The sequence below is a fragment of the Periplaneta americana genome, chromosome 5 (genome assembly GCF_040183065.1).
Source record: "Periplaneta americana isolate PAMFEO1 chromosome 5, P.americana_PAMFEO1_priV1, whole genome shotgun sequence".
Classification (NCBI taxonomy): domain Eukaryota; kingdom Metazoa; phylum Arthropoda; class Insecta; order Blattodea; family Blattidae; genus Periplaneta; species Periplaneta americana.
In genome coordinates this window covers 140,958,257-141,030,345 of record NC_091121.1, presented here as the reverse complement: position 1 = coordinate 141,030,345, position 72,089 = coordinate 140,958,257, and positions in this window count along the sequence as shown.

Genomic DNA, 72,089 nt, shown 5'->3' with positions numbered 1-72,089 from the left:
CGATATTCACCCTTTATAATTTTTCTTGTGGGACTATTTGAAGTGGAGCGTCTATTAGAACCCACCACGAGAAAGTGTTAAAACGAAGAAATAGTGATGAGATACAACAGATTAACTGCTCATTGTTGCTGAAAATATTAAACAATTTCCAAGATAGAGTTATGCACTGTTTGACACTGAATGGAGGCTATTTTTAACACCGTCTGGGTACTGATGTCAACATGTAACAATTGGAAAACGTTTAAATTGTTTTTAATGAGTTTTCTTTCTTTAATTCTATGCCTTGTATTCATATTGCAGTTAAAATTTAAAATGGTACGTTTCCATTTTCCAAGCCATTTTAAATTTATAAAAATATTTTCCTATTGTTGACATTTTCGAGACCCGAAGAATCCAAAAATGGAGAAATAAGTAAATACTGTCATAAGGTAAAACAGGCTGCTTGGTTCAAGTTTATAAATAAGAAACACAGATTTTGGAGACATGTTCAAAATATTACATTTTTCTCCCCTTATAATTTTTGTACATCGGGTTTCTGAATTAAATTAAAAAAGCTATGGTTCCATACTCCCTTTACAAACAAATATTGCAAACTGTGGATCAAAACTTCTGCAATTTCATAATGCAACCAAGTAGTTGATTTTTATATGTGAATGTGAATTGGAGGAATAATTTGTTTTTATAATTAACAAACCAGCAAGTGGTTTTAATGTAAACACATCGACAATGCAAACAAAATTAATGGCGTTTATTAGTACTGGATCCATTGGAACAGAAAATAATAGAAACTATTACTGTAATTAGAGATGGCAATTTTTTTTATTTAATTACGATGTGTGCATCATAAAAGCATGTATGTTAAAATAAGTGAATTGAGAAAGTTTGGGAACTGAATTGTACATAATAAAATAATAACGCACAGTAAAGTAATAATGTTTAAATCTGATGTTATTGCCATTCCAACTTTGACTGTTATAGCTTCGACAATTGATTATTTTTAAAGGTATAATAAAAGGGCTTGAAATTGTATACTTGTGGTTCTTAAAAGCAAAAGCAGCGTATAAGCTTTTTGATAAAAACCGAGAGGACAAAAATTAAATATTAGTGTAACTATTACCAACTAAAAATGCAGAAATAGACCTCAGTGAAAAGATGATAGGTCACGAATGTGAAAAAGATTGGAATACCTGAAATAACATTCAATGATGAAGGCAGGATGATATAAAATACACTGAAATTGTCTTTATACTGAGGCCAAAGGAGTTTAATTCATTATACTATTGTAGGGTCATCCATAACTAAAGCTTCTATCACACTTCAAGCTCAGCTATATTTTCTCTCATATGCTTCGCACAGTTACTGCGAAATCGGCCGCAGTTTCTCCGCTAGTAACTTTAGTTTCCACCTGTTTAGCGAGAAAAATGTTTATGAACAATTTAAAAATGAATACAAGTGCATCTTACCTGTATTACAAGAGATTATCAGTGTCTTTCTTTTGCTTCAATATACTTTCGATACCTCCAAAAACTGTTCTGAGTTACTCGGCTAATTCCTTTGTGCTAAATACTCGAAATGACTGGTCAGATATTTTCTTCCACTTTTTGCATAACTTAAAACTACAAAACTCGCTGCAATATGCTATACTATACACAATTCTCAAACAATTATAAGAAACACGATAGCTTGCACTGCACTACGCACGAATGAGTAATCCCTTCAGTGTTCCAAAATAATTATATAAAACACAACAGATTGTACTAAATTACGCATGAATGAATAAACTCTTCGATAGATCACAAAAAACTGAGTTGAACCGTATGCATGTAACATCCAACAAACGCCCTTGACCTTCAGCGCGTATGACGGGCGCACTGTGGGAGGCAACGTTTCTGTACGTCCCGTGGCGTTATATATGGAGAACTTTGTACAGCTAGAAACAGAATATCGAGCATAATGCTAGAGGACTAGCATGGACAGGTTGATATGAAATGCATTGAACTTGTCTATTTTAACTGACGGCGAAAAGCATTATCTTCTGTAACTCGCCACTACTCTAATAGACTACACGACACTCGCCCATACTTTTTTTACTTGGTTATTTAACGACACTATATCAACTACGAACGTCGATGAAATTGGTGATAGCGAGATGATATTTGGCGAGACGAGGTCGATGATTCGCCATAGATTATCTGACATTTGCCTTACTGTTGGAGAAAACCTCTGAAAAACCAAGGAGGTAATCAGCCGAAGCGGGAATCGAACCCACGCCCGAGTGTAGCTCCGGATCGTCAGGCAAACGCCTTAGCCGACTGAGCTAAGCCGGTGACTCCGCCCATACCCTGCACCGAAAATAACAATTGAATATTAACAACATGTACGCCATCCTTTGAAACTCATTTTCGTAGTTTTATAGTAAAAGCACAGTCTAGTACGAGTATATACAGTCACAAAGCTCAATACGTAGGGAATATGCATCCATAGATAGTTGCTAACCACTAAGATCGCTACTGTCGCCTCATCACAGACAATGCGAAATAGTACCGGCACAGTCTATTGTTCCTAGTACCCTCAACAACTCAAGCTTCGTGACTGTATATACTAGACTGTGGTGAAAGTTGACTTATATATAACAACCATTTGTAAATTATAAGAGTACCTATTTAGAAATTAATGACATATCAATACAGTGTAGTTTACGCTTTAAAACACATATAGTCAGTCTCTCCAAGGAATATTTAATTTGGCTTAACTAGTGTTAAATTAACAGCCTGTTTATTTTTAACGTTTTGTTAATGTACTCGTATTTTCCATATCTTCAACATCATTTTGTTTAAAACAACCAACACTTTACTGTAACAGTCGTTAACACTATTTTAACTATTCAGTAGCAGTTGGTAATGATTTTGCACATGTAAGGCAATTTTTATTGGTCGATATTATTCTTTAAATTCTGTATTCTAGAGTAAGTCATGAAACATGTATAAACTATAACCTGGTACAGTAGGCCATGATCGATAAAGAAGAAGACAAATGAAAGTTTTAGGTGACTACTATTGAATAATAATATTATTAATACAAAGTAAGGTTATAGTACTAATGCTAACATATGATTTGTGAAAGAAGCAGGTTTTGCTGAAACCTTTTTAATATAATGCTCACTATGTATTTTGAACACTAATTACATTGGCTATAGTTAATTGAAAAGAGCCAGTATCATAGAATCAAGAGTTAAAAGTAGATGCTGAATTGGAATAAGTGGTCTATTTCTGTTTGTAGAATATTCAAATCCGGTTTAAATTTCTTGTAAAATTTTGACGCCTACTAGTTTTGAAAATCTATGTTATCACAAATTGAGTATCGTGCATAGTATATAAATCAACAATCCTAGTTACCTTGCCACGTTGAGATCCCACATTTTCTAAATATTCAATATACACTATCTACCAAAATGTAATTGGGAACTGTTTTTGCCCCTTTAGAACCTCGTGGTACCACCTCTTGTTGCTATAACAGCAGCCACCCTGTCAGGCGTGCTGTCCACTAGTTTGTATAGGATATCCACTGGAATGCGTCACCATTCCTCTTGCAACATGGCACTCAGTTGGACAATGGAAGTTGGCCCCATGTTTCGGCGGCTACTGTGCGATGGCATGTATACAGTAATGTTCACCATTTGGACTGGCGTGCACAGAGGCCTGATATCAATCCCATTGATCATCTTTGGGCATGGACCGGTGGTTGAGGTCTCGGGAGATGTGGCCAACTTCCACTGTCCAACTGAGTGCCATGTTGCAAGAGGAATGGCGACGCATTCCAGTGGATATCCTACACTAACTAGTGGAGAGCATGCCTGAGAGGTGGCTGCTGTTATAGCAACAAGAGGTGGTACCACGAGGTTGTAAAGAGGCAAAAACAGTGCCCAATTACTTTTTTGTAGATAGTGTATAATAGCTAAATAATCAGCCAATAAGGTAATCAGTTCACTTTTGAAAATTATCTTTCCTACATTAGCTTTTTGAAGTGTCTTCTAAATGTTATGTTATCATTCACGAAATATTCCTTAAAGAGAGATATAAAATATTATTTTCACAACTTCTGTTTGAACAGCTGTGGTGTCATTGCCATATTTAACTATGAGTTAACTACCTAAAATCCTACAATTAAAGTTAACACTCACTTAACAGTCTGTTAAGCCAAACTAGTGTTGAAAACATGAAAAAAAACTATATTTAACAAACTGTTTAGAGCTTAACATTCGTTAAATGTTCTAACAATACTTGGAGAAACCGGGCAATAGTATTGTTTTGTTATGTTGCATGTATAGGCTTAATACTTTCCCGACGAGAACTTTGTATTTGTGTGATGTATTATCAGTACCATTTTTTGTACTTTTTCTAAAACTCGATCTGACCTAAATTAGCTGTAGGTCTACTATTATTGTGAGTATAAAATCGATGGAGTGCTGCTGGTGTCATGCATATGCTCTGCCATCAATTTCCAAGCCTCTCCCTACTCCTTGCCCCCTCTTCTTTCGCCATCCTTCATTCCTTGGCAGATAATACTCTTACAGTAAGTGTATATTAACCTTATTATTGCAGGTGAGTCTGAGCGGGTTATAATCCACCATCATCATCTTTCCCGAGTACCAGCTGTTGCTGTAGAGTAAAACAAGAAAGAGGTAAGAACAACATCTCGCATGCATTATGTTTTTTAATCAATCATAATCCATCATCATTACAGTTATCATCATAATCATTCTTCCATTTGGTTATATGGAGTAGAAAATTACTTTATATAGGCTTTCTGATAATAAATTATAAAGAAACACCGGCTCATCTTGCATACTCTCAATACAAGGCCATTAGCGTCATCTTAGTTCACGCGTAATATTAGCGTAAGCTGCTATTACAATTATGGAACAGAGTCGCTAGTAAAGTAGACAGTCCCTATGAATTTGGTTTTTAAACCTCTCGATAACGAGAGGGATAACAAGATTACACCACTAATTATTTCTCAATATTATTTTAATTTTTATCTTTAAGAAATAACATGTATTTGTCCGTTGTAAGCCTACTAAACTTCCCTATGAATTTGGTTTTTAACCCTCTCGCTACCGAGAGGGATAATAAGATTACACCACTAATTATTTCTCAATATTATTTTAATTTTTATCTTTAAGAAATAACATGTATTTGTCCGTTGTAAGCCTATTAAAAATTAGAATTAAGAATAACATAAGTACTCGTAATTAATCTTGTACTTTGTCGTAATTCACATTATTCATGTGGGATGATCTTCTTGCCTTCAGGTCTAGGGCATTTCGTAACCGGAAGTTTCGTCACCGTTCTAGTTTGTCATCTATTTTTCGTAATTAATTTTTTTGGTCATCAAATACATTATGTCATCATTTTTTGTCACTGAGGAGATTTTGTCACTGAAGATATTTCATCATGATATAAATTTTGTCACATTTTTTATTCAGAGGGGATTTCGTCAGCAAAATAATACAGAAAATTACATTTAGACTGTTTTTATTATGAGCCCAAAACCATCACTGTTTAATTATTTTATTCTCGACCATGCCGAAATGTAGTAATTATACACCTGGTAGCAGCCCTTTAATGGACCTCATTAAAGTACACCTATTCATCAAAGTTCAGGTTTTCCACCAATCAGAAAGCAATATGAAACCACAAGTATCGATTATTCTTGGATATGCAATCGAAAGACAACTAGCGAAACGTCACGGAGGCTGGAAATCCAATACTGTCGCAGAAGATTGTGTTCTGTTACTATATTAATTAGAGTTGATTGTAAATAATATCCAAATAAATTCAATTTATCATCTCGTTTTTCAATGTCTAAATCAATTTCCAGGTTATATCAAGATTAATGTTCATTTTACTCTCTAGATTATATCAAGGTCAATGACATTTGTTCCTCGGAAAAAATCAATACTTTCGCGTCTGCGCACATCTCGCAATTTACAAGATATTGCACAAGGTCACTTCCGCTCCCCAGTCAGAGAAGAATAATATGAATACTTATGAATAATTTTAAGTTAGAAATATGGTCGAGCATAAAAAGTCGCATGAAACTTGTCTATAATGGTAAATAAGACGCTCGTATGAAAATTATGAAACGAGCGCAAGCGTTCGTTTCATAAACATACTCGCATCTTAATTACTACCATTATAGGCTCGTTGCATAATGTACTATTAGTGCTCTGTATTAACATTGATTTTGAAGTTGCCTATATTCATTCCATTTTTGTGGAGTTTCAAACAAAATTTCCACTGAAGTTGTGACCTATGGCGCGTAGGTAACCAGGGATGTTTCTGTTCTATAGGCTTCATACCTATCGAAAATTCGTGCAATTATGTTATGTAAGGATGTGTAATTATTATTTTTTTCTGGATGGAGACTGACCTGCTTCTAATTTCTCAATGTTGTGATGTATCCTTGCAGTCTCCTTCTGTAACAACTGAAGGACATGGAAAAAAGAGGGATGTGCTTTGCTCATTGTTGTATTGAGACGTCTATTCCACGCTTGGCAAGTATTTGTTGTTTTGGGCAGGTTTTCCCTGGTACCAATGTAACAATTCCATATATTTGGAGGGAACATGGGCTGCCATCTACCTCTGCCACGTCTACGATCCATGACATAATTATTCTCAAAGTAATCGAAGATTGGGGTTAGCTCATCCATAACATTTTCTTGGAGAATATCGAAGGCGTGAAGTACAACATACTCTGGTACAAAGGTCAATGCAACCAAGGAATGAAATTGGCTTCTTAGTTCGGTGTTTTCTTCTTCAAGATATTCTCCTGGTAGTCCCACTGTTTGAATTCGTCTCCATAATGTTTGGCCTAAATGAAAGAATGGGAAAAATTGTGGTGGCGAATAGTGATGAGGAAATTAAATTGGTGGCAAAATATGGTGGTGACGAAAGTGATTTGGTGACAAGATATGGAGGTGACAAAAGTGAATCGGTGACAAAATGTTGAGTGGCAAAATGTAATATGTGACGAAACCACCGGGTGACAAAAAATCGGTGACAAAAATTCCCGATCCCGTTACCCCCTGCCAAAGTCTGTCATGAAAATTTTAGGGTATAAATTTAAACTGTAGCTTTATTTCTTCATTTCTAAGTTAGTCTGCTTCCAAATTATTTTATATTGTGTCATTTATAACAATTTTTATATTGTTATTTATTGTTGTATATTATGTTTATCATGACCGTTTGTTCCCAATTTTTAATTTTTTAATTCTGTGTGTTATGGTTTTTTCTAAAAACGATTGTGTGAAATAACCATTATTGTAGCCCCTTTCTGATATGCTAATAATATTATTGTAGTATAGGTGTTGCTCGAATATTTGAATTTCAACAAGGAACTAAATTGTTTATTGCTGAATGCACATTTTCAACAAATATATAATCACTGATTAACTTTATGACTTCTTCACTGTGTTAACATTAGAAAATTACCTACAAGGCTGACTAGTTTCGAAGCAGTATTCTTCATTGTGAAAAGCCTAGACTAGTCAACCAGGTAAAGTTCTAATGTTAAAACAGTAAAGAAGTTAAAAATTTAATTAGTAAAAGAACTAGAATTTTATTTATTATTATATACTTTTATTTAATTAGATTTTATAACTTCAAAAAAGAGTTTTTGGATTTTATTTCATTATAAACAAATGATTATGAGATCCTCGTGGTTGTATATATATTTAAATTTCAAGAATTAATTGAAATTATTTCCAATTTGTTAGGACTATATATAGTACTGTGACTTTCAGTGTTTGTAAATGTGTTTTATACCATGTCAAAACTAAATAGCATTGAGCTGTTCTAAATTTACTATATTTGTTACCTCATAGTGTCATCGGTAACATATCTTAAGTTCATTAATTTTTGGTACAAGTTTCCAACAAAGTGGAACAGGACATTTGAATCACCATGTACTTTTAAAAATAGGATGATTATTTTAGGTTTTTAAATTTTTTGTAAATCTACAGTCAATAAAATATGAATTGCTTATGTTCCAAATGCTTAACAAAGATTGGTATATGATTTTGATGGGGGTAATTAGTAGTAAGTATCCCGCGCCGTGGGGTCATGGTCTAAGACGTCCTGCCTAGGACTCGCTTACGGAATGCACGCTAGTTCGAATCCCCATGGGGGAAGGAATTTTCTCATGAAATTTCGGTCAGTGTATGGGACCGGTGCCCACTCAGCATCGTGATGCACTTAGGGAGCTACGATGGGTAGCGAAAATCCGGTTTCGCAAATCAGCTATAACGGTTAGGGAGATCATCGTGCTAAGCACACGATACCTCCATTCTGGTTGGATTATCGTCCACCTCTGCTTCGGCATGTGGACGTGAGGCCAGCAGCCGGCTGGTCGGTCTTGGTCCTTCATGGGCTGTAGCGCCATGGATCTACTTTATGTTATAGATAGTAGTAAGTTATGAAAAACCTTGGTAGCAGAAGGGTTAATAAAACCAATTACCTATATTTACTAAACAAGCAATTCTTGTATATCTGTATATTTCTGTATAGTGTAGAATGTAGAGCAGTGCTTCCCTAACTTTTCAAAGGCGCGACCCACTTTTGAGCGAGATTTCTGTATACGACCCCCCCCCCCAATCCAACTGGTAGGTTACTTACCCTATTATATCTTTAAAATCGAAAACAACGATAATTTTAATCAATTATTGGATACCACGAACGACCAAAATAGAAAAATAGAGTGCAACAATGACACTAAATATTACACGAACATAATTTTGTAGTGACCTGCTTTGCTAATATTTTAGAACACTTAAACACTTTGGATAGTAGTTTGCATGTCAGGATATTGACATAATAACAGCAGGGATTAAAATCAAAGGGTTTATAAAGGAACTTGATTTCAGATCGACATCAGTTTACAAAAAGGAATATGATGCATTGAAGTGCATTAAAGAAGTCGTGGAAAATTTAGCTACGTAAGATACGACAAATACTGGATTTGTTTGTGCAAACATACAGTTAAGTTTGTACAATTCTAAACAACAGCTTTTTCAATATTTTCCGGAAGACATTCAAAACAATACGACAGACACAAAAGGATACTAAATTTTTTTGAACAGTTGCGTTTAATGACTGAAAAAAAAAGGAAAACTTAATTTAATTATTTATGTACGTACTACTAAGAGAATGGTAGCAAATAGCAAAGATTGGAGAATTCTGGGTTTTCAGTGAAGATCTGTCCTTGTACAGAGAACTATGAACGAATTATGTACCTACTAATTGAATGTTGAAAGTAGACTTTTTCGCAGAGTGAAGACCATTTGTCGACAAAAATATAAGAATACCTTCATCTTGCAAAAAAAAAAAGCCCTTACATTTTTTATAACTTTGGCAACCATATATTTATTCAAAATAAGCTTCTTGTTTATGAATGCCATCAAAACAGACTAGAAACCTCATCGAACTTGAAAGTGATATCACTATGTGTGTATCGAATACAGAGTTCAGATTTGAGAGCTACTTTATGAAAAAAGACATATTTTTCGCATTGATAAAATTATTTTTGTTTCAGTATATAACTACTGAATTTTTTTTTCTTACGTTGATTGTTGCTTATGTTCTGAATACACAGTTGGTGTATGTTAATAAAGCGTTTTTGTTTTATTTTGTAAATCATATCGCGACACTCCTCAGTTCTATACACGACCCTCAGTCTGGGAATTACTGCTGTAGGGTATTTGTTACTGGATAACGTATGGGCTCTTGAAATAAAGAAACATTATCTTTTCATAATTTACTGTGTATCCGTTTCATAAAGAACAGTAACTTATATCTGTTTGCAAGAATCTCCATGCAAAGTGCTCCCGGGAAATAATAATTATACTGAGATAATTTTCTGAACAGTGCCCAAAGAAATAGAACATAGAAGTATGTTCTATTCATTGAGCACGAGCTGCATCCGATACTTGAATAGTTGTCATTTTATGGGCTTAGAAGTAGTTGTTTCGCTGTCAAAATTTGAACCTGGAGCAAAGTGTAGCTCTTACATTTTATTTTAAATCTGGAAAAGCTGTCAGAAATATACCAAGGTCTGAAAAATATGTGCAGTAATGTCCGACTGTTTTAAGTTTCCGGTACCGTCGAAATTTCCACCACAAATTTGTATTTTGTGACGCCTTAAGCAAAAATCACTATTATTTAGGAACCGTGAAAAAACCCCAGACACTCACGCAACGTGTTCAAAAGCAGTACTTTCTAAATAAGAACAATAAAGTGCAAATGATTTGTTGAAGATATGACCTTGACAGCAGAAGAGGAGATGATAGTAAGGGATGTTACTAGATCTAAATGACAGATGTGAGTAGATGAGATGAAGATTAATGCAAATAAGACGAAAAATATGGTTATCTCAAGAAAAATAAAGAAAATATATATGATAATTCCGAAATGAGGCAGTGTAACAAGTATACAGCTTCTAATTCTTGTGGTATACTGCAAAGTCTTCAAATAGACGTTCATCCGTGAGTGTGCGACTGCGCGTAGCAACTGGAAGCACGCTGTTTGCCGGCAAAGTAGGATATTCATGGCCCATTAAGTGAAGCGCATAGATTGCTAATTCAAATTACAATTACAATAACCACTTACCTTTTTTACAGAATAGAGTATATTGGAAATTATATCCTATGACGCCAAACTTCTCTCGCACCTTTTAAGAAAATTTGCATTAACACGCATTAGTTTTTTTTTTTTCTCTAAAATTTCTATGATTTCCCTTTTTACATTACCTAACTTTCAGTTGAGTAAATAGCAATTTATTGCTTTCGAATCAACTTGTACCATCAAACTGAGCCACCGGCGTGGCTCAGTCGGTTAAGGCGCTTCTCTGCCGGTCTCTATTTGCGCTTGGGCGCGGGTTCGATCCCCGCTTGGGCCGATTACCTGGTTGGGTTTTTTCCGGGTTTTTTCCCTACCATAAGGTGAATGGCAGGTAATCTATGGCGAATCCTAGGCCTTATCTCACCAAATACCATCTCGCTATCACCAATCTCATCGACGCTACATAACCTCGTAGTTGATACAGCGTCGTTAAGTAAGCAAATTAAAAAAAAACATCAAACGCGTCCCCTATTTGCCACATTTGGCACCGGAAGAGTTTCCTATTTTCTCGAAGACGAAATTGTCCTAAATAACAGCATTTAGCGACTTTAGTGGTATCTGACACGTTTTGAAAGGATATTAATGCAATACAGGATTTCCACCAGATTTCGATATTCAGTATGCGACTTACCATCATTTTGTTTTTCAAGGCAGAGTCATAATTGAAGATTTCTGATAGAATTTCTGAACATAAATTTTTTCTTTGTATTTTTAATGTGTAAACTGTAAGCTCCTCTTGTTACGGATATTGTAAAAATAATTCAACAGTACTAATCAAATAACCGAAATTTAGACATAATACAAAACCTGTATTAAAACGACCATTCATTGAAAAATATAAATATTTGTTCAATTTCAGTTAAATTGAATAATATTTCTAAAAATAAATCATGATTCCACACTATTGTTATCTTTTATTTACTTTCATTTGTAAGCGTTCCACTGAAAACGATTCATTGCATTACATCTGCTCGCACTAAAATTTTACTTTCAGCCAATAACGAAGTAATTAAAACCCGATCCATGAACTGTCAATTGCATGCGGATCGTTGCATTTGATGGACAAACCTTGACTACAGATCAGCTGAATTGATAAACCCTATAGAGCCCTCTCGCTCTCCAACTCTCCCTCATATGCATTGTGTGACAGTGGGTGCAGGTACTTGTCTGCATGAAGTTGTAGCATTCCTTTTGTAGCATTAAATACTTCATATAGTAACGATTCAGATCATTTTATAAGAAGCCGTAACTGTAACAATAATGATATTTTTATAATCATTCGTGTATATCCATCACTATCACTATCGTCATTGTCAACATGATCATAATCGTCGTAGTCATCATCATCATCATCATCATCAAGGCCCGGGGCATGGATAAATATATAATAGGATGCGAAACTTACTGAGTTTCTCATAACACATACTAGAGGCGCTGTTGTAGAAATTGATCTTGCTGCCATCTGTTTGTGGGAGGGGCGTTATTACATCTAGCAGCGCACCAAGTAGCGAAAAGAGTAATTGCTCCATGCATTTAGCAGCGCACCTGGTGATGAAAATGTTAAACTGTGCAGAAAGTATTCCCTCCCACCCTCATCGATATTCAAAACTAACCCAATTTAAAATAAAACATTTACAGTTTTATTCCTCACAGCATATTCTACTGAAAATTCTTACCGGAGCCTACAGGTAGATAAAAGAGATGATCTTTTTTACACTACCCAATTAAAATATAACCAGACAGAGAAAAAATATAGCAAAAGGTTAGATAATTGGGATTGTATTCTTTGGGTATTTATTGTTCAGCACAATGGAAAAGTCTGCAAGAACTACTTATATAGTTCAATTTATTATATTACTATTACTTTAGAATACATTAAACACTATTTTTACAACGTCCATAAACATCATTGTTTAACATACACACGTATCACTTTATGTTCACTTATTAGCAAGTTTCAGTCCGCCATCTCGGGTTCTCGGCTCCTCGACTCTCCCGTACAACAATATCTCGAACGGATAAATAGAGAACTCTGGGTAATGTACCCAACACGTAGTTCTAATGTTCACCACCTACGACGTTGGGCGCTGATCACCTTATTTCAGAGCACCAAATCCAGATGGTGCTAACCGCAGTTTCGCATCCTATTATATATTTATCCATGCCCGGGGGTTTAGCCAAAAATTCGTCAAGTTATGGTGCACAAGGCATAGAACGCTGTCTGAGTTAGTACACAACTTGCTCTACCTGTTGTAGGTCATGCGGCATTGGGTATAATCAGCAGGCAGGGAATATGCTGTGAGTGAAATCAAATCATGCATAAGCGAGGACGAACGAAAACAGTTACAACAGATACAATAGGGATATCTTATGCGAAGTTTTACCGTTAGATGGCAGGAGCGTTCCATGCGGCACAACATGTTGTAGGGCTATATTACGTCATATGTTACAGTTCATTACGTTTTCCCGTTTGTTGTTTTTTTTTGTGGGTGTCAAAATTATATTTATAATTATTTTGTATAACCTAGTATAATTTAATATAATTCAGTATTTTCTTATATCATAATTTAATTTACAATAAATAATAGCGTAAACTTGTATAATACTGAGCGAATCCCCTTAAGAGGTGGATGAGGAAATCTGCAGTATGCAGAATATAGATACGAGTAAATTGAATATTCATGAACCTAAACGAGAACTTTGAGAACGAGGTGTACGAATAAAAAAATAAATAAAATAGGAACTTTGTCGAAAGTAAATATTACCTCTTTAATCATTAGTATTGTAAGTACCGTACGTAAAAAACAGGATATGCAGCCACAAATGTGTTTTTTTTATAGGGAAGGGACTATCGAGATTGAATTCCTCGTATCTTTTTCCCTCTAGTTGCAGAAAGATTAAATGGAATATTTGATAAGCTGATATAATATGATCTCTGTAGCTATATAGTATCACGATTATTCCTGTGTTTTGTAGGTTAAGAACAGCAGTTTTGAATACTATGTAGGATGATTTTGAAAATTTGAAGTAAAAACCTGGTTTTAATAAGTAATCTACAGCACATTAAAAACACTATTCACGAAATGGATTTCACTATGAATTGTCCTGGATAATAAACATCTTAGTTAATCGAGAGTTTACTGCAGGCGTAAACTTCGGAGGCTCCTAGAAGTACTGAATATAATCTAAGCTAATTTAGCTTGCTGTCGCGGTTGCATATGTTTTTATTAATTTACTTTCCCTATTCCAAAATGAGACAGTAGCGAGCAATTTCTTACTTGAAGTAGTTATTTTTGTTTAATTGCTAACACTTTCGAGGCGCAATTTCATTAGTTAAATTTTTAAGACTCAAAGCATATATTCAAAATATTTCGGGACCTGAATGAAGACAAAGGCTTTCCCTGGTTTTTACACATAGAAACACAACAAAAACTTGCCATTTTGAGTTGTTTTTTTAAGAGTATTTAATGTACTAAAACACTACGTAAATCCTCAATGTTTATATACCGGAAAACAAATGCACACGCAAAGCGCATCCCTCAAAGTACACGCGCGCAATCTGTTGGTGCTAGTTCAGGATACCCCTATTGTGGCATATTATGGCAGTGAGTATTTTTCCACTGACGAATGCTTTAGAGACCTGGCGGTGAACTTTCAGGGTATCGTCTCCGGAACGCACGCTGTACGGTAACAAAAGAAAATGACTTCTCATACTCCAAAACTGTGAACGCTTTCTGCTGCATAGAACCATTTTGCTGTGTGTTTTTTCTTTCGGTTCATGATTAGCACAAACATAGTTTTCGCTAATATGCGACTTAAAACGTAATGCATTTTCACATTGGGAGTATATGAAGAAGTTGCAAAATAAAAAAATCTATTCTAGCTGGTCAGATTTCCTTCAATTGTTTAACTACATTCAAAAGTGTTCTGTAATTTCACTGAATTCTTATTTATTGTTAAATAACTCGACAAATAGATGCATGACTTTGTAATACTATCCAATATGATAAAATTCTTGATGATCTCTCATTTGGGACTAGCTTAATTCGAATGCCATCAACTATTTCGGCAGCATGAAGGACCTCGATAAGACTTCTTGACGTTAAGGACGCAGTAATATGTAATTTATAGCATCTAATATTGCAAACGTGCATTACGACCAATTAAGCTCTCGCTCGCAATAAAGGAGTATCCTACATATGGTGCGGCACTCAATTCCGTTTCCGACATGCTGACAAAACTTCGCTTCAAATAAAAGCTCACAGTAAAATGTGTGTTAACACAGAAACCGTTACTCCACATTTCTTGTGCCCCATTCCTCTCAAACGGAATAATTGCATTTATACACGAAAGATATTTAAAAGAAAGATACAATAAAAATCATACCAATAAAATGATTAGTTATTTTAAGAGAAATCTAGGCCAATGACTTTTAAGAGAAATTTGTATTTTTACCCATCATTGCAGTTTCCATTTAAAAAGGCGTTATTCTGGTTTGTTAAATATTAGGGTCTATATTACTTTAAGAAAAGGTACAAGATGAGATCATGATGACTTGATGCTATTGATATTTTATTTTCCCGATACTATAAACTACCTTTTCTAAATCGTTACCTGTAATGGTAATAAAACCTACCATGAAATAATTAAAATATTTCTAACGAATTAGTGGCAATAGTTATGTACATACATAAACAAGTCCACTGCTGTAGTCTCGTGGTAGCATCTTTGCTCCCGAACCCAGCGGGCCAGGGTTCGATTCCCCGCTTGGAACGAGTTGCCTGGGTGAAGTGTTTTTCGGGGGTTTTCCCTCACTCCTATGGATGAATATCAGGTAACTTTGTCAGGAGTATGGAACTCCACTTGTTCTCGCCACTTTCTTTCCTCCCTCATCATCCTTCCCTCATCATTCTGGTTGTCTTACTTGCCGCTGGCTCTCTCGGCCGGCCTCCGTGAATGAGCCAAGCACGGTGGCTGGTGGCCTGCAGCGGAACCCACTCCCCTCCCGATGGGAAAGGGAGCTTACGCCTCAGACCGTTGAGGAGACGGGAGGGGGGCTTACACTTCAGATCTTTTGAGGGGGGAATGTGGAGAGCTGTTGGGGTGGAATGATACTCGGATTTGGAAGGTTGGCGGGACTGGTTGTTGGTGTTAGTGGTTAGGTCGGTTCGGCGTAGGTTGGGTCAGTGGGCTTGCAACACAGCCCAGGGGCACACAATAGACCTCAGGTCGCGGTGCACAGGGATGTTCTCATCCCGCCTCATAGAGGAAAAAAAACATACCTAAACATATTTCTTTCACTTATAAAACTAAAGCCTTTTCTTAAGGACTCCAATGATTTACTCTGAAATAATAATTATATGAGACATATTTCTTTAAAGCATTAGTTCATAATACATGGCTACAGAAAGTTCATATAATTTGTGGAAAAACATAATTATTTCAAACCCTCTCTTCCTAAGAAAAAAGCATTAGAGCAACATTATAAGCAGATAAGGTCGTCCTGAGGTAGGAGTCACAAGTCATAAATTGCCGGCAATCGAACACGGGTCCACAGGATTATAAGTCCGGCATTCTAGCTACTGGATGATCGCTGTTGCGGCTTATGAAAATATGTGAGATGTAGATATTTCGGTTTTAAAATTATCTTTAATTATCTGCTATATTTGTTTTTGCTTTGTTTTGTTTTTCAAATTTTCTGTTACGGTTTTCACATTATTACTAACATCGCTGAAACATGAGAGCTCAAGGTCTTGTTCACAATATTAGATTCTTATAATAATAATAATAATAATAATAATAATAATAATAATAATAATAATAATAATTTATTTAACCTGGCAGAGTTAAGGCCATTCGGCCTTCTCTAACACTCAACCAGGAGGCTGGTTAGAGCTGTGTGCTTCATATTGTAGACGTTGAAACTTCTCGTATGCATTCTAGTTTGTATTATCTATTTTTCAGAATAATATTGTTGTTTTTATTATTACTTACAAATGGCTTTTAAGGAAACCGGAGGTTCTTTGTCACCCTTACATAAGCCCTCCTGAGCAAGATCAATCCAGTCCACCTCCCTCAAACCCATTTTTATATTATCCTCCCATCTATGTCTTGGCCTCCCCAAAGATCTTTTTCTCTCCGGCCTCCCATCTAACACTTTATATGCATTTCTGAATTCGATCATACGTACTATATCCCCTGCCCATCTCAAATGTCTGGAATTAATGTTCCTAATTATGTCAGGTGAAGAATAAAATCCGTGCAGTTCTAAGTTACATAACTTTCTCCATTCTCCTGTAACTTCATCCCTCTTAGCCCCAAATATTTTCCCAAGCACCTTATTCTCGAACACCCTGAGCCTCTATCCCTCTCTCAAAGTTAACTTTCAGGTTTTTTGAGAGCAGACTGGATGACCAGAGCTTCTCAACCGAATAATAAGAGGTATTTCCCATATCTATTCCGAGTTTCATTTCCTCCCGAGTGGCATTTATATTTGTTACTGTTACTCCAAGGTATTTGAACTTTTCCATCTTTTCAAAGGATAAATTTCCAATTTTTATATTTCCATTTCGTTGTCTACTATGTTCTGGTCACGAGACATAATCATTTACTTCATCTTTTCGGAATTTACTTACAAACCTATATCTTTACTTGCTTGAAGTAAAATTCCCGTGTTTTCCCTAATCGTTTATGAAATTTCTCCTAAAATAGTCACGTCATCTGCATAGACAAGCAGATGATGTAACCCGTTCAAATCCAAACCCTGTCTGTTATCCTGGACTTTCCTAATGGCATATTCTACAGCAAAGTTAAAAAGTTAGGGTGATAGTGGATTTCCTTGCTTTAGGCAGTAGTGAATTGGAAAAGATTATTATTATTACTATTATTATTAGTATTATTATTATTTTTTTTTTATTATTATTACTATTATTTTATTATTATTATTATTATTATTATTTTATTATTATTATTATTATTTTATTATTATTACTGTTTTATTATTATTTTTCTGTATTATTATTATTATTATTATTATTATTATTATTATTATTATTATTATTATTAATTTATATTCTTGACGAGCATATTTGCCAATATTGTGTGAAAATCAACTCCAGTTTATATTCGACTGCTTCCATAACGAATACAAAGTATACTATTGTGTATTGAAATTTCTACAATTTCAAATAGCTTAATGCCTTGTAGTTGCATTTTTGTTGTTGTTGTTATTGTTGTTATTATTATTATTATTATTATTATTATTATCATCATCATCATTATTATTTTTATTATTGTTATCATCATTATTATCATCGTACTTCTAATTTTTTTACTATTGCTGGTTTTTTTTTGTTTCCTGTGCCAAGGCAGAGGAAATTTTTTGTTATGTAGCATTTCTGCAATATTACAGCATTTTGCGTTTGACGCAGATAATTTATTAAGAGTAATTTTAATTTATTGCGCTTTGTATACGGAGAGACGGATGAAAGTCCTTCTACACTGAGAGCATGGTTTATTTATTATGGCTTGAAGGAAGAAGATTGAATTAAATGAATTTTTTACGTGCGGACTTGTAGCCTCGGAGAAGAATTGAAATATCCCTGAAACCCTATGCTAACAGTCATCACCGTATCCTAGTGTGTGCTGACTTAAATATTCTCCAATTACTGTCTCGCCTACTTAGCATTTTCGACAGGCGACAGGAAAAAATCTCGCATATGCCTATATGGTTTTGAGCGCTTTACGAAGAAAGCAGTAATATCGTTTTCTAATTTCATTCAGCATTAATAAAGTTCGTACACTACATTTGCCCTTTTTTTTAAGAAGAACACATTAAAAATATGAAATAGTAGAGTGAATTACCATGCATTAAAATAAAGAGAGAATAAAGGCCACGCTCCCACTTAGCTCCAAGGTTTTTCCCCGGCCGTGGGACTGATGCCGGATGGCCTATGGCGAGTCCTCGGCCTCACTTCACTTCACCCCCGTTTAGTCTGATTACCCGGTTAGGTTTTTTCCGAGGTTTTCCCCCACCATAAGGCAAATGCCAGGTAATCTTTTGGCGAATCCTCGGTCTCACTTCATCTCACTACATCTCGCCAAAAATTGTAAAAATTTATAGAAAATTGTAAAATTGTAAAAATTTAAAAAACAATTGTAAAATTGTAATTGTAATCCTGTAAAATTTTGACTTGTTCCACATCTTAAAGCTTCATTGCTAATGTAAGATCTGTGGAATATAACAAATGAAATGAAATCGAATCGAACAGAATTTCTCTTCACAATGCATTTAAATGGAAGATAGGAGAATGTGTCGCGTCGAATCGAAACGAATCGAATATAATAGAATTCATGAGCTAGTATATTAACCCACTGTCGGAACAGAACTTTTTTTCGGTATAATCGTATGTTCTCGTAAAGTCTTCGTGAAAATGAACCATATCCAGTTTTGGAGGCTTAATTTATATACTTAAAATTATTGCTTAAATAATTGACTACGTATGAAGAAAATTACAATTTAATATAAAATAATGAAGACAAATAAAAAAATCATGCTCACAATAATCCGCTATTGGATGCCACGGTGGTGTAGTGGTTAGAGCACTGTACTTCTATTATTATGGACCCGGGTTCGATCGCCGGTGTACCCCCGATTTATAACTACTGTTGGGCAAGCCCGTGGTCCAGGTAACACACGGGTTTTCACCTGAAACTCCGGTTCCCCTGTGACATCCTAACACATTTTCAAGATAATTTCATCTAATCGCGGGTGTAGTGTAGACCAGCCTCTTATGGCGCTCCCTGGGCAACGACTCTCCTGGTAAATTGGTCGTCTACATAACTCGCTTCATATGGGTCAAGTACCCGCCATTAGTTAAAAAATATATATCCGATATTGTAAGACAAAACACTAAGTAAGACCAATAATTATGCTCCTAATAATGCTTGGTGCGAGTAAATAAATTAATGTTATTCAACCAAGTAGAATAATTCTATTTCTAAAATTTTACAATACTCATACGAAAATAAATCGGCGTCATCATCACCTATCAGGGTAGGTCACATTGATCTGTTTGTCCATACCTGTGGAGTAATGGTTAGCGCGTCTGGCCGCGAAACCAGGTGGCCCGAGTTCGATTCCGGGTTGGGGCAAGTTACCTGGTTGAGGTTTTTCCGCGGTTTTCCCTCAACCAAAATATGAGCAAATGCTGGGTAACTGTAGGTGCTGGACCCCGGACTCATTTCACCGGCATTATCACCTTCATCTTATTCAGACGCTAAATAACCTAAGATGTTGATAAAGCGTCATAAAATAACCTACTAAAATAAAAAAATGACCTGTTTCGCCTCAGAAATAGTTTTCCCAACGACGCATAGATCTTCCTGTATCTCCACTGCCTTCCGGTCGATACTGAAATTCTTGTTTTGCTAGTATTCCATCGGGCAATCTTGATATACTTATTGGTTAATCCGATTTTGTTTATTCTGTTGTATTTTATTGTTTAAATTAAAAATATTGAGTTTTTCTCTTATACTTTCACTTCTAATATGATCTATACGTGTACAACCAACTACATACCGTAAAAATCTCGTTTCAACTGTTTCAATTATTCTTTTGTCACTCCTATTCATTGCCCAGTTCTCTGACCGTACATTAAAATTGGCACCGCCATTGTCTTATGCAGTTTTAAAACTGTGTCTTTGCTTGTTGTTTTTTCAATGTACGTTTTATGGTAGCACAAATATTTTTTGCAATTTATGGACTTTATGTTTCAAAGATGGACGGAGACCGTAACAGGCCACTAGGCCTAATACCTGCAAGGATGATGATGATGATGATGATGATGATGTTGTTTCAAGTCATTATCACATTCACAAGATACATCGCATACCACATAATTAAAATATCTAATCTGTTCTATTATAGTACTATTAATTATAATTTTTATGTGTTATGATATTTTCCCAGAAAGGCCATTACATTTGACGAAAATATATATATTTTTTATTTTATTAGGTTATTTTACGACGCTTTATCAATATCTTTGGTTATTTAGCGTCTGAATGAGATGAAGGTGATAATGCCGGTGAAATGAGTCCGGGGTCCAGCACCGAAAGTTACCCAGCATTTGCTCATATTGGGTTGAGGGAAAACCCCGGAAAAAACCTCACCCAGGTAACTTGCCCCGACCGGGAATCGAACCCGGGCCACGAAAATATATATGACTTCTATTAGGCTAATATTAATTTCATTTCATTTGTCAGGAAATATTGAAAAAGAAATTATAAATCTTCCTGTGTAGCCTATACCGGTATGTAGTTAAATGAAATATCATGAATCCTGTATTTTATTTTCTTGTTTTGGAAGATTATTTCTTGTCTTTTCGCCTCTTCATATAATTGTGCCAAAGCTAATATAAGATCTATTTTAAACTCCAAGACGCTTGAGTTCAGTTCCATTTCACTAGATGTGAGCGATGACAGACGTTTTGTTAGCTAGTTTAGATTCGATTCGATTCTGTTAAGTGGGAGCAAACCTCAACCACCATTTCTCTGACCTTGTCTATAACAAGAGTTTCTTCCTTGGTAGAATTTGCACAGAGAACTCCAAACATTAACTTCATGCTAACAGAATATTATAGATATATTAATTTGTCCTACAGAATTTATCTGTAATGTTGACACTTAATATTTTGGGATAAAAATTCGCTCCGGCGCTGGGGATCGAACCCGGGTCCTTAGCTAGCAGTGCATAATAATTGCGGATTCCCGGTCAATAAGTCACTCAGCTGAGTGCGCTCTGGTATAAGGCAGTTGACATTGGATACACGTCCACATATATATGCCTAACTTGGAGTCAGGCCATAAAGGGAAACATCGAAGGAGGAAGGTTCGGTCCGGTCCTGTGGACTGAATTCGGCGCAGCTCAGTGGTCAGAGCACTTGGTACGTAGAACCAAGGTCCCGGGTTCGATCCCCGCCGTCCGAGCGAAATTTTCTCGTAAAATATTACATTTCATGCTAACGTTTATGTTTGTACAGATATAGAAAAATGTTGCTGTTAGGACAATTCACGCTTTTGTTGTGCAAGATACTACATACAGAGAAAAAAACTCAAAACACCGAAGCAAATAGTATGGGAGACTGTTGCACATTGAGCATAGTGTACCGTGGAATTTTCTTGTTTCTGATTTTTGCTGCTACCTAGCCGACTCAAACTGAAGTAGATTGTAGAGAATGCCGCTAGGTAGCTCTTGTCATAGTTCATGTTTGATATGTTACAAAGTGTGGGTGCTGGGACAAAACAATTTTTTTTGGTACCAAAAGTAAATACTTCGTTCATTGTTATATGTTTTCTAACACGAAACCAAATTGTATTTGTATCTATCAATCAAGTACGGTGTGTTCCCTATCATATGTTGAGTAATACATATGTTAATTTCCATGATTTATTATCATCTCTAGTTTAGGCAGACATATTTGTTTAAACGTGCACCCTCTTGTACCTTGGATTACAAAACATCTTGTACAAAGGAACATGTTCCAAGGTACTTGATGCTATAGGGTTTTGTTTTTATTTTATTTTAAGATCATGCTACGAAGTAAGTCTGGAGTTAAGAGGACCGCAATTGAACCGGATGCCTTGAAGAAAGTTGTTGAAGCAGTTATGGCTCCTCCAGGGAACACAATCTCAATCAGAGAAGTCTGAAAATGATGGCAAATATATTTTTTAAATTATTGTGAGTTTTTGCAGCCTATTTCCACCTATATACCATGTTTTCCAGTGTTCCAAGGTACAAGAAGATATTATCCAAAGTACAAGAACCCGTTGTACCATGGAACACTTTACATAGGATCCCTTGATTTTATTTTTTTTTCATCCTTAATAGACTTCTAAAACAGAAAAATACCTGTAAGAAGTTGTAAAGGAAACTTCAATAACTATTTCAAGCATTTTTTTTCATCTAAAATATTTCATTCTTCAAAATTAAAAAAAAAATAATAAATAAAGTGTGGAAAGTGATTCAAGGTACAAGAGTCTCCAAAAACCAAATTTTTAGAGACATTTTGTATGAGTGGAAAATCGAAACGAGTGATAAAATGCGGTTTCATTGTGAATGTTAAACCCATTCAGGAAGAATTAGCACAATGGGTCTTTCTTTCACTACAAATAATTTATCAGCATATCAATAACAACCTCACAAAATTACTTACAAAACACTCCCAAAAATAATATACACTTATGAAAAAATAAATAAATAAATAAATAATTATTGGATTAACAATATTTTAACCGTTACAATGACACATATATAAACACTAAATATAAACATTTACATAGAGATAAAAAATTTTACAGGAGAAAAAGTTCGTCCAAAGGGCTGGACTCTGGAAGAGTACCCAAAACGCTCATTGCATTTCCGCGTTGAATAGCAATACTTAAGCGTTGACGCAAATAAGTAATGCAACGGCGATCACCAGTAATGGAGATCAAAATTTGGCCGATTTGAGATACCAAAACTTTAGCGTCATGACTCCAAGGACCGAAGGTCTCCACAGCAAATGGGACAAAGATGGGACAATGGATTTTAAGGTATATAATCATTGATTACTCATCCGAGCTTTTGTTCACTGATTTTAATGTTTTGAAAATTAAACAGATTTATTATATTGCCTTAGAGTCTCCACTACATTAAAATATCTATTAGGGGCGCTTTATGATGGGATACAAATTTAGGCACAGCAAACTAAATCCAGGAAACAGGTATCAGTACTGTCTTAGCTGTTGTGGAACACACACCCAGCAAGCTATTACCACAATCTAGATATACAGTCACGAAGCTCAATACGTAGTAAATATGCATCCATAGATAGTTGCTAACCACTAGGATTGCTAATATCGCCTCATTACAGACCATGCGAAATAGTACCGGGACAGTCTATTGTTCCTAGCACCCACACAACTCAAGCTTCGTGGCTGTATATACTACACTGTTCTATTACTTCATAAACAAACACTGAGTTTTACTAAACACAATGGGAAAGAAAGGAAAAAAAGTTGACAATTAAAGAAAGAGAAATTATAATAAACACACATAAACAACAAAAATATTATATCTACCGTAAAATACGCAAAGTTGTAAACAGAAGCCGCTTTACAGTAAGAACAGTAATCAGAAATTTGAACAAAACAAAAACATTGATAAACAAGCAGCGAACAGGGCAGCCATCTAAGCCAGACAATAGAGAGAGGAGAAAGATTATGAAACTGGTTAAACAAAATCCCAGGATTACTTCAACACAAATAGCAGCAGAATTAAAAGAATATTTAGGAAAAGTCGTACAGTTCCGTACAAGAAGAAGTGTACTACATGAAGTACCATGCAAAAGTGCCAAGAAGGAAGTTCTATATAAGCAAAGTAAATATGAAGAAGAGTATGATTGTACTTTTACTTACTTACTTATTTACAAATGGCTTTTAAGGAACCCGAAGGTTCATTGCCGCCCTCACATAAGCCCGCCATCAGTCCCTAACCTGTGCAAGATTAATCCAGTCTCATCATACCCCACCTCCCTAAAATCCATTTTAATATTATCCTCCCATCTACGTCTCGGCCTCCCTAAAGGTCTTTTTCCCTCCGGTCTCCCAACTAACACTCTATATGCATTTCTGGATTCGCCCATACGTCCCACATGCTCTGCCCATCTCAAACGTCTGGATTTTAATTTCCTAATTATGTCAGGTGAAGAATACAATGTGTGCAGTTCTGTGATGTGTAACTTTCTCCATTCCCCTGTTACTTCATCCCGCTTAGCCCCAAATATTTTCCTAAGAACCTTATTCTCAAACACCCTTAACCTATGTTCCTCTCTCAGAGTGAGAGTCCAAGTTTCACAACCATACAGAAGAACCGGTAATATAACTGTTTTATAAATTCCAACTTTCAGATTTTTTGACAGCAGACTGGATGATAAGAGCTTCTCAACGGAATAATAACATGCATTTCCCATATTTATTCTGCGTTTAATTTCCTCCCGAGTGTCATTTATATTTGTTACTGTTGCTCCAAAATATTTCAATTTTTCCACCTCTTCGAAGGATAAATCTCCAATTTCTATATTTCCATTTCGTAGAATATTCTGGTCACGAGACATAATCATATACTTTGTCTTTTCGGGATTTACTTCCAAACCGATCGCTTTACTTGCTTCAAGTAAAATTTCCGTGTTTTCCCTAATCGTTTGTGTATTTTCTCCTAACATATTCACGTCATCTGCATAGACAAGAAGATGATGTAACCCGTTCAATTCCAAACCCTGCCTGTTATCCTGAACTTTCCTAATGACATATTCTAGAGCGAAGTTAAAAAGTAAAGGTGATAGTGCATCTCCCTGCTTTAGCCCGCAGTGAATTGAAAAAGCATCAGATAGAAACTGACCTATACGGACTCTGCTGAATGTTTCACTGAGACACATTTTAATTAAACGAGCTAGTTTCTTGGGAATACAAAATTCAATAAGAATATCATATAATACTTCTCTCTTAACCGAGTCATATGCCTTTTTGAAATCTATGAATAACTGATGTACTGTACCCTTATACTCCCATTTTTTCTCCATTATCTGTCGAATACAAAAAATCTGATCAATAGTCGATCTATTACGCCGAAAACCGCACTGATGATCCCCAATAATTTCATCTAAGTCCGGAGTTAATCTTCTCAAAAGAATATTGGACAAAAGTTTGTACGACGTCAACAAAAGTGATATTCCTCGAATGTTACCACAGTTGGTTTTATCCCCCTTTTTAAAAATAGGTACAATTATGGACTCCTTCCATTGTTCTGGTACAATTTCCTTTTCCCAAATAGCAAGTACAAGTTTATAAATTTCGCTATATAATGCATTTTCTACCCTCTTGTATTAGTTCTGCTGGAATTTGATCGATACCTGGAGACTTGTACTTTTTCAGATTTTCTATCGCAATTTCGACTTCTGAAAGCGTGGGTTCGGATATTAATGACTCAGCAGTTTGTATTTCAATTTCGTCCCGATCATTTCTATTTGGCCTATGTACATTTAGTAGTAGCGCAAAATTGTTTTTCCATCTGATTAGGATTGATGGAGAGTCTGCAAGCAAGTCGCCATTCTCATCCTTGATCACGTTTACCCTTGGCTGATATCCGTTCTTAAATTCCTTTATACCCTTATACAAATCTCGAATGTTTTTATTCTTACTATTTGTTTCTACCTCATTCAGTTTTTCCTTCAAGTAACCTCTCTTTTTATTCCTAAGTGTACGACTTGCTTCCCGTCTTCCATTGAAATAATTATCTCTCTTCTCCTCAACTGGATCCTGTAAGAATTTCAATTTTGCCTGTTTCCTTCTTTCTACTACCATGCAACAATCTTCATCAAACCACGGTTTCTTTTCCTTAGTTTCATAATAACCTATGCTCTGCTCAGCTGCAATTTTGATACTATCTCTGATATTTTCCCACGCGTTATTAACATGTAATTCTTTCTCAACTTCGTCGGAACTTTCTAAAGTGGCAAACCTAGTCGAAACTTCGACCTGATAATTTTGCTTAGCTTCCTCGTCCTTTAATTTCAAAATATTGAATTTAGTAATATTAACTTGTTGCTCTACTCGCTTGGCTAGTGATAATCTTTCTCTTAATTCTCCAATCACCAAATAATGGTCAGAATTACAGTCTGCACACCTGAAAGTTCGAATATCTACTATACTAGCATGTCTTCGTTTATCTATCAAGATGTGATCTGTTTGGTTGTGTGTCAATCTATCTGGAGAAGTGCAAGTATATTTATGTATATCCTTATGGAGTAATGTTGTACTTTTGACAATTAAATTTTTCGATGTGGCAAAGTTGACTAATCTAACTCCATTGTCACTACTAATTGCGTGTAGGCTCTCTTTTCCAATAGTTGGTCTAAAAATATCCTCCCGTCCTACTTTAGCGTTGAAATCCCCCAATAAAATTGTCATGTGATATCTAGGGAACTGATCAAAAGTATGTTCCAATTCCTCATAGAAGCTATCTTTATATGGTCGTCTTTCTCTTCTGTAGGGGCGTGAGCATTTATAATTATGATGTCGCACCATCTACCCTTAAGTACTAAATATGATAACCTGTCACTGATAAATTCGACCTTTTTTACTGCTGATTTTATTCTTTTATGAACAAAGAATCCTGTTCCTAATTGGTGATTATTGTTTCCTTCCCCATAATACAACAAGTAATCTCCTATTTGTGATATGCCATTCCCATGTAACCTAACCTCTTGTACTCCCACGAAGTCTATTCTATATCTAGCTAGTTCTTTTGCTACTAATGTTATCCCTCCTGTTCTATAAAGACTAGTTACGTTCCAAGTGCCAAATCTCACAACCTTATTCCTTTGCTGTGGTCGTGCCAGAGAATCAGTCCTATTCCGAGGCTTATTGTAGGGATTCGTAACAAGCTGTTTTTTCGGTGATGGGTTGTTAGCCCTTCGTCCAACCCCCAAGCTGGAGGACCACCCCTTATCGGCTGTCCACGACTGCTTATTCAATATATTCGCAGCTACCCTCCATATCTGGAGGCCGTCTCCTCTATCCGCAACCTGAGGACGCGCCATGCCATGGTGATAGGGATCCACCATACATGGATGATTGTACTTTGCTAATGAATGTGTGTCCAATGATTCTGAGTTCTGAAAAAAAAGTTTTATTTTCTGATGAGAGCAAATTTAACATTTTGTCAGAATAATGGACAAATTTTAGTGTGCAGAGCAAAGAACAGGGAGTGGAATTTGGAAAATATCCAATCCATTGTAAACCATGGTGTTGGTGGCGATATGGTATGGGTGTGTATGGCAGCTAATGGAGTAGGTGAACTTGTGTTCATTGAGTAAGTTAGTGGTAGGTTATTTTATGACGCTGTATCAACATCAGATTGTTTAGCATCTGAATGAAATGAAAGTGTTAATACCGGTGAAATGAGTCCGGGGTCCAGCACCGATAGTTACGCAGCATTTACTCATATTGGGTTGAGGGAAAACCCCAGAAATAACCTCAACCAGGCAACTTGTCCCGACCGGAATTCAAACCCGGGCCACCTGGTCTCGCGGCCAGACGCGCTAACCGTTACTCCACAGGTGTGGACGTGCTCGTTGATGGAATAGTGGATATATACAGGGCTTTCATTTCAAAAATTCTCCGTCTAAATAACTAATTATTTAAATTGAATTCTATTTAAACAAAAACACGTACATTTAGATAGTACTGAAAGCGAAGTCTGAAATCGGGCTTAATTACATTTTAGATTTCACCCTCCACCCCCAGCCACCTCACTTTGAAATTTCAAATGGCACCCCTATATTTTTATATTTAAATATGAAAAAATAATACAATTGTTTATACACTCATTCATTTGTTTTCTATCGTCGCCTGGCAACCTGTATTTTTGTTATAATCAGTTGATTGTAGGATGAAAATATAGCTTACTTTGTGTAATTTTTTTAGAACATATGGAGCACCATATTCCATTACTGGACGAACTAGTGATTTATATGCAATCTCTTTGGACTTATCAGACCCTTTTCTTAGTACCCTCATCACAAAGTGTAACGCCCTCCATGCCTTTCCCGCTGTAGTTAAAAAAAATCTGTGCGAAACAACTATGGAATTCACAACACATTCTTAGCTTCGGAATACTAGATAACTAAAGATATAAACTCCTGAATAATTCATTCTTTATCTGTAACATTATTTTACCCTTAAAACTAAAGAATAAAGGTATTTTACAAACAACTTAAAATTAGCATAATTCTGAAAATAGTGAGATTAGGACAAAAGTTTATAGGACATTTTTTGTTCAGAATGTCTTCGAAAATAAGCTCCGTAATAGACGATAAATCCTCGTGAATCACTCTGTATATCTATGATATATGGTGGCTGCAAGACAAGCCTTCCGAATTTCTTACGAATACCGTGTCGATGCACGAGCCGACGAGTGTCGCTGGCGCCTTTGTCAACACAAAGTGAACAGGGGAAATTCAAGGAGAACAAGGCGCATAAAAGGAGCAGCGACGTGAGGGGGTTACGTTTTTATGTGATGGTCAATTGCCAAATTACGCCCCTTCCCGTAACTTCTGAGGAGAAAGACGTAGTTACATGTGAAGACTGTTATGTGTGTAACTTCAAAAATCGTTTTTCACAATAAATCGTGAATCAGTTTTTAGGTTTTCTATTTAAGAATTTTCCTCACAGCTCTTTTGATATTATTCTTATTGTTATCGCTGTTTTTGAAATTGTAGAACTAATATTGAAATGTCTGGGAGAAATACTGTATTTTAATAGTAACACTTCTAAAACCCCTATGAAATCTATAATACAAATGAATTTTACAGATATGAAGGGTATGGGTTTCGAACACATTTCCCTAAAGGATGGCTGACGGCCATCGGAGCGCTCAACGTACACATGAATTCCACATAAAATGTGAGCCGTATCTTATTTGCGAATGTAAATACCATCGTCGTGTTTCAATATTTGAGTCTTTAGCACAGCACTGCAATGGGTTGTGTGCTGCTGTGTAAATATTGTATATCTCAGTGTACTGCGGCTCTATCGACGCAGAGCGAAGAAAACGGGAGCAGATGAACAGATAAATGGAATTGTAATAGTTTGAGTTGCAGCAGAGTTGGACCTAGCCAACCACTCTGCAGGCTTTATTAGATCACTGTAAATGCGTTAAATACAAATTAAGCCGAGACTCTTATTTAAACAACTAATAGCGAAATAAAAACCAGTCAAGAAATTGCACTATCAAGATAAGAAAAATTATTGATCAACAAATTGTGAAAGTGAATGAATATATATGATTTTTCAGTCGATTGTTTAACGACGCTGTATCAAACTGATTGAATAAAAGTACATTATGCAACGAGCCTATAATGGTAGTAATTAAGACGCGAGTATGTTTGTTTATGAAACGAGCGCAAGCGAGTTTCATAATTTTCATAAGAGCGTCTTAATTACCATTATAGGCATGTTTCATACGACTTTTTATGCTCGACCATATTTCTAACTTGAAATTATTCGTAAGTATTCATGTTATAATTGTGTAAGTGAAGAGCGGAAGTGACTTTCTAAATTGTGAGATGTGCGCAGACGTGAAAGTATTAATTTTTTCTGAGGGACGAATATCATTGACCTTGATATAATCTAGAGAATAACATGAACATTAATATTGATATAACCTAGAAATTGATTTAGAATTGAAAAACGAGATGACAAATTGAATTTATTTGAATATTATTTACAATTAACGCTAATTATTATAGTAACAGAACATAACCTTCTGCGACAGAATTGGATTTCCAGCCTCCGTGACGTTTCGCTAATTGTCTTTCGATTGCATATCCGAGAATAATAGATACTTGCGGTTTTATAATGGTACCATGGTGATTTCTCATTGACTGAACAACTGAAGTATAATGAATATGTGTACTTTAATGAGGTGCATTAAAGGGCTATTACCAGGTGTGTAATTACTACATTTCGGCATGGTTGAGCGTGTGTAATTATTACATTTCGGCATGGTCGAGCATAAATACAATAAGAATTTAGATTATCATAATTATAAAACACGAAATGCACATTTATTTTCAATAAAAAATCATACTTGTGAAATAGGATGAAAAATCGCCTGCATATACTGGCATTGTGTTTTTTTAATAAATTACCATTGCAGATAAAATCTTTACCTTATGTAAAATTTAAAGTGAAAGTTAAACAGATTTTAACTGATCAAACTTTTTATTCTGTAAAAGAATTCTTAAATCACAAGTTATGATATATGCAATACTATTTGATCATATTATTAATTTTAAATGTATTTTAACTTGTAGTGTTTTTAATTTTATTGTGTTTTTTATTATGTAATTGACGTGTACATCCATGTATATGCCCATGTGTAGAATAAACCATCAATCAATCAATCAATCAATCAATCAATAAGGCTAGTGAAATTCTTGTACTCACGAAAGAATGCCATTAGTCAAGTACCGTATACACAAACATCATCAGAATTCGTAATATCGACTTTACATATCGTTATTGACATTCATATCGATATTCATAATCGTTTCCGTTTTCAGTTTATTGTGAATAAAAAATCTTCACGTTCACGTTGTTCGTTTCCCGTTCCCGTTCTGGTTCTCGTTCTCTTTTATTGTGGTCCAGCCTTAATCGGCTGACTTCAGAACCGGTTTTTTTTAAAGATTTTCACTGTAGATAATAAAATAAGTCAAATTTTTTGTGACTCATTGAGTCAGCCACTATATTCAATTATGATTGGACAAATTAGTTTTACTAAAATGTCTCCATTTTTTCAATATGTGTGTGAACTCTAAAGAATAATATTTTAACATAATAAAAATGTTATTATATCTTAAAGATATAATAATATTGTAAAATAATAAAAATGTTATTATATCTTAAAGACCCAAAAAAGATGTCAAGTTTGTATAGTGAATGAATGAATGAATGAATGAATGAATGAATGAATGAATGAATGAATGAATGAATGATTAGCCCGGTAATGTCCCGTGTAGGGCAAAGGCCTCCTAAGAAAGAAATTTCTCGATGTAACATACTTGATGAGCCATTCCAAGTAAGACTTGTGGCACTATATATCACTGACACTCACTTTCCTCTTACAAGCTATTTACACTTTAGATTGTACAATGTTCACTTCACTTAAGTGTTACTCTAGTTCCTTCCACTTTTTCCTGTCTCTTGCTATTCTTGACCACTGTTTTCCGGCCCTCGCTGCGGGTATGTCTGCCCATCTGCATCTTGGTCGCCCTTGTCTTCCCTTTCCCGTGTATGGTCCCACATTGTAGCTGCGTACGCCTATCTTTCTGGATTTAGCCTTGCCACGTGTCCTCCCCACTTCCACTTTAGCTTTGTTGCCCTTTCCAAGACATCCGCGTCGCTGGAGAGGTTGCGAAGTTTTTCGTTTGAGATCCTGTCGTGGAGTGAGACACCCAGTATCTTTCTCTGCATTTTCCTTTGACATACTTGAATGAATTGTTTGAGTTTATCTACTAACGAGTGCACACCTGTGGAGTAACGGTCAGCGCGTCTGGCTGCGAAACCAGGTGGCCCGGGTTCGAATCCCGGTCGGGGCAAGTTATCTGGTTGAGGTTTTTTCCGGGGTTTTGCTTCAACCCAATACGAGCAAATGCTGGGTAACTTTCGGTGCTGGACCCCGGACTCATTTCACCGGCATTATCACCTTCATATCATTCAGGCGCTAAATAACCTAGATGTTGATACAGCGTATAAGTTACCCAGCATTTGCTCAAATTGGGTTGAGGGAAAAACCCCGGAAAAAACCTCAACCAGGTAATTTGTCCCGACTGGGAATCGAACCCGGGCCACCTGGTTTCGCAGCCAGACGCGCTGACCGTTACTCCACAGGTTTGGACTACTTGCGTCTTTATAAAATAGTCTTATTTCTATAGAAATGGGCTGGCCAGTTTCCTTCACGTCTCCCTATAGGGCTAGTTTCCTTTGTGCAACAAAATACTGAGTGAGACAAATGATCAATAGGCTTGGAAGTCACTAACTGTTCTATTCAGTTCCGGTATCCTATGTAAAAGATAGAGGAAGAACGAGTGAACCGTCTTTATGTTTCCTCCTCTATGTTTCCTTATCAGTTTTATTGTCTTATCAGCGCTGACGAAAAAAATATCTGTAAACAGAGATTTAAATCATTGTTTTGTTAGCTTTTAGTAACACAGACAACGCTTTCAGGTGAGATACATTTTTAAATTTGTAATAATGATTTATATGATATGGATTATCGATATCATAAAAAATTCTTCATTCTTACCTTAACATTACAATAAAAAAACAAGCTTCCTGTTTCTGATTTCATAACGACTTTTCTGAAGTTGAGAAGGGATTCAAACTACAAAAGCTATGCAAGTGAACGGAAGTCATATTTCTCAAACAGATACTAAAACTTTGCTATGACTGTCGAAGTCATACATGGAATGCGTCATGTCTTGCACTAAAATTGCGCGCTAGATTGTGATGTTAGTGAAACTTCGTAACAAGTAACAAGTAGCGAGTATTGGAAGCTTTACTAACATGACATCACTCTAACGTCAGAGTTCAACAACAGAAACTTTTTAAAGAATCGCCTTGAGTTACAAGTTGGAGATAAAAACTTTTCAGAGAGGTAAAGTAATTGGACTTCCTGTGCTTTCAAGACGCTGTGTACCCATGTAACTTTTACCTATTATACACTACAAGTCAGTGGTGGATTTCAAACAACTTGTGCGAAGCTGCTGCATTATTCAACAGTATACCTAGACTACACGATATAACATTTGCCCTTAATGTCAATCAACTACGTGTTACACACAGACCGGCATACGTATTTGCTCACATTCGGGAATAAAAGTGCCTCGTCAAAGATAATGTATCAAGAATGATGTTGATTTATCTCTTCGACTTGCTCATTTCTTTTTCTGATGTCCAGCTTCAATTCGTATCTTAGCTAGCAGTTAAGGTCTTCAAATTAAATGCTTTCATTTTTCATTAATCTATGCCTTCTAATTCTATTTACGTATACTGCCTTCTGAAGTAATAATGATAGTATTTATGCTAGGAATTTGCTAATCTGCCGAATAATCTCAAACCGGGAAGTAAGAAACAGCTGTAATTTATTGCAAGTAGTTTCGAATGTATTCCTGAAGTAAGGAAAGATCAGTTTCCTAGATTGTGTATTAAAATTCTTGTACAGTTGCAGACAGAACGAAACGCTGATTAGTAGGAAAATCAGAATCTGCTAAATATAAACACAGAAGAAAGAATGGAACGAGATGTTAATTGACGTTTGCTCACGGGAGTAAATTATATTTAACGAGGACACGACTCCAAGGATATCAGATGGAATTTCACTTCTTCAATTAATTACGTAGCTAATATTTTCACTTGCTTGTTATACGAAGGAGAAAAAAATGTTTTATTTTGAGACTATCACGAAAGTATGTCCTTTCTGTGTCCCTAATACTCTAGAATGGTCTTCTACAAGGAAACTGTCAATGTACTTATACTGTTTCTCTTAAAGAAAAGGATAAACAATTCGACCGGAAATAATATGCATGAAATATAACATAAAATAATGCGGACGAGAATGAGAAAGGAAGAAAATGTTCCAATAATAATTTGATTCTCCTAGATGGTCATATATGATATAAGTGTTAAAAATTACTTCTTATTTTATAAGAAAGTAAGACGAGACTAGAAACCCTACGAAAAAATCATTTTTAATAAGAGTGTCGTATACTAGTTTTAGAAAGCTGTTCGTCCGTGATGGTATAAAGACAATACCTCCGACTTCTCTACTGCTGTATTCCCCCTCATTGCAATAATGAACTCTTATCACTTAAAAGCAGGCGGCGATGTAACTCAGTGCTAAAGCATTTCACTGCAGATTGAGAGGTCCTCGGTTCAAAAGAGCTACCGGGGACCTACTATTTTATGAATAATTACACTTAATTTACATTGTTTTGTACAGTTGTCAATAAAATTTTGTTCAAGGAATTTGATTAATTTGTGTAGGTACGTTTCTTAGCCTGAACCAGTCATTTTTAAAGTAGGCCTGGCATTGCTTGAAACGCTTAATTGATCGGTTGCGATTACTACCTTGTGACATCTGGCAGGAAACAATTGACAGTAGAAGCAAATATTTGGAAGTTAGTGTTAAAGTACTTTTCACATTAGTCTTAGAAGTACTATTCGCACGCTACCCTAGTCAGTTTTTAACGCTCTTGCCCAACGTTAAAAGACCCAATTTTAAAAAATATCTGCCTAAAAACTGTTTTTCTTCTATAATCCCGATATTTTCTAAAACCATAAGAAGAGATCTATATAATACGTCATATAATAATAATAATAATAATAATAATAATAATAATAATAATAATAATTTATTTTAGCTGGCAGAGTTAAGGCCGCAAGGCCTTCTCTTCCACTCAACCAGCAAAAAAGTATACATACATGTGTATGAACTTGCAAGCTACAAACAATTCAACAGTCATTTAGATAAGAGTTACTTGTATACAAGAGTTATTTATGAATTAAACAGCAAAATACTATGAACTATTAATTACACAATGAAATGCAAACTGTGTAGCAGAATTAAGCTAAAATACATAGAATGTTAATATATTTCAAATAATGTTAGATAATAGAAAGAGATTATTATGAGACAATTTTGAAAATACAGCGCTATCAGGATGATGTCTAAAGGAAGAAGTAACAATGTAGTCAGTGATAGTATAAGTCAGTATGATTGAAGCGAATTGCTAAGAAGGTTATCCTTTAAGCTGTTTTTTTATATTTATTGTCTTGCAGCCCCTAATATTTTGTGACAAGGAATTCCATTGTCGCGAGGTGGATACTGTAAAAGATGATAAATAACAAGATGTTCTATGAAGAGGTATACTTAGCGTGCCACAGAAAAGTGATCTGGTATTTACGTCGTGGTTATAGTATAGATAAGAGAAACGAGACGAAAGGTAATTTGGTGTTGAAGTGTGCAGAATTCGAAAGAGTAAAGACAAAAAGTGTAAATTCTATATTCTTTAAGTCGGAGCCTGAAAGACTTACGAAGGACGGTGATATGTGATCATATTGTAATTCACAAGAATCTGTCTTTTCGCTCTGGCAGATTTTGTGTCGATAGATGTGTAGAATCAAAACATCCAATTATAACTGACACCTTTTCAATTTTCATATTCCGCATTTTGTTCATCTCTGCTACAAGAATATTATTATTATAATTATTATTATTACTATTATTGTTATTATTATTACTGTTATTATTATTGTTGTTATTGTTGTAAATTGTTAAGCGTATTCAAATTTAAATTCTGTATATTCTGTATTATTATTTTATCACATGAATTGGGCTATTATTACCCTGTGGCTGTTAATTTAATTTAATTAATTACGGTTTACTTAACGACGCTCGCAACTGCAGAGGTTATATCATCGTCGCCGGTGTGCTGGAATTTTGTCCCCCAGGAGTTCTTTTACATGCCAGTAAATCTACTGACATGAGCCTGTCGCATTTAAACACACTTAAATGCCATCGACCTGGACCGGGATCGAACCCGCAACGTCGAGCATAGAGAGCCAGCGCTATACCAACTACGCTACCGAGGGCGACCTTTGACTGTTGACCAGCACATTAATATTATAATCAATAATAAATAAATTATTAGTCTACTGTTAATGTTGTTATTATTATCATTATTATTATTATTATTATTATTATTATTATCATTATCCCTCGCCGTGGCGTCGTGATCTAAGGCATCCTGCCTAGGACTCGCGTTACGGAATGCGCGCTGGTTCGAGTCCTCATGGGGGAAGAATTTTTCTCATGAAATTTCGGCCAGTGTATGGGGCCGGTGCCCACCCAGCATCGTGATGCACTTGGGGAGCTACGATAGGTAGCGAAATCCGGTTACGCAAACCAGCTATAACGGCTGGTGTGGCTCATCGTGCTAACCACACCATACCTCCATTCTGGTTGGATGATTGTCCACCTCTACTTCGGCATGTGGCCGTGAGACTAACAGCCGGCTGGTCGGTCTTGGCTCCTCGTGGGCTGTAGCGCCGCGGATTATTATTATTATTATTATTATTATTATTATTATTATTATTATTATTATTATATCCGAGCCAAAACCCCACGAAGTGAAATTTTAATGGGCAAAGAATGTGATTAGGTAAGTTATTTTGAAAGTAATTTAATTTCGTTACCATCTTTTCACTATTCTTCAATAATCATTCTTTTGACATCAACGGTTTGTACATTAAATTACACATACATAACAACTACATTGAATTGTATATATATGGGAAATAATATAAATTGCTTCTCTTCAGCAAAAGGCAGTTCGAGTTGTGTTATTTTGAGAGACTTTACCTCTGTAGCAGGATTCCTGTTGAATCTTTATGCATCCTCGTAAGCAATGAAGAGTTCAACTCCAATTCGTAACTCAAATTGCATCTGAATGGGAACTGACTGTTACAATCATTTTCGACTGAATTAATCACGAAGTCGTACGTATATACATAGACTTATATATAAGCGCATTGATTTTATTTTACGCTGGAAACATGTCCGTCCGCCTAAAGAATTTTTCCCCGTTTCTTAACAACATTCTCCATCTCTGTTACTCACTCCAACGAATTGACTTACGAAACGGAAATTGTGCTGATATCAGCCAATTTATCAATGACAGGTTCCGCTAGCATCGGCAAGATATAAATAATATAAAAAGAAAGTTCATTTTTTATAACTGCTAGTACTTCTCTTCCCCTCCCGTCTATTATATTGTAGTGATGCTAATCCAATGTAACGCAAGTGAACTGCAAAGACACTTTTTTTTTAGGGTTTTGAATTTTAAAATGTCTTCAAAGTAAGAAATAAAGTGACGAAGCATTGAAAGAAATATTGATGTCGGTATTTTGTTACGAATTGGAGTTACTTAGAATATTATGACTAGAGCTCGGATGTTTGGCAAAATGCCTTTTTACTCCGTTGCGTGTAAAAATAGACTCTCAATGTTTGAAAATGGCTTTATGTTGTTGCCAGTCTCTTAAACGTTTTTCCATTTTTTCTATTTTGCCACTTTTAACTGTCCTGCCTTATTAACTTTAATCTTGAGGATTTTTTAAGGAGTAATATAAAGTATGTATATATATATATATATATATATATATATATATATATATGTATGTATATATATATGTATACTAGTGTTAATGAACTAGATTTAGAGTTGCCTTAGTTGACTAATTTCGGCATGGAGCCATCTTCAGAACTGGATGGTCTTCGCTTCTTCTGTTGTTTTCGTGCCCTGTGGGGGTGCGTTTGTGTAGTGTAGTGTAAAGTTTAATAGTGTGTGTGTTCTGAAATTGAGTTGTGTGTTGAGGATTTGTTGTGCGTGTGTTTTTGTGTATCTGTATATTTCGTATTGTTATAGTGGTTTAATTTCTGGTTTTTCGGTTGGATATGTAGAATTTTCATGTCTGTGTCTATGTTGCTGTAGGTGTGGTTGGCGTTTGTGATATGTTCGTCGTAGGTGGAAGTATTGTGTGATTTGGTTATGGTTGTGATGCGTTCTTTATAACGTGTTTGAAATTATCTTCCTGTATATCCAATGTAGAAGTTGTTGGTGCTATTGCATGTGAGTTTGTATACACTCGTAATTTTTTATGTTAAGAAATAAGCGTAGACATATATTATTTAAAATTTCGCAGTAATAGGCCTACCTGTGCAATTTTCAAGAATACTCTTTTTAGCTCAAAACATGTTTAATTGTAATCTAAACATCAGTACATGTTTACACACATTAACTGAACACACATTAACAAACTAGACAATTAACATAGATCATCTGGGCCTCAATTATTAACATTAATAATTAGGCTTCGAGACTTCGGACCCAATAGAGGAGTTCAGTGGGAAATCCGCATAACGGCGTACTGAGTATAGTGGTAAAGCGTACAGTGGGTAGGAGTACTGTAGAATGAATGCCAACAAATACGCAAAGGAAAACACTCTGGACTTGAAGGCTCTGACGAATAATTCGGTTTTCATACAAACCTATTTTCAGACTGTGTCTGAAGCTATTACACGGTTAGAAAAGTCAGAGCAAGAGATGCCGGAAGCCCTCAAATTAGCTGAGGAAATGACACAGAGAATTAATAAGACACCAAGTACACCGATTACTGAACGTGTAAAACAGAAGTGGAAATCAATTTTATGTAAAAATAACGGATATGGAACATTGTGTAATAGCCTATAAACAGCAAATTAGTGGACATAGAGTCACCCGAGAATAAAGGACTGTCTCTTAGAGACTGCAATGATGTTAGCTTTCTTCTTTTTGCTCCTATCATGTCATGCGACGTAGAGCGCAGCTTTTCACAGTACAAACTGTGTTTGGTAGATAACCGAAAAAGATTTACGTTTGAGACACTGAAAATGTATCTTGTATTTTATTGGGTTATTTTACGACGCTGTATCAACATTAGGTTATTTAGCGTCTGAATGATATGAAGGTGATAATGCCGGTGAAGTGAGTCCAGGGTCCAGCACCGAAAGTTACCCAGCATTTGCTCGTATTGGGTTGAGGAAAAACCCCGGAAAAAACCTCAACCAGGTAACTTGCCCCGACCGGGATTCGAACCCGGGCCACCTGGTTTCGCGGCCAGACGCGCTGACCGTTACTCCACAGGTGTGGACTGTATCTTGTAGTACATTGCCATTCGGTACTGTAACTGCACTTCCTAAAGACGACCAATAAAATAAATGAATAAATTAAAATTGCTACATGTTTATTCCCACCATTAACACTGTGTATAATTAAACACAAATGCTTATAAAAGACAGGAAAATAAATGCTTTCAACATTCTTTTAACATTGTCATTGTGTAATGTATTGGGAATACAGGTCCATTTTTAAGTTACATAATATTAAGATTATTAATTATAACCCAAATTGCATTATTAATTCTAGAATCCGCAGAATATATACATATTATGTGTGTTTCCCCATACTACCGTACTCTACTCTAAATAGCAACGTTGTTACCTCAACACATCTCTATCTTTCACTACCTGCAGCGAGTCAACAACCTATAGTACATGCACAGTAAACTTATTGTATCGGGTCCTAAGTCTCGAAGCCTATAATAATAGAAAAAGGTTTGCATATTAATTGTAACACGTATCTGCATTAAACATTATGCCAAAGATACAAAAAAAAACACATTATGAGAACTATTTAGGCCTAATCCGAATCCGATTCCTCTGGCAAGACAATTTTGTTTCTCCTTTCTCTGGCATTGTTTGAAGGTAGATAGACTTTGCTCCTTTTGGGGAAAAAAATTTGTTAGGTTTCGTAACCAATGAAAACCCTGTTTCGTCTAAATTTCAAATGAGATTAGGCTTGGTACTCAGTTCTGCTTTCTCATACAAACTTCCTAGCACATCATAAAAATCGTTCAAATTCGAGCGAGTTGAGGCTGCTGCTCTATGATAGGACAGATTTTCTGGCTGGCGCATACTTAGCTCATAGTGCTTCTTAAAGGAAGTTTGAATCTTCGTGCCACTCGAACTGCTCTGTCGGCAACTAGAGGAAACTAGTTAAGAAATTGAGTACCGGCAAAAGCATATTACGAACAAACTATATTAGATAAAACAACAAGCGAGGGTTCAAATTAATCGTAAGAATGTGGAGAATTTATTAATCATAGTGTTATAATTACAGTTTTGAATATCTCGACGATATACTGTTCAGAAACACAACACTGTATAATTACTCACTCAATCTGGCATTTATCCATATTTTTGTAAGCTCAAACGAATACGGGCAACTCCACAACCAATTAATATATGAGATAGCCTACTGCGAAATTAGACGTACTGAAATAATAAATATAATTTCATCTACCGAAATTCAATATTCAAGCAATTGCTATTAATAAACAAACATCCCCGAACGGCTTCAGCCTGGTATTTATTTATTATTTTATACTTTATTGGCATCTCTTCCTTTATTGGTTGGTATATTTTATGTTTATAATTTTTTTAGTTTTACTATATATCCCTTTATTGATAAATAATTATTATATCAATAATTTATTTTATTTCTGTATAATTATAGCATTTTTGGTTAAATTAGCCGAGTTTGCCTGAATTTAAAATTGGCTGTTAGTGGAAACAACAAAATCAATATGGAAGAAATTCAATAAATTCCTTCTTGATCTTATAAATCATGTATTTTACTATTAGCATGATCTACAATTTCATGTAACCCATTGTTTTTTCACTTATTGTTCACAATGTAACAACTTGTTCATAATTATAAGGAGTTTACGAAAGATCTGATGATGGTTCAATTAAACCGGAGACGTTTATCGATATGCTAAAATAAAAACATTATGATTTTGTAATAGGCCTACAATTAGATAGCCTTAAAATTCATAGCCCTCGGGCGGATTATAACCTACGAACCTCGAATTTAACGGTCAGCATGATATCCGGTGGACCACCGATGACTACGAGATGACTAGAAAGCAAATTGTGGGGAAAGTAGTAGGAGTATAGGAAAGTACAAAGTTGTGTAGTTTAAAAAAAAAAATTCTCATCAGGTTTAAAGTTTAGAAATCTGATATATCGATGCCGAGAGACTGCATGAAGTTATGAGGTGTGTTGTGCACCACAGGACTCCATTCAAGAGAATGCGCGGTAGACTCCGCCTCTTCTCCCCGGTATCCGGCGTCTCTCTTTCTCTCAGAAAGTGACGAGAAAATCGTCCGCAGAGACTCGGATAATTACTTTCCATTAATTATTTATTTAGTGTTCTTTGATCTGCCGTGGAAGTTCTGCATCACTGAGAATACAGGATGAACACAATTTCAGTAAACAGGAAGAGATTTGAGACTAGAGTCTATCTGAAATGAGAAGTATATTTCCATTTTAAACGTATATCTTGATGAACTAACAGTAGAAAAACAACAATTGGTAAAATTAATATGCCAAAGTGGTTTATACAGTAGTCGAGTTCACACATAATAATAATAATAATAATAATAATAATAATAATAATAATAATAATAATAATAATAATAATAATAATAATAATAGTAATAATAGTAATAATGCTCTAATTCTACTACTATTATGTCAATAGAAGTGATGTTTACGTTAATAAATATAAATTATGTATTACAAATAAAAGTAGGCCTAATTACAGGGACATCATTTTATTTTTACTAACATTTTTAATATTAACTTGGCTACACCTCTGGACCAACGCCGTTTGCTACCCCTTCCACGACTGGAGTTCGATGATACTGACGTAAGATACAAACAAATCACTTTACTAGGTATAGGAGAGATGAAAAGTAGTTCATCCATATACGTAAAGTAGGAAATATCGCGATTTTGAGTTTGATAATTTTCATTAGATTTTTCTTTAATCAAAATACGGTAAAGTATTAACAATAAGTGTTTTTACTCACGAACTGAGCTATCCATTCGGATGTATTCATTATGCAGTGCATTATGTCTACAGCACATTAACGTACAATATAGAGAATGAAGTTAAATTGAAAAATAATCATAATATGGATATTTAAACACATATTTGAAAATGGTGGCCGTTCATTTCTATACAGGTTTCAGTTCTTTTGTGCATATTATCGCACTATAGAATATTGTACCTAATTCCAATTAGGCCATCAGTTTCGTCCTTCGTACTAGTAACTCATGTTGAAATAATTCTGTACCTGCTCTATAAAAGAGTACCTTACGTACTGTAAATTCAATCACTTCTGCCCGATCCGAAAAGATAAAATTATTCAGACATGCTATTTACTGTCCGTCCAAGTGGTTTTGTCGCAGGATCGTAGAAAGGGGGGGAAATCATGTGACAGTTAATTACTTAACGAGGTTCTTTTATTTAAGTTATTTTAAACAGTTGTATAATATTACGTAGACGTCCAATTCCTAACAGAAATTAATGTTTTCAGAAAAGAGCTAAGACAGCCCAGCCACAAAGGGACGGGCAGAAGCAGGTGGGGGAAATCGGGATGCGACGTAGTCAAACGGACAGTACCTGTGCGAAAATATTCAATATTGAAAGCTCTTTCATCACTGGAAAACGCGAACATATTTCTGGAATGTACTATACTCACTAACTCAGTGCTGTTTACTATATGCGGCCTTGATTCTGTCTAGAGGACAGTTGGAACTTCATTAGTAGAAGGGGTGGGAGTGAAGTACATTCAAAAACTCAGGTACAATAAAAATTGAAGTAAAAATAAAATGATGTCCCTGTATAAACAATGTAACAAAAAAGAGACTGCTAATACTTAAGTCTTTTTTTGCTATCCCGTTTAAGCGTACAGTGATTTATGAACAGAGGATGGATGGATGGATGGATGGATGGACGGACGGACGGACAGACGGAATGATTGAGAAATGAGTACGCAGGTAGTTAAAAATATACAAACACACAAGTAGAAGACGAAGACACACACACACACACACACACACACACACACACACACATACAGACATGTGTGTATTATCTTAGCTTTTAATATCATCGACATTTTCCGATTTTGTAATAAACAAGACGTTCTATCTTGTCTATTAACGTTCTTATAGAACCCTTTACCGCATTACACGTATATATCTTTTTTCTCTCTATCCATCTTCATTTTACTTCATCATTAATCCATTTGAACAGTAACTCAACGCACTTTTTCAGCTAAATGTAGTCTGTTCGTATTACCTCAGTTTCCAATTTGTCCCTTCTTGATTGCCTGGCTTACCTACGTAAAAGAAATTCCATCTCAACCTGCTACTATAGTCTAAGTTTCTTTTACTTGCTTGCATGTGTCAGAATCACGTATCCCTGAATTTTTACTCTGACCTCTAAATGTTTTGTTTGTTCCAAAAATACTACTAAGATGGTACTTCAATTTTTTTATATCTGAGTTGATGGTTTCTGCTGTATATTGCACATGGTTTCTAATAGGAACACACAAGTATTCAATTTCTTCACAGTATTTAAAATTTCTGCATTTTTCACGATCATATACTAGGTTTACTAACGGATAAACATTTGACTTTCTGTAATTTTAGTGTTAAAATTGATGTTGTATTAATACCAGGAAATAGACACATGGCTAAACAAATATTATATACATATATAACTGTAGTCTTCTTATGAGGAGCATAGTATCAAAATTAGACAATTCCATTTTTTTGCGATTTCGAGATATTGATTGTTCCTCATTTTGTGTCCTGAATGCGATTCTTGAACTGTTTAGGTTCAAAAACGGACAGAACAGAGCGAAAATAGCATTTAATTGTGCTCTTTAGAATCAAAATGTAGACAACTCCACTGTGGCTTGGTTTCAAATTAGGACAATTCCTTCAGTAGTCAATGAGAAGCCCACATTCGTACCACCTTTTCCCATCACGCATCGCGAATGCAACATGGCTGATTTTTTATATAATCGGTTTGTGGATGAATAAGTACTGTTTTACGTAAATTCGCTTTGAAACCGAGTTAGAAAAGACTTTGATTCAAAAGTAAACAATTTCACTTCAAATATGGCTTCGTTTGGTTTCAAAAACAGACAACTCCATGACTTAGTTTCAGAGATGGTGAACTCCACTTTTTAAACTTAAATTTCTACCTGAATATTAATTTTAATCACATTTTGAGACTGAAAAAATATTTATATGACCCCTGAGAATGTTAAAAAAATGTACGTATAACGGTCACATTGGTTTCCAAGGATCTAGTTTTTTGTCTCTCCTGTAAAAAAGGCAAAAGTGGAGTTGTCCAACTTTGATACCAAGCTCCTCATGGATACTTAAATTTGTTTGTACTATATCGTCGTTGTTCCTGCAATAACGCCTGTGTGCAAAATTTAAAGTTTTTCAGTAGGAAGAGAAAACACATTTATTCATCCTATACTTACTTACTTACTGGCTTTTAAGGAACCCGGAGGTTCATTGCCGCCCTCACATAAGCCCGCCATTGGTCCCTATCCTGAGCAAGATTAATTCAGTCTCTATCATCATATCCCACCTCCCTCAAATCCATTTTAATATTATCTTCCCATCTACGTCTCGGCCTCCCTAAAGGTCTTATTCCCTCCAGCCTCCCAACTAACACTCTATTTATGCATTTCTGGATTCGCCCATACATGCTACATGCCCTGCCCATCTCAAACGTCTGTATTTAATGTTCCTAATTATGCCAGGTGAAGAATACAATGTGTGCAGTTCTGCGAGGCTTATTTGAAGGATTCGTAACAAGCTGCTTTTTACGGTGATAGGTTGTTAGCCCTTCGCCCAACCCCCAAGCTGGAGGACCACCCCTCATCGGCTGTCCGCGACTGCTTATTCAATATATTCACAGCTACCCTCCATATCTGTAGGCAGTCTCCTCGATCCGCAACCTGAGGACTTTATTCATCCTATAGCAACCGTATATAGGAGACTGTGAATTCTTACATTTTCAAAACAAAGAAATATAATTACATACAGAACATTTTATTTGCTGTCTCACTATTTAAGTTATTTAATAGAGCAAAAATCTTAAAATCGATAAATATGTCACATAGGAGTTACTGCAGGAACAACGACGATGTAAAACAACATTTAGCTGAGAATAGCGGTTTGTGGAAGCTGAGTAGTAAGATATTCCTATTGTGGCTTTGATTTTCCACATTCCTCCACTACTTAGCCACATTCCTCTAGCCCTTTGAAGACACTACACACCAGTGATACAAAACAGGCAGTCCTGAAACTACATGGCATTTATTAAGTTAATTTTTAAATTGTAACCAACTTCACCGTAAATTGCGATGATACGTTTCTAATTTGCTAAGATTATAATTATTAAGCTCTTGCAAGAGGCAAGAACACAACAGTAACTGAAGGTTAATAGTTAAAGTAGTAACCAGCCCCTCCTCCCTATTAAGGGGCGTACGGGGCTGTGCCATCCATGCATTAATATGCGGTAAACGATATTGCCTGTGGAAGCAAGCCTAGATCCTAGGTTATTAGCTGCTACTAGGGGGTTGGGTTGGATCTGGCCTAGTCCAGAGCGTTATTAGAGCGCATGGTTTAACCTAGCTTATTAGTTTTCAGCAGTCTTACCCCACGCAGGGGCGCACAAAATGCCGTCACCAACAGAAAGTGAAATTCATAGCGATGTTATGTAATTGAATTTGCAGACCAATGAGCATATATTTGCTTAATGCCTCCTAGTTTTAACATACACATCTATCTTCCTACATCTCTCTCTCTCTCTTCTCTGTCCCCTTTATTCTTCCTCTTCCCAGCTATCTATCCTTACTACAGAACTAAATTGCTTTGTGTGTTACTGGCATTTATCGTATACTACGGAAAATAGTGAATTTTTCTCTTATGGAAATTCGCAGATTAATTTTCCTCGTTAAGTTAAATATGTGTATGGATGGATGGATTATGAGATATAGAGGGGAATAATTAATAGCGAGATGAAGGTAGGATGAATGTATGGATGGAGAAATCAATAGATGGATGGATGGATGGATAAATTAAAAATAGGATTGCGGCTGGAAACAGATGCTTTTATGTGTTAAGGAACGTGTTTAAATCAAGAGCAATAAGTAAAAAAGCTAAAATTAAAATTTATAAAACAGTAATTAAACCAGTAGTTACATATGGGAGTGAGATATGGACCATGACGCAAGCTGACATGCTACAGTTAAATACACGGAAAGGAAAATATTAAGAAAAATCTATGTACCTCTGAAAATAAACGACATATGGAGAATTAGAACAAATTATGAGTTACAAAAGTTGTACAAAGATATTGATATAGTTGGCGATATACGAAAGAAAAGACTGCAATGGATAGGGCATGTTATAAGAATGAAGGAGGATAGATTAGTAAAGAAGGCCCTAAATGGAAAAATTGAGGGCATAAGAAAAAGGGGAAGGTCTAGAACAAGATGGTTAGATGCTGTTGAAAACGATCTGCGAGAAATGAAGGTTAAAGATGGAGAAACACAGCAGAAGATGGAGAACCATGGGCAACTATTATGAAGGAAGCTAAGGTTCTCAGAGGACCGTGAAGCTCAGGAGTTAGTTAGTTAGTTAGTTAGTTAGTTAGTTAGTTAGTTAGTTAGTTAGTTAGTTAGTTAGTTAGTTAGTTAGTTAGTTAGTTAGTTAGTTAGTTAGTTAGTTAGTTAGTTAGTTAGTTAGTTAGTTAGTTAGTTAGTTAGGATGGATGAATAGATAGGTGCAAGAACGAATAAATGGATGTAGGAAATAATGGATAAACAGATAGTTGGAAGGTTGGATACACGCGGTAATGGAAGAATGGACAGAAGTCGGTTAAACGGTGTACAAATTACAGACTTATAGATAAGATAAACTACACATGAATCGGGGATTGCAGAAACAGCACATGTCATGAAAACTAAATTTTTCAGTAGACACAAAAAACGGTATTACTGATGATAGACCACATCATTGGTTATAGTACTGGCTTCTTCAGACAGAAGCCTAATTGTTGTGTCATTTTATACCAAAATTATTGGAATCTAATGAATTGTTAATTAAATAAATCAATATACAGCGTGAGTATAAATGACTTCCCTGATTATGAAAATTATTTGTGGACAAACAATTGAAAGTAGAAAAATTTTATATATAGCAGTATATGGAAAACTCTCCAAGTTTTTAAACATGCCTTATAGGTGCTCGATATGGGCTTCCCTTGTGACCCTGCAGACATCAAGCCGATAGTTCAATTCGTCCCACATACAGCTAAGTGTATCCATATCGATTGCAATGATGGCATTGATGATGCGGGCGCGTAGCTATGGCAGATTTTCCGGTAATGGAGGTACAAGAACAGAGTCTTTAATATACCCCCACAGGTAGAAGTCGCATGGTATTAAGTCAGGGGAACGTGGAGGCCAGGACAAGAGCTGCATGTCGTCTCTCCTCGCTTGACCAATCCATCTGTTTGGCAATCGGTAGTTCAGGAATGTCCGGACTTCGTTGTGGAAGTGAGGTGGAGCGCCATTTTGTTGATATATGAAATCAGCACTATCACTTTCCAGCTGTGGCATCAACCACTCTTCTGACATGTCCTGACACGGTGGGTTCGAGAAAAAAGAAAGGGCCGTACACCTTGGACTTGGAAAGTGCAACGACAAAGACGACATGCATCTCTTGTCCTGGCCTCCACGTTCCCCTGACATAACACCGTGTGACTTCTACCTGTGGGAGCATGTTAAAGATTCTGTTTTTGTACCTCCATTACCGGAAAATCTGCCAGAGCTACGCGTCCGCACCATCAACGCCATCGCTGCAATCGATATGGATACACTTAGCCGTGTGTGGGACGAATTGGACTACCGGCTTGATGTCTGCAGGGACACAAGTGGAGTCCATATCGAGCACCTATAAGGTATGTTTAAAAACTTGGAGAGTTTCTCCATACACTCGTATATTTAAAAATTTTCTACGTTCAATCGTTTGTCCACAAATAATTTTCGTAATCATGGAAATCATTTATACTCACGCTGTATATTAGCTTGACATGTGCTGTTTCTGCAAGGAATCAAAATTGTAGTTTAATAATTTCAGTTCAACTAAAGTTTGTAAAATTAGGGATATAACATATGCATAGGCCTACTGTGTACTTAATACATAAGTTCAGCATATAAATGAACTATTTTTCCACAATAGGCCACTGAAGAATATTGTTGTAAAATTCTTGATATTCATGTGGTAACCTATGAAACGCATTAGTTTGCGTATATCGTCAAGCTTCTCTCTTTGAATTGCCACGATTTTGTCTGAATATGCCAATGAAGAAGGTAAATATAGTATTCTCCTTTGTACCTACAAGCAAACATTCTCATGGGGCAGACAAAAAATTAATTTTTTTCTTCCATCGTTTTAATAATGTCAAAAGAAGTGCTTACACAAATTTTGGCCACTCGAGCGCAATTACGAAGGCCGTGAAAATAAATTTCCCTGGGGCCGTTTGCAGAAAAAGAACGAAATTTCCTTGAAAGTTTTATTGGAACAGATAAGCTTATATCAATTGTTGAGTTATTTTTCAACGTATTCACCACCAGAATTGAGACATTTGTCATTCAGTGGGATCAATTTTTGTATCTTTGTGTCGTAGATGTCTGCCGTCTGGAATCGGAGCCAATGTATCGGCACATGTCTTTGACATGAGTTGTTTCTGCGCGCTTCCAGGATTTCACAGGACTCCAAATGTGAGAGGGCTATACTGACATATGTGGTTTCTGCATGGAATGATAGCCCTATATCAACTGTCTATGAAACTCGAATAAACTCATTTCGTCACAAATAGTGACATGTGCTGTTTCTGCAATCCCTGATTTACATATTTCGATTTTTTTTATTTGGATTCAGTATTACTTAAAAATTAATTCTCATTACTCTGTCTGCTGCTTTATTGTTCATTGTTTCATGTCTGGCAAATTATGCCCAACAATAAACTTTTGGCTCAGACTGGATTATTAGGCTATAACTAAATTATTTCATAAGTAATTTATTTTGAAATCGTATTACTTTATAACTCTCTCAAATGAAATTAACTTTGATAACTTAAAAGGTTGAAGAGATTTCTTATATTTAATTATCCAATTATTCCTTCAAAATAAGTATTGATTCCGATTTAAAGATACCTATTTATAACGACGATATTTTCCAGAATATATGAGATGCTGGAGCTATTTTGATGTAATGATGTATCGAAAGACAGGAAACATGAACTACAATCGCAAACCTTATCCACCGATAAGAACTCTCAAGAAATATTACGATGTTATCCCTAAGGTAATTTAATACTATAATCAACAAGAATGGATCAACTAATCACAAATAAATGTACAAATAAAAAAAATAGAGTTAAGTAAGTCTTTCCATTACCCCAACAAAATATATTAGACATTGACTAAAATAATCAAACAAAATAAATAAATTACAGGCCAAAAAACTTTAAAGGGTCGTCTCGTCCCGTTTCTCTCTACATATTCCATAAGATATGACGGAAATTGAACCGATATGGTTTTGATTAAAAGACTCTACCCGACTGAGTTACGACTTAGCTTTTCTCTTGCTATTTATTAATAGAGCTCCATTATATAGAAGAAAGATGTGCTCAAATATTTTATCTATAACTACTGATTTTAAGAGAAGTTTCAGAAAGAGAATAAAATTCACTATTCTACAAAACTTAACACGTATATCGAGTGCTAAAAATTGCTAAGATAAACACTACTAAGATATTATTCCTGGAAACTTATCGAAAAACAAAATAATACTTAGTTTTCCATCGAAATATATAGGCCTATTTATACACAAAGACAAATATCCGCGAAATGCTACTCAGCTTTCCAACGAAATATGAAAAATCCATAGTGACACTTGTGGCGGACAAGATCGCAGTTGGTGGTTTTCTCGGGGTTCTCCCATTTTCCCCCATATTAGCCATCTATATCATTCCCTTAGTTTCATCATTCCATAGTATTCCCCGATTGCCGTCTGGCGATGCACGGAGGAAGCTAGCCTAGGGACGAGAGGTGTTGCATGTTCGAAACCTGGGTACGCAGCGAAACTTACGGTGTAGTCTCAGTCGGTGTGGCTTTGAGAATGCGCCTAGCTTGAGGGATAGCGCAATAGATCGTAACAGATCGCAGTGCTGGGCGATAGTGTCCTCCTTCCGTAAATTCCATTCCATTTAAATATGTATTTATACACAGAGCCAAATATCAGGAAAATCTTTGACCAAAGCATAATGTAAAAATATAATTTTTCTACATTTTATTTAATAGAATTTGAAGTTCATATCCTAGGAAGAGGTATTTCTTTAACATCTATTTTCTTTTAATGATTTCAATCAAATAAAAACATCTACATTTTTGGAATACATTATTTTCATGAAGCCAGTCCTGTTACTCTTAAGTGTATGACACCTCCGCTATCCCATAATGTTGTGGTATCGAACGTTTGTAGAAACAGGTTCTGTGTTAAAAAAGAAACATGTAGGAGGTCACAGGCGAAACCCAATACGAGAAGCAGCTATGTCTTGGCCCCCAAACTCCCCAGATCTAACTCCTCCTGACTTATTCGTGTGGGGTTTTGTTAAAGACATTGTCTTATTCACAGAAACCCAGGCACATTGATGATCTGAGAGTAAAAATTACTCAAGCTTTTCAACAAATCATCCCTCTTATGTTACAACTGACATGGGCTGAATAGCATCACCGTTATGAGTTGTGAAGGGTGCGCAATGGGGGTCATGTTGAGCTCTGAGGAATCTCCCATCTTTCAATGTTGTATGTACAAAGTTTCAACAAATAAAGTTCAGTAGTGAATGTTTTACGGTGTTTTTATTTTATCCATACCCAAACGGATCACCCTCTAGATTAGTAGTACGTATGGAGAAAGTTACACAACGCAGAACTGCGCATTTTATTCTTCACCTGACATAATTAGGAACATTAAATCCAGACGTTTGAGATGGGCAGGGCATGTAGCACTTATGGACGAATCCAAAAATGCATATAGAAAAGTGTTATTTATTTATTTGTTTATGTATTTATTTATGTGTGTATTTATGTATTTATTTATTTTTTATTATTATTTATTTATTTATTTCTATAACAGGGCAAAGTCCCAATTACAATAGACAGGACAGATATTCGTTTAGAAAAAAAAAAAAAAATAGATAACATGAAAAAAGAGATGAAACAGATACAAGTGTAAATACAAATTAAAATGGAAAATGAGAAAAGGAAAGAAAAAAAAAGAACAGACAAATAGATACTACCTAAATAAGAGATACAGGTATAGATATAAATGAAAAATACAAAATAAAATAAATTAAAAATAGTTAAATATAGATATCATAGCCAAAAATGTAAAATGTAGCTATAATTGGGAAATTACAGAGTAACAAATAGCAATATTATATAAAATCAACTACCTTCAGTATATTAATAAGAAAATGTTTGTATTCCATGTAAGAAATGCAGAAATCTAGATCCCATGTTTTACATATTTCATTGAAATTTGAACTTTAGTTGGGAGGCGGAGGGAAAAACCTTTGGGGAGGCCGAGACGTAGATGGGAGGCTAATATTAAAATTGATTTGAGGAAGGTGAAATATGATGGTAGGGACTGGATTAATATTGTTCATGTCGGCCTCGGTAGCGTAGTTGGTATAGCGCTGGCCTTCTGTGCTCGAGGTTGCGAGTTCGATCCCTGCCCAGGTCGATGGCATTTAAGTGTGTTTAAGAGCGACAGGTTCATGTCAGTAGATTTACTGGCAAAAAGCCATAAGTAAATAAAGTAGCCTATGTATTTTTATGTTTTTATAGTGAACTCCTAACATTACAAATCTGTTTATATTATATTCGATAGAGAAATCAATTTTGTCATTAATATTGTTCAACAATAGAACAGTAATACATTATTATGGAAAAGATTGTTTCCTTCGTCCCCACTTGCATCTTTCTGTAATAGAACTCTGAGATATAATGTGAGATAATAAAGGCTTAACAAGGTCCTTGCCAGATATTGAGATCTTCTGTTATGACTTTCCGTGCACCAAAAATGCCCCACCGTCTTCTGAAAGGAATTGCTTTAAGCTTTAAAGGAACGAAGAGGGGTCAGGACTAAGATTTGTAAAGTAAGCTACGGAGAAGTGCCGGGAGCTGTGCATAGAAACCACTGGGGAATTTTCTTTTTAAGAAGCCGAAAGTCTGAAGTATTAATGTAGCCGAAATGGCTCTAAAAGTCCGTCTATATTAAAGTTCAAGGAATAGTCAAAGGAAACTTGAAGGCTATATATAGGCCTATATTATAGGCGGGTATGACACTCAGTTTGAAATCCATGGAGAGAAATGTGCACAAACCCAGAGTTGATGTGTGTAAAATGAAATGTCAGTGCGTCTGACAGTGATCTTTTCTTATGAACTTGTCTTTAAATCTATAACCATAAAATATTTTTTCCTAGTGTACTAGATTTTACAATAAAGATAAATGTTAAAACTGGTGAATCTACAAGTGTGAATGCTACACTAGACTACCTTAGAAAAACTGAGAACGATTCTTTCACAAATCCCTCAAGAAGAAACAAGAGTGAAGAAAGAAGGCCGTGCAGGGAAGAAGATGCGGGAACCAGAGAAGAGGCGGCTGGCGGAACGGTAACACAGACTGAGAGGCGATCGAGTGAAAGTGCTACAGAGAGAAGCATCTGTGGTTCTTCCAAAAAGTGCAGTGAAAGTTAAAATCGTGTTCAAATAGCGCAACAGTCCTTGGATAGTTCGAGGCGCTCTAGAGGAAGTGACACCGTCAACACTGATGAGGTTGGCGGATTCTACCGAGGAAGATAAGTTGAGGACGATTACTTAATTAGAGGTAAAAGGCCATCTAGAAACACTATCAGAAAAAATTATGAACAATCAAATACAGATAATGATAGAGGTACTGATCAAAACTATTTGCTAAGAGGTAGACAACAACAAAAACTTAACTTTTCTATAATCAGAAAATCCCCCAAAAAATTAATCTGAACAAGAAAGATATATTTAGTAGTAAAATTCTTTGTTTATAAAGACAACATCAAATTAATTTGTATATTTCAAGATCTTAAATTTCAATAAGATTACACGTAAAATAAATTTAATAAAAAGTAGAATAGTATTAAACGAAAATGTGAGCATTGAAAAGAATGTTGTAACTGTAATTGATATTGATTTACGTAATTAATATGTCAAGTGTATTTACATGTATGATGCAAGATGTATAAATAAGCAAATAACTTGCAGATAAGCATGTAGCAGGAATTTAGACTGACCTACTGTACTCACTGAGAAATATCGATTCAACTATTGCAGTGTGCTGGCTATATGTCAACAACTGCTAACCTGGATGCACTGTGATGACATGGAAGAATTAGTTAATAGGGATAAGTGAACCTATAATTGAACATAAATATGAAAGTTATAGAATAAATTTAGATGTTTAAAGTAAAAAAAAAAGAAGGAAAATTAAGTTAAAATTGTTCATTATAGAAAATTATGAAAAGGAGCAGATAAATAAGTTTTAAAGTCTTAATGGTTATTACGATTGGTTTAAACATGCACTAAAACTAGACGTAAGTTCACGTTTGAACAATTAATAACTGAGATTTGCGATAAATTAATTTGTTTAGGAAATTGTATATTTATTATGTATAACTACTTTTGTATATAGATCATTTTTTAAATTATTAAGTTTGTACTTTTGGGAACCAATATCAATAAATCTATCACTGTCTATCACTAGAATTTACAATATAACTATAAGTTATATAGAGTGATAAAAATACAAGTTCAATAACCAGAGATCTATACAGGATAAAAATGAAGTATCCACTATTTTAGAAGGTAATAGTATGCATCAAAACAAGAAAAAAATGTCTAATAAACATGGGTCCTACAACACATACTTTCTGAGATCTGAACACTTGTTCATAGGAGGTGCCCAATGTGACGTCCATTCTTGGCAATGCATTCCTCTGCTCTTCGGCGAAAGGAACCACTCACTCTTTGAAGTTGACCTGGTTGTTCTTGATAACCAAAAGTCTAGGGGATTTAGGTTTGGGAAACGAGCAGGCCAAGGTGTGGAGCCTCTCCAATTAATCCAGCGGTCTGGAAATGTCAGCGTCAGGTGTTCACACTCATTGCGGAAAAAATGTGCTGGTATGCCATCATGCATGAACCACATCTGTAGTCTTTGCTGACATGGCACATACTCCAGCGAGGTAGGCAATGCGTTAATAAGAAAGTCCTGATAACGAGCCCCAGTTAATCTCTGTGGTAGCATGTATGGCCCTTAAATCTATCACCAAGAACGCCTGCCCATACACTGATTTATAATCGGTGTTGATGCCTTATTTCTTCAACTGCATGGGAATTTTCATCAACCCAACATGCTGATTACGAAAATTCACAACACCATCTCTGCTGAAACCTGCTGATATCCGCAACCAAACTTTTGTTTTCAGTATTCCTTGCGACGTATCAGTATTCCATGCCAGGGGTGTCAACTACGGTATGATTATCTGGTAGTCTGCTGTATTGTAGGGTAGAAAAATGTATCGATTGAATATTCATCTACTGATCTTAAAATTTTCACATTGATTTCGTCACATTGAGCACCTCCTATGAACAAGTGTTCAGATCTCAGAAAGTATGTGTTGTAGGACCCATGTTTATTAGACATTTTTTCTTGTTTTGATGCATACTATCACCTCCTTAAATATTGGATACTTTTTTCTTAACACCTTATATAACTGAATAATATTATACATAAGTATAACATGTGTACTAAAATGAAAAAGTGAAAAGAATAAGCGTTATCATTTTTAACCAGTATTATTTAGTTCCATAGGCTTTAGATATCAGCGAAAAATATACTGTATTCTTTTGAGCAGTTCAACGCTCCTCCGGTTCACAATTTGATATTTATTCCGTTAGTCCGTATTTTATTAGGAATGTATAGAGATAATACTGCTTATACCATTCTCTTTTTTAATTAAGTTTGTGTGTAATTGTTTGCTCACGACTGTGATAGTATATGATCTATCGATTGAATATTCATCTACTGATCTTAAAATTTTCACATTGATTTCGTCATAATGATTTAATGCCAAATTTTCGTATCTATATGTCAACATTGATATTACTGCTAATGTACTTACGTTTCTTTTATGCTTTCACTTCTAAGTTTTTGATTTATTATACTGAACATTCTTTGACATACACTTAGTTTCGTGCATACAATGTTGGTAGTACTAATGAAAACAATTAATATTGGTAACAACAAACAAATAATAAAATTAGCGTTATTTCTTAATCAACGTGATAGTGGTGTAATCATTTGAGAGCAGCATATTTTTCTTCGTTTCTACACCTTTCGGTACAACCACTATGTTAGGACTTATCTCAATTAAATCACAATAATGAGATTGATATCTCTGATTGAGGTTCTGGGTGAATTGTAGTTCTATATCTACTGTATTATCATTAGGTACCGGATTTTTATGTAATATCAAGGTGTGAAATATGTACATATTTATGTAAGAAAAATAAGCTGAATATGTACCAAAATATGTAAAATTATGAAAATATTTAATATCAATATCTGGCAGGTATAGGATAGGTAAGACTCTCCAGTTGTGATTTCATAAAGCACCCGACTTTTTTACCACACACTTGACACATTACTATTTTTCCATCTGTAGTGAAAGCTTCGTCGACCGCAATTCATGATTTTATTTTTGTCGCTAGGGTTGAAGATACAGGGGTCATTTTAGTTAGTTAAAAGCAGTAGATAAACTCACTTACACTTTATAGGTACTGTAAGTACTAAAACTATAGAACTGAGTGAAGTGAATGACACAGCAGTAATGCAAGCACTGTTTCGCTTTACTGAATTAGAAGAAAATAAAAGGAGATGTGGGACACATGCATTTTAGCTGCTCCCTATAAGAAACAAAGTACCTACTAATACCTCAAACTATAGGCATTTACAAACTGTTGTTTGAAAAGTGACATTCCTGTCTCATTCAGAAGGGTAGGATTATTCCAGCCGAGAACCATACTTTCTAATTGCTCGGAAAATCCCATTTCCGTATAGGTCTACTAAATTTAAAATAAAGATATTAATGGTAATTACAAGATTCGCAAATATTTGTTATTTATATACGGTTAGGTTGAAAGGAATATAATATGTAATTGCATAAAAATCCGATATGTGTCAGAGGAAGAACAATATTGTTAGTATACATCTGAAATTTGAGTTGTATAATATGTTACTAGCCAGCCAGCGAAGTATGCACTGGAGGGGGAAAGGAACTGGCCATCCTACCAATTTATCTCCTGGCTTAGTTGCCTCATTAGTGATGCCTTATTGGTGTCACTTCTGAGGTTCAAACCTGTCTTCGGAGAGCTGATTGAACAACAAAATGAGAGTGATAGTCGATGTGTACATATTTCAAGAGTTAAAATTATCTTTACAATTCAAAAAATACAATTATATGAAATAACTTAACGATATTATTATTATTATTATTATTATTATTATTATTATCATTATTATTATTATTATTATTATTATTATTATTATTATTATTATTATTATGTAGTATGTACCTTCGGGCCCCTTCGAATAATTTAAAATTTCAAAAAAATATTTATACCTATTATCCGAAATATCTCTCTCTCTCTCTCTCTCTCTCTCTCTCTCTCTCTCTCTCTCTCTCCAGTTGTCAGATGCATGAAAGCTGCCAATTTACGTTGTATTAATTCAAATCCGTTTAATGCATAGTTTGTTGTTTTGCTATTCTTATATTAAGCATACTCATCCATATCGTATTCATTTCAACTTCGTTTGTGTTGTTTTTGAGCTTCTCTCTATCATGTATTTTGCAGTTATCTATCCATTTTGTCATTATTGTTTATTTGTATTTGTATAATTATTTGTATGCACTGTTTTTGTAATTCCTTGTTCACTGTAAATCTTGTGCTAACTTTATATTGTGCTGAAGTGTTATTACCCCAAGGCTGTTCTAGAGCACAACAAATATTAGTAAATAAATAAAAATGAAAAATAAAAAAATAAAATAAAATTATTTAATAAATGAGACGTTATATCAACAATATAACATAAGTTCTAAAATTTAAATTGAAAACTGTACCAGTAAAAAATTCATGATAATTCATTATTCAATAGCCTGCATGTTTACATTGCTTTGATTTTATTTCATATAATCTACAAAAGAGGATTATTGTTATTGAATGGTCAGTAAAGTAATTATGATTGTAACGAAAGAACTAGACTTTCATCATACCAAAGTTTGGATCAGTGTTTTAGCACTACCGTGTCTGGTCACTCCTGTTACAAATCATGAGTATTTAATTCCTGTGATTAGAGTAGTCCAGGCCAGTCAGACGCAACATTGATTATGAAATGTGAAACACAAACATAACCGAAAATTCCCTGGACAGATACAATCCCACGAACTGTTGGATTACAGTCATATTCGCTCCCAGGGTGCGAACAAAATCTATAGAGATTGCACAGTGTTATGTTATAACATTATAGCTTCAAACAAGATATTTCGACTACAGAGGCATTTTAGCATTGCATTCTAACATCATATAACTGCATTATGATATGTCGTTTTGTATAGAGTGTAACTCAATAAATTAGACCCAATTAATTCAGCACTTCAATAGTTAGTTCGTGTACAACTACAGCAGTTTCTTTTTTCTCTTGGATGGTCAGTTTTGTATTCAGTTAAATATATCAATACACTAAACTAGCGTAATTTTGGCTCTCAACTGTTTATAGACAACACTTCCTATCTTAAATTGGCTCTCGCAACTATGTCGTAGTGCTTCACGCAAAGAAACTTAAGACAGGGCCAAATATTCGTAACTCAGGTCGTATTAGAACCTAAGAACATGCCTTCCATTTAACGATATAACGACAGTCTAGTATTTACAGTCACGAAGCTTGAGTTGTGAGGGTGCTAGGAACAATAGACTGTGCCGGTACTATTTCGCATTCTTTGTAATGAGACGTTATTAGCGATCCTAGTGGTTAGCAACTATCTATGGATGCATATTCCCTACTTATTGAGCTTCGTGACTGTATATACTAGATCAGTGTTCCGCAACCTTTTTATACTCACGGCACACCCTAGATGGGCCTGGACTCAACACGGCACACCAAAATATTAATCCCCTCAAAAACATATGATGTGACTCTCTTAATATAATTACATAATGTAATAAAATTTATTATTAATGTTATTATTATTATTAATGCTATTATTATTATTATTATTATTATTATTGCTGTTGTTGTTGTTATAAACAGAAATCGACTATTGCATTTATTAAGAATTTATGAACTTTAATTCACTGTAGAAAATACGTATTTTTATTACTAGTATTAAAGCATATAACTTCAATGGGCCCGCTTAGCTGCACACAAGTGGCTGATATGTGGCGGAATCGTTAACAGTGCAAGCCTAATTTCTTCATCGATAGATTTGTCTCTCTCCCTCTTTGATGTTTTAATTTTCACTTAACGTCGAGAAGCCCAGTTCACACATATATAGTTGAAAATGGCAATAACATGTTAACTGCCATCTCGGAGATAGCCGGGTATTCACTCCTTATTGGCAACCAAAATGTTTCTAAAGGCACTTCGAGCAGTTTTAATTTCAGTATTCTGTCTGCTTTTAAGTCTGCTAGTTCCTCTTGTACGAGCACATTATTCGGAAGATGTTTTGAATTCACAATGAATGGATCACGAACCCAGTAAAAATCTTGAACACTCTCTCCGAAATAATTCTTGAACTTCTGCTGCAAGATTACTAAATGTTCTTTAATTGAGTCCATCAGCACTTTATTATCGTCAGCAAGGGGCCATACAGTTAGGAACATCTCAAACAACCGATTTTTAGGCATTAACAACGTTTCAGCTATTATGTGTGTTTTTTACGATAAGTTCGGCTACCTTAAAGCTAGCTTCCTGTACTTTTTGTGAAACCTGTACCGACATCGTTATGAGCGTCACTTGTTTTTTATTTTGTTCCAACGACCGACGATAATAATATAGGCTACATCTTTGTTCGGCAGAAAATAATGTTTTGTTACCAAATGTCGTTTCAATTTACTGGGAATCATAGCATTACTGAGATTATCAGCACACACAACACACTCGGGGTTTGGGCATGTTTTGACAACACAGCATTTTAATTCCAATTAATTTTCGCGTCACACCTTTCATCTTGTAAAGGCACACTAGTGTGCCGCGGCACATCGGTTGCGGAACACTGTACTAGACTGTGATATAACTGCGAGTCTAGTTGTTGCATGAGACGCGGCCGAATAATATATCGTATTTCCCACATTCATTATTAATTGACAAAAATCGGTATCATTTTAACACTCGTTATGATTCTGAGTATGGAATACAGATCTCCGAGGTTGCTCGTGAAACGTCCACTATCGTCCACCGCTGTGGAGTAACGGTTAGCACGTTTGACCGTAAAACGAGCGGGCCTGGGATCAAAATTCTTGTTGGTACAAGTTATCTAATTAGGGTTTTCCCTAGGTTTTCCCTAAACCAACTGAAGCAGAATTTCTGGGTAACTTTCGGCATTGGACCTCGGATTGATTTCGCCATCATAATTACACTTCCCTTCTTTCGTCATCATCTCTGTTTCTTTCCCACATTACGGGCTTGCTCCGATGTAGCCTGTAGTGAGGATCACGTAAGAGTAGTTTCTAAAAGGCTAATTGGGCCGTCATTTCAGTGTTGCCAACTAATACCACGTATCACCCAAGAGGGTAAAATCACAATGTCATGTACTGAAATAATAATAATAATAATAATAATAATAACAATAATAGAAATAATAATGTATTATTTACTTACCACATCTCATCTTTGTTGGGATCTGTTTTCTGTATGGTTGAATAACTTGTGAAAGAGTATAACTTATTTTTCTTCTGGACTATTCACAAATTATGTCGGTAATTAATAAATTAGTCTTCTTCTTCTTATTCTTCTTCTCCTTCTCCTTCACTGTTTTAGGCCATTTTAGCCTGTTCCGGCTCCAGAATCTTGTGTCCATTTCTTCTTTGGTAGTCCTGGGTTTCTATGTCTTTGGGGTCTGTAGTTGTATGATGCTTGGGGTATCCTGTATACTGACATTCTTTCCAAGTGTTGTTTCCAATTGGTTCTATATTCTGTTATTGTTTTATTTAATTCTTCTATTTTTAACTCTTGTCTTATTTCATTGCTTGGTTTTTTATCCAGTCTTGTGTATCCAGTCTGAAATTTCATTTCAGCTGTTTGTATTCTTCTTTTATTTTCTGCAGTCAGTGTCCATGTTTCAGATCCATAAGTTACAGTGGGGATGGCCATTGCTTTATACAATTTTATTATTGAGTCTTTTCTAGTTTTTTTAGTGTCCTCTTTATGGTTCGCGTCATGTAATTAAATTTATTTAGTTTTTTATTAATGTCTATTTCAGACCCAAATGTTATTTCGCAATCCTAGAAAATTAAATATTGACACTTGTTCTATACTTTTATTTTCTATAATTATTTTGGACCGGACCGAATGAGTACCTTTAAATGCCATAACTTTAGTTTTCTCAATTGAAATTTCCATGCTATATGCTTTTGATATTAAATTTAATTTGTGTGTCATCCTTTGATGTTCCTCTTCACTTTTCGCTATCAGTATCTGGTCGTCTGCGAAGACCATTGTCTTTACTATTCTTCATCCCATATTAATTCTTCTTTAATAGATTAGTATAATTTAATATTAAAATATGTTTTGTCTGACAAGATGAAATTCATTTCTTTGACTAAACAGTTTACCATTCACGAGACCTAACCTAAAATCTATTTTGTTTGATCACGTGAAATTATTAGTACGAATTCCGAAAACATAATACCACTTTGAAATGTATGCGCGGTACTTAAAAAACGTACTCCTAAGTCGCTACCATGCTATTTCGTCCCTTGGACATTTTAATAAAAATGTGATCACTAAGAAACATATTTTTTTCATTAGCCACGTGTATGTTTCATACCAAATAGGTATATAAGTTATAACTTATTTAATTATACTTACTTGAATATACCTAGTGTTAAATTGGAATCACAACGCAATACAATTGAATTATGTATTGATATTAATATTAATACCGGTATTATTAATTAATTAATTATTACGTTGTAATTTCACAGGCTTAGTTATACTTCCATTTCATTATTTTCCTTTACTCCAAACCTAAATTATTGCTGCCAGCATAAGTTAGAAAATAACTGCCAGTTGTCGTATTTGTCAGTACTCGAAATTCGGAACAAAGTTGGTAAAAGAGCATTCAACCTCATATCTAGAAAATCACTGTAATCCACTAGCATGTAGTAATAGGGGGGAAATGGTTAGGTGTAATCCTGAGAGTATTAAGTAAGCTGATCCGGACTATAGAGGCGGCTGCTGGTCGCCACCGAACTTGGACTCCATGGATATGTGGTCATTCGTTGCTATGGTAGTGCTATGCACCGTGGGACCGGAGATGAGGGACCGCGGTGAGGTCTACGCGGGAAGAAGGTAAGGAGATCATGTAGAATGTAGGGGAGTTCGGAGGCGGCGCCCAGGGGGGATATGTAGCGCGGAGGCCTTAGGGCATGCACGTCACTCCATTCAGGGTAGTACAATAGGCCCACCCGAGCGGCCTGGGTGCGAGAATAGTTCCAGTCCGTGCCCTCTTCTGAAGTGGGACTAATGGATAGAAACGTCCACAGTTAACATACCCGCACTTAACTCTTAGAATGGCAAAACTTCATTTCTCACACTAGTTTATTAAAACGTGTCGGACTGTAAAGAAAACAACTATCGCAATGTCCATATTTTATATGTTGTACAATATTATAGCATTGTGAAATTTTGGTTAAATTTAATTTTCCTACCAACTTCTTTTATATTCTACTAAAATTATAGCATATGATATAGCCTATTAACCTGTTGTATCTTATAGAATACATTGTGAATCTAAGGGGTATGAGCTGATGTGGGGTTTAGAACATATTAGTCTTGAAAGTTGCGCTAATTATAGTTTTGTTATGTCTTATATTTTCCAGAGTATAGGTTAGGAAATTAAATAATTTGGAATGTGGTATCACTTTAAAAAGTGTAACAAATCGTCTTATATAATTTGAAGGCGTTCACTGCATATTTTAGTACTTTGAGGGCATTACCACAAATACACTTTGTGGAACAGGATACGGAGAATTCACATCAGGAAGAGGACCGGAATGGCTGACGTGGTGACAGCAACAAAAGGACTGAAATGGAAGTGGAGTAATGACATGTGCAAACTTAATCCGACGAGGTTGTCGCTGACAAAAACAAAAACATGAAACCCAAGAATGGGAAAGAGGAACAACGGCAGACCACGCGCGGGCCTGAGTGGACCTCTTCAGGAAGGAGGCAGGTGGACAATGGACCCGAACAGATAAAGGCAGAATTGCAGATCATCCTGGAGAGTATCGGAGGAAAGGCGGACGGTTAAAATATTCTAAGGGCTACCAACAGCAATGAGGGGACTTAAAGACTTAGTTAAAACAACAGTGAATAAGCCTAATCCTTGCCAGGACTAACTTCCCTGGCAAGAAGCAAATAAAGCTATCCCTGCTCATGCAGGAGGCCCTTGCCCTAATGGGAATCTGTGGGCTTATCTTTATATTTATTCTTAATTACTGCACAATGCGTGTTATACAACATAACATAAAACAAATTTTTTTTTTTATAACTACGAGTATATTCATAAACTTTTACTTCCTTCTGTCAGACATTATCATTGGTCCTCGAGACTGGGTTCATTCACTCGTTGGAGCTTCATGGAGATTGTTGATGGACGGCCCATTCTTTCCTTGGGATGATCACAAATCTGTGGTGCCTTTGGTCTGGCATTTTGGGGATATTATCATCAGAGCTAGGAACTTCGTACCGATCTCCTTATTCAGGATGCGAGCAGCCAGGAAATGGGTATACAAAACGGGCGACCTGCGCCACCAACGGCCACCTTGGAGTGCATCATGTTCATGTTAAGAACCCTTACTGCATGCAACAAGACCACTTCGGAAGACGTTTGAGTAACAACATATTGTTCTACTACAAAATGTGAGCGAGATTCATTCCCTGTATAAACACAGGAAGTTTCCTAGCATTTTATGTATGTATGTATGTATGTATGTATGTATGTATGTATGTATGTATGTATGACGTTCAGTTCATTCACTCTGTTTGCTGTATCAGATTTTAAATAATTCCACACCTATTTACTTAGTTCCTCGCTTCACACTTTTAGCATCCCATCACAACCATGATACACGTTCACAGCATAACCTTGTTCTATCAATTCCTTTCCATCAAACATCTCTCTACTCTGCTTCCTTCACAATACACACAGCCCCTTCCTGGAATTCCTTGTCACAGGAAATCAGGAGCAGTCGGAGTCTAAAATCTTTTAAGTATACTCTACGTAGAAATGTTTTTATTGAACAGAACTAGACTCTTGCGGAAGTTTCTAAATAGTCTTAAATGACCAAGTTGTTATTTTTTTCTCCTCTCTCCTCTTTTTTTTCTCTTTTCTTTTTTTTTATTATCTTGATATATTACTTAATCATTTGTGTTTGTATGCCATTTAGTACGACTTTGCTAATCAACATTTTATGTCTTGTAACCCACATGTATTCTCCTATTAGTATATTAACTGTATAATATATCTCAAGTGAATTAATCGTCGAATTTATCTCGGGCATTTTAGATCTTATAAATTGTGCGTGTGCGTGTGCGTGTGCGCGCGCGCGCGTGTGTGTATTTTCCCCTTATGTTATGTAACTGATTTTGATTGTGTGTAATTTTCTACTTTATTTTATATATTATGTAACCGATCTTGACTATTTGTAATTTCATATTATGTAACTGATTTTGACTATTGTAATTTCCTACTATATTTTATGTAATTTCTAAGGTATTTTCTTTTGTGTTGTTTTGTAATCTAATTTTGTATTTCATGTATATTATTGAAACCTGGTTGAGTGGAAGAGAAGGCCTCATGGCCTTAACTCTGTCAGGAAAAATAAACCTACTACTACTACTATGTATGTATGTATGTATGTATGTATGTATGTATGTATGTATGTATGTATGTATGTATGTATGTATGTGTGTATGTGTGTATGTGTGTATGTTCAGTTTGTTTTTCTCTTCGGTTTTTACTTAGTAAACGTTTAAAGATATTTACGAAATGTATCATTTTATTATTTTCCTATTGCTTTCCATCATTTCTATAAATGTTACACCCTGTGTTATATTTTATAGGTGTAAAAGGTGTAAATATGTAAAGAACAAGTTTATCATTGTCAGTCTATATGTATGTAGCAATTTGCGTAGTTGTACAGTACATAAACATAATTATGTAACTAGCTGTACATTTACGAATGCCCCATAGGTCTTTATTTTCCGGAAACGGGAATGTTGCCTTGACGACGAGTTTGTTTTCCTTTCCACTGTACGTTCTTATTTCTATGAGTAGCTGTAGCTGTGTTTTGATGACGTCGCACATGAATGGACATACTCTGCATAGGGCGATAGCTATCTGTACGAAGTTCCTAGCTCTGATTATCATTATCGTTTCTCTCAATATACTCTTCTATTCTACACTACGTTACGTTCATCCATTAACTGAATCAATTATTTATAATGTTTTCATTGCTCTTTCTATTTAAAAGCCATACAACTCCCTATACTCCTTTATAAATCAAAATTAATTTCATCTTTAATTTGTTGTGACTGACTGTTTTTCATCCATAGATCTACTCTATATTGTAGCGCTGGATCAATCATCACCTTTTAAGACTTTAAAAGTTGTTTCTTCATAAATGTTTTTTTTTTTAAGAATCCTATATAAAGAAAAAGGAAACGTTTTACACTTTAGACTCCATGCTACCATGACGTCGGAGCTAGAATAGGGCTGTGTTGTCCAATTTTCTCACTGCTTCTAAACGTCAGGTTCATTCTGGAATTTTGGCAACGGGAAAAATCCCTCAACCACCAGAATTTGAACCCAGATCATCCTGCTCGTAGCGAGTTGCTGTACTAGTTGAGCTATCCAATTGCCAAATGATTACTCATATATTCAGAAAGTTAGTTGAAGATTTTAATATTTCCTTTAGAATATTCAATTATATTTTGTGCCTTCTATCGCAACATTAAAACGTATATCATGCCCAATTAATTATTCAGCAATAAATAATTCACTTTGATTTGAGCGTGAGCAAAAACTTGTTTTTCGCGAATATTTTAATATAAAATTCCTCATACACGTTGCTAGACTTAAGAAATAGTTTACCTTACAAAGTCGTAGTTCTCCATGAAAGAACTGGGTTTGTGTTATTAATATTAATCTGCAAGTGATATCTCGATTCATTTTTTCATTCATTTTGTCAACTTCCTATAAGATTATTCATCTTTACTTTGATATTTTCTTGGCCAAAAAGCTATTTATGTAAACAATCCATCACCAACTTGTCATTATCCAACCTACGGTACGTACCTCTGACATGGTCTCTGTTTTCTTTCCACTATCCAGCAGTGATTGAATAGTTTGAATACCACACAATCCGAATCGATATTATTTCGTGGTTTTCCTGAATAATTCTCATAATTGCATCTCTAAAATTATAGTCTCTGGCATTGCCATCCATGGAAATTCTGTTATAATTATTGCCAAATACCTCCGCACTTGATGAGTATTGAATGTCGATAACGCATGTAATTCAAGTCTGAACTCCTTTCAATATCCATTATTTCGATACTTCGTAGTCTCGTGTTATCGAGTAAAGTTTCTGGTTTTCACTAACACTTCAAAGCATTCCGAAGCTGTAGCGTGAATGTATTCCCCAAGCTGAATTGCTTCTCAATACATGATACACGCTATAGAAAAACATAGAGAGGTTTTATTTTATCTGCTCAATTAAAAGGATGACATCGGAATTGTCTGTTTTATTTGCTTTTTGGCGATTCGTTTTCGAATTTTGTAAAATGAGGCACTAGAGAGTGTGACAGAGTTATTAGGTACATGCCGAAATGAAGAATTTAATTAACTACAAGTGTGAGACAAGGGCAACTTGTTTTCACTCTCAATTTTTAACAAGTGCACAAGAGTCAAGAGCCGTGAGCTGCGGAACATTTTATAACAAAACGACAAGCGATTAGCCTACGTTCGTAATAGTGTGAACAACGTTCGCTTAAACGTGACATAGGTTACGTTGTAGTAGTACAGTCTGCGTCACCGTTTTCGGCGGGTGAAATAAGTAATGCGAACGTTAAGTGCTAGTATTTTACATTTTCCGCAGTCAGTCTGATAACTGTGCTTGGCAAATGGCTGATGTGTCTTGTATAGGAAGTTGTAGGCCTACCATTCTCTTACTACACTAGCAACATGCTCACAAACTAGGCAATATATATCTAGGATATTTTGAATTCCAAGCAATCAGAGTCACACTTTGCGATAATTTTTGCAGCTAGATTTATCGCTGTCAATTTATCGCATGGTCGTTCTTTTGTTTAGTCATTGTCGCCAACTGTTCCCCCGTAAATTGATGATCATGAATACATTAAGATGCAACTACACGGTTAAACGTTTCTTTCAACTTTAAAGCAATGACTGCAAGATTGATATTTAATATTAATTAATATATTTACGCAGTCAAGACGACATTCAAAACGGCGCACCATGTAGACACAAAATCTTCATGCATCTTAATTGAACGTACCTTTTAAACTTGATTCTTTCAGTAATCTTCCCAGATTGCGCGCATACGCGATTGGAATATTGAACTGTGTAGATGCAGCTTTAGTTCCGTTACACACTACAGCGAGAATGCGTTTTTCGAGATATAAAAATGCTTTCCTGTAGCACGAGTAACGGTCGAAATAAGGCACAGCTGACATTGGTCCTGCTCCCACAGGTAACTTAACCTATAATTGTAGACTATAAAATTTGTATTTTGTGAATTAAATTAAACAATTAATATAAAGTCAGATGTTCAAATTTATGTAACATCATCGCATATCAAACACAAAGACCTTGTATAGTAATATATACAAGGTCTTTGATCAAACTGCCTTCCGTATGGCGTAATAAAATTCGTGTTTTAGTTATCTATACAGAGATGGCTTCACTGTGTAGCAACATGTTTCGCTGTGAATACATAAGCATTATTAATCAGGTTACTGTAATTATATTATAAGATTTTAAATTATATTATGATTTCAACAGATAATGAAAATGTATTTATGTTATAATAATAAGAGAGAAGTACAGTACATGTAATTAACATTGTTAAACCTGTATTTCGATTTTCCCAATTAGCATTACTGAATAATAACATCGAATTTCTTTATTGCAGTAATCGATATTCATCTATTTCAACTTCACATTGTCTGTATAGGTTAAGTATTCGTAAATATACAATTATTAACATTTTGTGATCGAATTTTAGGGATATATTATTTACTTTTTTATTTTATTCACGAAATAGTCCTAATAAATGCCATTCGAGGTCTGAGATTTCCCAGATAAATCTCAGACCTCTCGTGACATTACTATAGATAATCTCATTACTATTATTGCCATTTGACTAGGGGTCCACGGGCTCAAAGTGGCCTATAACAACGAAAATTAGTAACATGACTTCCTACTGCATGGAAGTAAGATGAGAGTTCCACTGCGTAGATTTACGGCATGTAAATGAAACCTATCTTTGAGTGAGATGGCTCTGAGAAAAATTTACTGACCCAATCAAAATCTGGAGGTAAAACAAAATTGTTTCATTATTATTATTATTATTATTATTATTATTATTATTATTATTATTATTATTATTATCATCATCATCATAATCATCATCAGTAGTAGTCTAAGTGAGGAGGAGATTCTCAATCCATATTATTCACATCAAGCTTCAACAATATCAAACTAATTTTATATCATCCGATCATGGCCACAACACAAGAAGAAACAATATTTCGCTCCCCCTCACTGAACCAAAATGAAAGACTGAAGCAGATCTAAGGCACAGTTCTAATTACGGTCCAAGATTTTATAATGATTTTATAAAGAATAATCATAAACTGAAATTATTACACAATAATTACATTACACAATTATTGTGTGTTGTTTTTATTGTGTATTGTTAATATTGTATATACCACTGCCACCGGGTGCTTGCCCACTTGCAGTGTAAATAAATACATACATACAATTATTAAAGAAAATAAGTGCTGTTTTTAAAATTATAATCATCATGATATAAAATCTTATTCTTTATTTTTTGTCATTTAAACAATATCCTATTCATAACTTAGTATGTTATGTATATGTAATGTATGTTTATTTCTTTTTTTTTTATTTTACATGTAATTACAGTTAACAGTTCAATCACAGTTGTAATTATTACTATTTTTTCTCCTATTCAGTTTCATGGTTCGTCACATCCAACCTCAAACATCTTGCTTTTTCGGGTGTGACTCAGTTATAATTTTATTTATACAACAATTTCTAATATGTGTTTGAATGTAAGAATGTGGTTGGGCCACACATATATTATTTTGAAGAGTTGCAGGTTGGCGACCATTAGTAAAAGGGAAAGAAATAAAAATTTAAAACGTTCACAGATAGAACTGGAAGTGTCCTCAGATACATAGTATAAAGTATGAACAAAAATTACAGAATCCAGGATAATAAAACAGGCAGAAAACTTCAGTTATCACGACTTAAAAATAACTAATATCATGAACATAAAAATTTGCAATACAATTTTGATGCCCATAGAAATAAGATAGCAAAGGATTCAAGATGAAAGATAGATGAAAATATCTGAAATAGAATTTCTGTGATCATTTGTACCACAAAGTGTACTTGTTACAAACCTAAGAAATAAACGCAAGGAAACAAAATATGTTGCAAATATAACAAGGTTTCTAGCGTAATGCGTGATGTACAGCAATAAGGAGAATATTTATATTTTAATTTCATAGTTGCACGCATTGTATTCTTCACCTGACATAATTAGGAACATTAAATCCAGACGTTTGAGATGGGCAGGACATGTAGCACGTATGGGCTAACTCAGAAATGCATATACAGAGTGTTTCCGGGCTGGTGTTACTAACTTTCAGGGTTGATGGGGAAGGGCACATGTATCAATTTGAGATAAGGAACCCTGGTCCGGAAATGACTGAGTCGAAAGTTACAAGCAAAAATAGTTGTGTGGAAATGAAATTGTAATTTGGCACCACGTGCCCTCCTTCCCTCAACCTATGGAACAGTTGTGGAAAGATAGTATGGGTTGGTTGTCTCCTACGTGGGTACTTGTCCCGATACAATCTCTGAGCTTGTCTACTGTTCCCATTGGCTTATCCGTATTCGAAAATCAGGTCTGCTTATTCAGCTCTCGTGTACTCCTCCATTTCACTAGGACTGGTCGACTTGACACTGCAACTTGTACACATACACTGCTGTCTACAGACGTGCATATCAGGACCGACCATGTCCGTTACACATTACGCTGTCTGCATTGCTTTAGTGTAGTTTCCTGTCCCCACCCCACAGACAGCGCACTGAACGGAATACTGTAAGTAGACAACGTAAACATCGTCAGATGAATACAGTATGTGTAAGATGTACAGATAAATACACATAAATAAGGTGTACAGAGGAATAAAATTATTTCATTTCCACACAACTATTTTTGCTTATAACTTGCGACTCGGTCATTTCCGGATCAGAATTCCTTATCTCAAATTGATACATGTGTCTTTCCCCATCATCCCTGAAAGTTAGTAATACCAGCCCGGAAACACTCTGTAGAGTGTTAGTTGGGAGACCGGAGGGAAAAACACCTTTGGGGAAGCCGAGACATAGATGGGAGGATAATATTAAAATGTATTTGAGGGATATGGGATACGATGATAGAGACTGGATTAATCTTGCACAGGATAGGGACCGATGTCGAGCTTATGTGAGGGCGGCAATGAACCTGAGGGTTCCTTAAAAGTCGTATGTATGTATGCATGTATGTATGTATGTATGTATGTATGTATGTATGTATGTATGTATTATAGTAGGCCTACAAGAATAGTTATTCCTTTATCGATGTTGTTGTACTGCTACGTCGGCGAGATCGTGACATTAAAGTTAGGGTACAATAATGTGTAAAGACAACAAGAGATGGAAAGTAGTCCCAAGGTAACTGCTCGACGCTATTTATCCACTAAAGTTTTGAAGGGACTTCATGGGCACGAACCAGAACCCTTCCGTGAGAAGTAAATCCCTCTGTGCAGCTCACAGGTCTCCTGCAGGCCTATAACTTACATTAGCTCGAGGCAGAATAAATTGTGAAGTGATGTCATATATCATACGTCACAACAAACATGAGCTCTTAAATATGTCACACCGTAAGAACTGTGAGATGGTAGTTGTGTGGGGAGAAGTGTATGGGGTGCAAAAGAAATATTTTCGGAAAAAGTTGGCAGCTGGAAGTATTCAAATAACGCCGGGATGCGTGTTCTGGAATGTTGGTATGTCAAATGTGCTTCAGGTTATGGAAGAGTGAGTATGGGGTGGTTTTCTGGCATGTGATGGCTTCCCCGTCCTTCGCTTCGGGATGCGTCAATTTTCTATGCGTCTGCTATATAACGTATTGTACTGTGACATGAAGAAGATGAAGGGAAAGTTTGCGAAGTCTCCCCGTCACAGAAATGTTGACCAAAAAAGAAAATATATGGAAGTATGGATCGAGTGGTGATGTTCAACTATTGCCACCAATATCGGTATTTCGTAAGAGATTGCGGAAATATTGGAATTCGGTGAATATTGGTACTTGCGTCATATAAAGTGAAAGGTTGTTACCTGTATTAAGTGTTCTTTCATTACCTGAATAGATAAGGAAACTTTATCTGATTATCTGGGAGAGTTTTGCAAACAAAACATAATCGATGTCATATGAATGAAAGCAGCCGTTTTGTCCTTTAAAGGTATGGTCTCCTAAAAGAGGGGTGGCTCATTGTTTCTGCTTGGTGAGCTATTCCAGGTGAGATACATTTTTATCTCTTTACATTCCTTTACCACTTTAGTTTTTGTGTCCTATTATCTTTACACTTTTAGGGCCATTTCCTAGACATTTTTAGCGCGGGCTTCCGGTGGATGATCAGCGAACTAACGCTTTTCGTATTCATAAACCAGTGTTAGCGATATGATATTGTGATATGAATCCCGTACAAGTAATCAGTCGATAGCCGGGGCTAGTTTAGCACGCTCGTAGTGCGGGCTAGCGAAATATCTATGCATAGCACCCTAACACTCTTATTGGTTGTTAGACTAAGTCCTAGTTTTTTCCATCTTTTGCTTTTCTTGACTACTGGTTGCCTGATGCTGTCACTAACAAATTTGCCCATCGGAATCTTGGTCTTCCTAGGCATAGGCGGAGAGAGAGAGAGAGCCGTTTCCTTGGGGGGGGGGAGCAAAGAAAAACCATAGAATCCCGATATAATGAGATTATGGGGAACATCATTTATCTTCTCCCCCCATTATAGCTTGACCTTGGTACAGTATATCAGAATATGATCATTTAATAAAGGCATTTTAACATAAATAAAATTGTAACAAAATATACAATTTTTTTTCTCTTGTAAGGAAAAAGGACTCAAATGCTTGCACTGCAGCCTGAGGCTTATTGTGCTTATTATCGCCGTGCTCTCATGTCGGCATCATACAATAACGTGCGGTGTGCTTTTAAACCATAAATTTGCCGACCGATTGTTGCTCTGTAGGTTTCACTCTAAGCGTGACGTAGTCACGTCTACTTCCTCGATAAGAATAAGCACTAGTTTGTTATATTGTTAAATGGCTATTATTATTATTATTATTATTATTATTATTATTATTATTATTATTATTATTATTATTTTATATACGAGTACGTTGACATTCTTAACTCTTAATAATAACTCTTTAATAATAATTTTTAATCACATACCTTAATGTTCGTCCTCAGCACAAGACATTGCAACCTCGGTTT